Here is a 72,089-nt window from a genome sequence, read left to right as displayed (position 1 = left end):
ATTTGGATCCTATCAGCTGTGCTTACCTTTCAGCAGCACTGCGAGCTGCTTGCTCTTGCTGCTCATTTCGTCTCCGTTCCCAGGAGGGGCAGAGCTTCATTTGGTCACGTGAAGGATCACGTGACCCCTCAAGGAAGACTTTTATTGACGGCATATCCACCCTTGTGGCGCTAAGCCCTGGAGGCACTAAGGGCTGGAGCCGCTGTTTGGCTGTTCGGCTGTGAGTAATCTGGTCTACTGCTACTAACTTTTGGCCTACGTCCTTCTCAAGCTACCAGGGTACGGGGTGGAGAGTCGGACTCTGGCAGCTCCACTAGCCGCCGGGCGTTCCCAACCCTGCAACCGAGTGTTTTCTTTAAACCCATTTTTTAAATGTGGATATTTTAAATAATTATGCTTTTAAGCTGACGTAATTATAATTATATCAGAGGTTGCGAGTTGTTCTCCCCTCTGGGTTTAATTCAAACACATTCCTTTTGGCACAACTACAGTACAGAATGATTTGGTTTTTATATTAGTCTTGTTCCCAGATATTTTTTTTTTAAAAAAAGAAAAACAAAAATTTGTGTCTTTGCACCTTAGAGGTTGCGAGCTGATCTCCCCTCAGGGTGCTCTTTTTTCTAATCTAATATTTTCTAATATATTTCTTTTCTGGTTTCTTTCTTTTTTATAATATGCCCGCACTTAGAAGCGGGTTTGAAACTGCTGTGAGTCAAGCTACTAAGATAGTAGAGGACCAATCAGGCTCTCTGACTCATTGTCAGGCGCTCATTAGTATTGACCACATTGAAAATATGGCTGCCTTGATTTTATTGGTTGAGAATATCAATGAAAATTCTAATACTAGAGCTGAAGGGAGCCCGAAGGGATATCCTACCACAGATCCTGCAATTTTGAATGTTGTAGCTTTGACCGAGGTAAATGTGGACATACCAGACATAGAGGATAAGGGGGCTAATAGGGACATACCAGACTCCAGACAGGAACTTACAGATGAGGAATGTCTTCAACAAAGTCGAATTGATACTAAAAGGGTAGTCCGGTATCATGCGTCCACTCCTCTTCAGAAGAGGATTATTACTGGGAAATTACAGGCAGAAGATAATCAATGCTTGGAGTCTCTGATATGGAAGGGGAAACAACCGTGTGGAACTTTGCAATTCACGCACATTTCGCCGGCAACATTTATCTTTGGGAAGGATAATAAGGATAAGGTGCAATGTGCCCTCGATTCTCCTCAGTCGGGGAGCTCTAAGCAGGCTGGCGGGAGGGACCAATCTAAAGAGACCCCCATTTGTTCTAAGTATAATCTTAACCAGCCCATTGGGGAGAGTGATTTATATGATTCCTTCTTTATTACGGCAGATGCTACAGGTCATTTGCTGAAAGAAATTGTTGATCTAGAGATACCAGTAGGTAGATTTTTGTCCAAAGACAAGGGGGTGAGGAGCTTATCAGAGGGTGCGCCAATTGATACACTCTCACAAAATACAAACACTCCTATAATGTGGAAACAACAAGAGGGTAGACACCTATCCCCTATTAGACCGATTATAAAGACACTTATACCACCTATATATAGTAAGATCAGCTATACCCAAACTGATAAGGAAAGGGATTACTTACCCATAACCGTAGATAAAGCTACCGACCCTCAGCGAACCATATTGGAAAATCGTGGGGTAGCCGAAGATAAACAGGAGTCTCCTGGTTTGAGAAGGGAGGAGAGAGGAGATTACCTGATACCACTTCTATCCAATTTACACATTAGTTTGAATTTGGCTTTGAAAACCCTAGGTGAATCCCAAGAGACTATTGGTTGCTCTATGGTAGGGCAACAAGCGGCTTTTAACCAATTGGTGACTTATCTGGCTTTCTTAGAGGGTATAGTGGAGGTTAAGAACATTAATGAACAGATTACTAAAGAAAAGAGTCTATTTGAAAAATATAGAGAGGAACAAGATACTAGGTTAATGACCATGGATGCTAAGATTACTACTCTGTTGGAAGTTATGCTTACAGGAGATCGCCCCACCTCGTCAAATATAGTGGTAGAGGATCTAGTCTCCCTGGGAATAGGAGATAATAAAACCAATAATGAAAACTATGGAAAGGAACTGTGCTGTCCAGATAGTCCTTCGGTCCTTCTGGAGGCCATAATTATGGCAACAGAAGGGCCTACTCAGGAACAGGACACGGAAAAGTCCAGCGCTCAGATGCAGGTGAGAGAAATGATAAAAGAGGGGGAATGTTTAAACATTAGTAGTGAGGGTTCAATAATCTCCCAACATACTTCTTCTAAAAAAGGGCAAAAATGTAAACAAAAGACAAAATACAGAGAGGAAAAACTAGCAGTCCAGGTATTAGAAATAGGTTCTAACATGAATAATGATGTAACAGCTCCAGTAAATAGCTCGGACTACGATATAAATGAGATGCCCCAATCCCCTGTCGGTAGACGAAAAAAGACAAAAAAGCAGGTTAGGATGCCCAAAAAAAGCAAAAACATGCCTAACATAAAAATTAAAGGCAGAAATGCGAATCTCAAAGGAATTAGAAATATCCCGCTTCAGGAAGAGCCAGATGATAGGGGGAGCCATAAGGCTTCTAATAAGGAAGAGGGTCAGGTTCGGGGGGAGCCTAGTAATAAAGACTCCCTGCCCAGGGGGGAAATTAATACTGACCTAAATACGGAGGAGAATAATATACTAAAAGTTGGCCTCGAGCGCATACAAACTAAACAAACAAAGATGACAGCTTTTGGCAAAATAATTAGTACTAAACACGCTAGAACATCTGTAGGCACACAACAAATTGGGCACCCTATTATTTCCCAAGAAATTCCAGTAGTAGCATGTCCCAGTATCACCCCCTTACAAGGGCTGATGGTGTTAGCTGAGAAGGGGACTGAATTTACTAGTAATAATACGGGAGATACCCCCCAAGATATATATTTTTCCAAAACCCAGGAACCTCAAGAAAAGGCTGTGTTCAAATCTAGTGCGGATCACAAAGAAGCAATCTATTCCGGCCCAGCCCCCTATAAAGATCTGTACAGGGAAGATACTGGGTTGGATCAATAATAATAAAACAGACTCGCAGGTTTATTTAAATAGAACTTACCTTTTAAGCCTGTTTAAAAAGATTCCCTTATTACGAGCAATAACAACAGATGATATAGACGCCATCTCTCTACCTAATCATAATAACCATCGTATGGTAAGTTGTTTTCATTCAGCGATGGTAGCAGATATGGTACGTGCTCAAGAAAAGAATCTTAACTCTTTGGGTTATGATCTAACTACTTTAGTAGATGACAAAGAGGTTGATAAGTTTCTTCAATATAAGGAAACAGATAACAACCAAACCCAACAAACCCCACAATTAGGTAACAATAAACTAGAAAACTTTGGTCCAGGGTTGGCATTAATTTCTAGCCTTCTAAATAGTGGCCAGGATTGGTCATGGTTACAGCCAGCACTTAAAACCTTGGAGACACTCAGACAGGATAGTGGGCGTTCCTAACAGCTCTAATATAGATGTGATTTCCTGGAATTCATGCGGGGGAGCACACCTCAACACGTTTTTGAATAAAAGGGATAATTATGTGCACCCCCGTATTTATTTTTTTCAGGAAACCATGATGCTGTCTGATATTTATATAGAAGGTTTCTATACTTTTTCTTCTTTAGCATCGCGTGGACCTTTGGGCAGACCTAGTGGTGGTCTGATTATTGCCATTGATCGTAATTTGGGGTTTCACGGGGAGGTGATCTTTAGGAGTGATTGGCTTTTGGGTATTATTCTCACTTCGGAAAATAGGGTAGAGCCGATCCTCATGCTGAATCTCTATTGGAACCCGTTAAAAGTGTGATTCTGGGAGGATGGTTCGAGAAAGGGTTTGGTAATCGTATTATCTTGGGAGGGGACTTTAATTCGGCCTGTGCTGAGGGTTCCACATTAAATGAAAGGGGGGTGATTCCTAGATTGCTCCCTCCACATATTAAAAGAGGCATACAGTGGGATAATTATCTCGATCATTGGGACTTGGGTCTTTTAGATCATGCCTGGGATTGGAATTTACCGAAATTTACTTGGAAAAGAGGAAGTAATAATTCTAGAATCGACTTTTTCTATGTTTCAAATAGCTGGAAGCAAGCCTGTGGAAAATTGATACTTATGGAGGTAGAATTGGGTGATCATATTCCCTTATGGTTTTCTCTTTCCATTCCCAATGTGGGTAATTATATTAATCCCACGCTGTGTGGTCTAAAGGCTGGAAATAATGGGAGAAGGGTTGTATGGAATAAGAAAATAATTACGAAATTCAATAACCTGGTTTTGGGTAACCTATCCAGAAGGTTGCCTCATATTACTAGAGGGGAAGATATCGATTTGGGAGGAATTCTACTATAATACTATATTGTCATGTGTTTATAAAATTAGTAGCACCAGTGATAGGGAGGTCATAAAACCTAGGATGAGGGTGGGCGACTCCAGAATTCAAACCTCCAAGCGTAATAAATACAGTGAAATTAAAGCCTTGAAGAAAATGCCCATTCCCTTTTTCGAATTACAGCTTAGAAAGAAAAAAATTATATTGAAACACAAAAATCTGATCAAATCACTGAGAATGGATCAATATCATGAAGCACATCAATTGATGATGCATAATCTTTGTAAGGGCAGAGATGTTAAATTTTGGGCAACTATTAACTCTATGCTCATGCCTGCAAAAGACAAACTTGACTGCCCAATCCAAGCAGAAGTGTTGAGTGCCTTCTATAAGCAAAAGTTTGCTTTACCTGTTGACCTTACAAGGGAACAGAACTTGGATTTAGGTCCCCCCGTGGTGGAAGACTGCGGGTGGGATTTAGAGGACATTAAATGGGCCATTAACAAACTTAAACCTTCTAGAGCACCAGGCCCGGATGGCATTCCCCCCTTCGTCATAAAGACATCCCCTGGAATATGGGCTGATTTGCTCAAACCTATATTTGATGATATTTTCAAATACCATACTATTCCTAAAACCTGGGCCCAGAGTATTATTGTCCCTATATTTAAAAAAGGGGACATTCTTAATCCCCAGAATTATAGACCTATAGCCCTTTTAGATGCAGCTAGTAAGGTCTTTGGCATTCTACTTTTAAGGGACATCAATAAATTTACTAGAAGGAATGCCTGCTTCAGTAAATTTCAGGTTGGCTTTAGAGAAGGTTTGGGAACAGACCTGAACGGAAATATTTTGGCTCATTTAAGAGATACAGTCCATCAAACTAAAATGGGCGAAGTCTATATGGCTTCCTTGGATCTCTCTAACGCTTTTGACGGGGTCATTAGAGATAGACTGTGGACCAAAATGTTAGCAATGAATTTTCCAAGTAAGACTGTTCAACTCTTGGCTCTATTACATAGAAATACCTCTGTCAGGGTGCGCTTATCTTACGAAGGTTCCCTTTCTGATCCCATAGAGACTGAGGTGGGGGTTAAGCAGGGCTGTTCACTTGCACCCACGCTCTTCAACCTGTACGTCAGCGATGTGGAGGATATGTGGCGGGGTCCTTCCATCGCTCCCGTTAGGATGGGAAGTTTGGTTATTGAGTGGATGGCCTTTGCGGATGATTTCATTCTTTTCGATCGTACCCCACGGGGTCTTCGTAGAAGGATGGATATTTTCTATCAATATGCTATGATGAATAATCTTTCCCCCAATGCATCGAAATCTCGAACGATTGTAATCTCTAAGAAGAGAGTTGTTAAATCTTATGTCTGGAAGATGGGGGACAATCCGGTGGAACAGGTGCAGGCCATAACATACTTAGGCTATAATTTTTCTAAAAATTCTAGCCTAAAGAGGTGGAAATTGAGTCTTGCAGAGAAAGTGTCTAAATTAAAGACTCAAATGAAATTTTTGAGGGTTCGAGTATGTACATTTTTCGCTCCTACCCATTAGACGTTTCTACCTTGCTAAATGTGAGCCGGTTCTCTTATATGGTCTGGATATTTGCACCAAGGATATGAGTTCCTATTTAAATGTGGTTCAGGGAAAATTATGGAAGGAAGTAATGGGCCTTTCCATGGCAATCCCTAATGCCATTATCCGGCACGAACTATGTCTAGTCTCACTCAAAGCCAGATATTTGTGGAGACAGCTTTCCTTTTTTAGAAAAATGAATGATCCTCTTATAAATACCCTGTATGAGTTGTTGAATAGGGTGATTAAATCTGGGTCAGTTCAATCAATTAAGGGATTCAGCGACAGAATGAATTCTCTGCTATATATTTTAGGCTCTAGTTTAGACGACTTGGTGCAACGACCCGGCCTAGTTAAGAAACTGTTATTCAAGGCGGATTGGGTGGATACAGTCAATGAAATAGAGTCCTATGCAACTTATAAGGAATATGCTAAATTTGTACATGCAAGGGAATGTATCCCCGTTTATTTACTTAGATTCCCCTGTTATAGGGCGAGAACCACATTTATGCGTTTTAGACTTAACCAGATGCCGACCCTAGAAAGAATTCATTATTGGATACATAAAGAAAAGGTGCTTAATTATATTTTACCTAGCCTTACATGTCGTTTTTGTGGAGAAACTGACATGTTAGAAACTCTCAAGCACCTCGTCTTAACATGTGTCCATTTTGGGTCGAAACGAGCTCTATACTTCACCGATAGATTTGATGAGGATTTAGAAATGTCAAAAAATCTGTTCTGGAGTCGCTGCATGTGGGGTGCTAATATCTCCCTAACTCTCGCTTTGAATTTATTGCTTCAAAATATAACGGAGGAATTGGAAGCCAAAAATAAAGAATTAATTGTGTAGGTACCTATAGGATATAAACGGGTAATGATATTAGCAAGGCATATAACTTCTATGTAATTTGATTTTAGGGCTGGGAAGGAATCTTTTAAGAATTTTGTGAAATGCTGATGTCCTAGATGTTTTAGATGAAATTTCTTTCTCTGTTTCTTTTCTTGTATGGTATGATAACCATCTTATATATCAGTGCATTCTTATATGCTTATGTATTGGTTGTATGAAAGGTATAAATGTGTTTTTCATTTGTGTTATATGTTGTATAAGGTTTTATGCAAACTAATAATACAACAATAAAAAAAATAAAAAAATAACAATAATCAATATGTTTTTGGTGGAACTGAACAAATACATATTTTGTGTAGTCGCATCTGAAGGATCATTCTAAATAATTTACTTCAAAGGTGAGTGAGGTCGCTTTAGACTACGGAATAGTGGGCAATGTAGCATCCTGGTGCTTTAATCGATGCAAATAGTCAGAACATCGTTAGAAAATGTACAATGGTATTATGACTTAGACCACATCAAAAACAAAAAAATAAGTTTGTGTGCAAGTCCCTTTGCCTCACCATTAGGATGTTGAACGTGTCTGTGGTTTTTTCCATGGCAACTGTCTTTACTTCCATCTGTGCGGTCTACGTAAAGACAGACATGGTAATTTACCAAAAAAGATTACATCATTTTTGAAAGACGCAATGGGAGTGTGATAAGGCTCCATTGCTCAGAAATATTTAAGTACCTCAAAAATTAATCTAAAGTTAGAAATGTATAAACCAAGGAAGATTGTGTCAAGAAGGAAAATCATGCAATGAAATATCAATGAAATTATTCCCCAAAAACTGAAAACCGTTATTTAAGCTATCTGCCCACAGACTATTCCCATAGGAGTTTTCGATTCAAAGACTTATTATACATGTTAACCAAGAAAATGGTAGTTGATATTACTCCGACCGAAGACAATACAAGAAGGCATTGTTCGATTGCTCTTATGATCTGTTAAAGAAATATTAATATTATCTGTATTAAAAAAGTATCACAGTGAATAAACCAAACATCACATCTCTCTGATAATAAAAATAAATTGACTTTCTAGAAAATGGCACCGTAAGCACATTGAAAACATGCACTACTAAAAATTACATTTAAAAAGAATACTCTATAATGTTATGTGCCAATTACAGAGCTAAAAATGCGTAAGCTGGTTGATAATGGTGTTTTAAATAAAATAAAGGGAGAATAGGGTACACATTGGCGAATAAAGCAATAGAAAGTGTCCTAGTGGATATCGTTGACAATACAGAAAACTACGCTAAAAGTTGAGTAACCGTTACTTGGAACAACAGTAGAGCCGATTCAGCGAGCAAGGTAAGAAGTGGAGGGATGCGCATATCTGTTGTCGATTTCAAAGATGTTCTCTTGGTAACTTCTAAAGTCTTTATAAAGGCTTACTGAAGTGGGTGTGTACGTGAATGTCTGACGTGTGCGTTCGCAACCAACAGACCTCTATCACAATGTTTGACCTTCTCAATCCTGCCAGTGCAGCCCCCTGTGAGCGCACGCCCACAGGTACGAACTGCTATTGATACTGGAGTGGGGATGGATGAGGATGGGGGGCGCGCGCGATAGGCCCAGAGCAATGTTCAAGGGGCACATACATATGTTGATTGCAAGGACAGGGTCTTCAAAGGGGAGTCTGGAGACACCGGGTCTGCGGTGGCCATGGGGACAATGGTCGCAGTGCGGAAGAAGCCTTTTAGGCACCTAGAGCCTTCACATCCACCCAGCCCCCTCGGGAGCGCACAGTCATAGGTGCAAACTGCCAATGATACTGAAGAGGAATGGATAGGCGTGAGCTGAGCGCAAAAGGCCTGGAAAAATTTTCAAGGGATAGATCCATATGTTGATTGCAGGGGCAGGGTCTTCAAAGGTTCAAAGGGGAATCTGGAGACATCGGGTCTGGGGAAGCGCTGTTGGCAATGGTCGAAATGCGGATGATGTTTTTGAGGTGCACCTGGTGTTCGGCACCTTGAGCTTTCCCATCCAACCAGCCCCATCGGGAGCGCACGGTCATAGGTGTGAACTGCCATTGATACTGAAGGGGAATGGATGGGCGTGAGCTGAGTGCAAAAGGCCTGGAAAAATGTTCAAGGGATAGATCCATATGTGGCTTGCAGGGGCAGGGTCTTCAAAGGGGAGTCTGGAGACACTAGGTTTGGGGAGGCCAGGTGGACAATGGTCGCAGTGCGGAAGATGCCTTTGAGGTGTACAGGTTGTTCGGCGCCTTGAGCCTTCCCATCCACCCAGCCCCCTCAGGAGCCACCCAGTCATTGGTGCAAACTACCATTGATACTGGATGGGGGTGGATGAGGCAAGCGCGATAGTCCAATATACGTGTTATTGCACACCAATATCTTACGATACTCTTATATGTTTTGACATGTAGTGGACATACAAAAAATGTCACGCCTTTTGAGGTTAAATTATTTTTTTATTTTTGTATTTAGTTTGGTAAGGTGGATGTCAATGACACTAAAAATTATACTGCTGCGGTCGAGGTGTTTGCTGCATATATCCATGGTATTGTCCGCTGTCACTGGGGAATTCATCACGAATGGATTAAATCACACAGGCAGGCACTACTCTTCAGACGTGAAATCCCAGTCTTCCATAAATCCACCATGTAAACGCGCGATATGCCACAAGCCTGTACCACCTGTGTAAGAGATACATGCATAGTTTACTAGAATAACCCCATTAATTGCATTTTTATTTGCACTATCTTATAAAATGTTCTGCATTGTTTGGATTTAAAAAGTACCTTTTCATACAACATATTGACAGTACTTTCAAGTGGGGATCAGTTACAAATGTGAACACAAATTACAGAAAAAAAAGTTTGGGAGATACTACAAAGTGAAAAAAACCTAATTGTTCGGACAATAAATGTAAAGTGAAACACTTTGGCTTCAGTTTACAATGAGCAAATAATTCAATTTACAGAAACATTCTTGCATTAGTGATCCGTCAAACTTATATTGATTTGGGTGAACAACATATTACCCGTCTATTGTCAAACAAATAACATAGAGTGAACTTACTCGTTACTTGGATTACGAGGGCAAACTGTAGCTCGAAGTTCGTGCATAAGGACCATCATCATTCGCAACACGGATCTTGTAAGACAGGCGGCCCTAAAGTCGTGCAGCTCGATAACGCATAGCGGCGGTGTGTCTCCTTCGGCAATGTAGACCAAGAAGCCAGAGTTTTCTCTGCAACAGCAGGTCTCCACCAAAGTAGGCAAAAGCTCACAACGATGGCAGGTACACCAGGTGGAAACGTGTTCCATGTGAGTGGGTTCAGTCTACGGCGATTGATCCTCATGACTCATCCGATTCCCCATCGTCTCGACTTTTTTCTTTTTCAAGGATCTTCACTTCTGAGTTTTCAGGCTCGTACATTTAGGGCTGAATTGTTGCCATAGTTCCTGAATAGTGAAGAAGCACACTATCAAGAGAGGCAAATAAACACCTTTTTGTTTGTGTAAAGCAAAGAAAACAGGTTTCCCATTAACATTCGATGTTAAAGAAAGACAAGCAAAGAAACAGCCAATGTCACAAAAGCACATGGTAAAAAGGCAAGAATAATATAAGAATAATATTCTCAAACTTGAAAAATTACCATGGACACATTTAAATATGGTTTGGTAAAGACCTCTGTACATAAGAAATGAAAAGTGACTACTGGGTTAACTGATTTTAGGCCGTATAAGTAACAGTTCTCGGTGTGTCATACTTGGCAGAGAGCTGAACAGAGCAGACACGAAGGAAAGAGAAACTCCAATGTTGTATGCTCAGAAAGGGTTTGTTTACACTTTGGGAAACAAGGTGTCTTGGCGTTTCCATGAAGACATGTCAACAGTTTGCGCACAGAGGACGTTGACATGAACCAAGCATTGGTGTTGTGAAATGGGGCGTCAGCGTCTACTAATGTCAGCATTAGGGGCGGGCGAACCTAATCAGTGCAGCAAGGGCACTTTAATTTAGGGCGATAGATTGACTGATATGAATAGCACAAGATGGTGGTATCCGAGCCATCGTTATCGCAGTGTTAAAGTGAGAAAAGCTTGGGTACTTTGCATTGGAAATGTTCTTAAGAACGATCATTGTATGCTCTGAAATACATGCCCGATCCATTGGGTCAATAACATTTCTGACCAAACTACCCCTTTAATCTCCACATCTCTGAAACAAATGGAAATTGCTGTCGAATGATGGGACTGCTTGCTTGGATTCAACTCTGGATGCATCGAAAATAGTTATGCAAGAGCTCTTCAAAAACAGAAGGTCTGCTTCTTGGTGTCCAGAATCTGTTTTCTAACTGTGTATTGACATAATAATCTAAGTGCCACCTATATGCTTCAGCTGAAAATCTGCAAGATTGGGATCACCATTGACAAGTATCTGGTTTTCATTCCTCCAGTCAACCTGCTGACCAAAGTTTTTCACCTTCGGCCTTTCGGTAAGATCCTGCCTCCACTCTTACTGCCATACTGAATCCTGTGGAACTGGCTACAGGTTTCTCTAGGATTGACCACTCCCATGGAGTTTATGGTGGTCTCCCTTAAAAAACCTTGAGCAAGCCACAAAGTACACAAACATATGAACCATGACTAAGCCTTCACATAAAGGACACATCACAACTGCATCAAAATTACTCAATTCAAACTCTTTGCCTAGTTGTTAAAGCTATGCGCAACCCTATGCTCAATTCTTGTGAAACTGCTGCTTCCCAAAAAACCCACTAAACTTTTGAAGGACTGTTTTTTTTAAACACAGAGGATAGGACCGTGCCCCTTACAACAACTATAAGATACAAAAAGGTCCTATCACCTCTCACCTCCTACCCTTAGAATTAGGAGAACTACTTGATCAGGTACCTAGAGAACTACCAAACCTGGTCAGCATTGAAATTACAACAAAAACCTGTTTTTTGAAAAAATATATATATTTATTTTATTACAGCAAAGTCTCTAAAACTCTAAAATACATATCTATGACAGTAATATGTAATTTTTTCCCAAAGGGGGAGTAAGGAAAAAAGAAAACTTAATCCTGGGGTAGGTCACAAACAAAGTATGTAATGTACAATGACACACCTAAACGCATATTACAAAACCCACGATTTTTGTGAAGAAAAAAAGATATATATATATATATATATATATATATATATATATATATGTGTGCAATTACAATAAATACACAAAAACAAACTATAAATCCGTCAAACTAACAAAAATAAAAAACAACAAACAATGAATCATTCAAAATAACACTTTACAAATCGGACGACACCATTTACACAACTGGCATTACTTGGTAAATGTGGAGTTCTAATGTCTATTGTAGAATCTCTTATACTGTCAATAGGATTCCTTAGTAACACTTAATAGTATCTAGCATTTACTGCTCAATTTACACTGACAACCTTCCCACAGTATCTTTGTCCTGATCTAGGTACCTGATCCCTAAAAACCCAAGCACAAGTCTAAGGTATGCCTTGCAAAGCAAGTTATCTCTCAGAACAGTATGGTGCAAACACTTTTGGGGAGCTCCTTTCATTAACAAGGCTCTTCCAATTGGGATTCCCTTCCCTGGCCATGTGCCTTGAACCAGCGTTACGACCTGTTCAAAGTTAAGAGATCTTTTGCTGGACTTCCCTTTTCCCCCCCCTACAGTGCGTGTCAACATTTATGATATAATTCAAAAACAAAATGCACCCTTTGCGTCAATATGAGACCCTATGCCTTACTGAGTCGCCCCCGGGAATTTTCCTTTTCCCCCCCATCCCAGATAAACGTAAAGAAAAAAGTAATGGAAAATCCTCACTCTCTCAACAGGGTAAACTATATGGAATACAAACTTTCCTTACATATCAATAGTTTGGCTCTAATAGGGCGGTAATTCCGCCACAGCTGTATAACCGCTGCAACATGAACTAACTGGCACGCACACCACCCCGGCAGTAACGGTAATAGCATCTGGTGGTATTACCACTGATAATTGTCATCCGGCAGTAATACCAGCCAGATACGTGTTACCGTTACCGCCGGCACATCAGTCGATATTACCGCCGGCATAAATAACGCCATAGCGGAACGGGAAGCACAGAGGTGGCCATCTTGAAAAACTCAATCCCCTCTGAATGTACCATTTCCTGTTGCCATCCGGAAACCATACTTGGGTAATCATCATGTCTCAGGAATAGGGAAAGCCATGCCTCCGAGAACTTAGGCTGCCTAAGTCTAAGTTGACTGAATCAAAGCTTAATGCTGTGGCCGGTGAAGTCCTTAACCATGCAGAAGAGCTGTCCGGCAGTAGGCAGCGCAAGACTTCTGCACAGAGGAAGGCAGCAATATGGTCCAACATCAAGTACAAGGAGGCGGCTGTGGGCAGCGTTCCTCGTGATGCAGAGGACTGGTGCAAATGCTGGAACAACTTGAAGTTGAGGGTCCACCGCTGCCTCTCACACCACAGGGGAGAGAGTGCTGCCACAGGAGGTGGCACTGTGGAACCCCTCGCCCTCGTGCCATGGGAGGAGAAGGCGAGCGCCATCCTCCAAGTGGGGGGCATTGTGGGGGATCAGGAGCACAGAGGCCGGAGCAGGAAGCCGCAGTGATGGCAGTAGATCTATCAGACCCCATGTACATGTGAATGCAGGGAAAACAGTATGCGTACCCCAGCACAGATGCGCACAATGAGCAAGGGAATGGGCAAGCACAATGGGCAAGGGAATGGACAAACACATGGCAATCACAGCAAATGCACAGTGAGTACATGCATGTGCCGGGGAGGCGGGAAATGTAGTAATGCATATGCATTGTAGGTGAAATGTGCATGCCAACACAGGGAAACATGAGAGGCACCCATGTGTGCCATGACAGTCCATGCTGGCAAGTGAAGGTCCAGTGCACCCAAAACAAGCAGCAACCTCGGCAGGTCAACAGACAACGTGCACATGCATGCACCATGTACACCCTCAGCGGGCACTACCTCCACCTAATAGTAGCAGCAGTGATTAGCCTGATACCACCCATTCCAGTCGTACAAAACGTGCGTATGTAGAGCACACACAATGTTGCATCAGTGTCTTGCAAGTTCGCAGACATGTCTGCAAGATCATTGACAGCATGTCATTGTACTCCCAACAGGTGCACAGTCCATGGACAGTCAAGAGGCTGGACCCTCCACTGCTGCCACACCATCCACCTCCACCCCTACACAGGCTGGATCCGTAGGAAGTGGGAGTAAGAGGCGGAGCAAGGCCACCACATACCACTGCAGTGGAACCCACGGCAGGTCCAGAGGATAGCACCATCCCCACAGTGGTACTCAGTGGCCCTTCCACCAGCCATGCAGGTGGCACAGCTGCCACTGAAGCCGACATAGCCACACCACAGCTGGCACCTTTGTCAATCGACGTGGCTGCAGTCCCTGCTCCGGCTCCCATATGCCAAGGCACCCGCACAACCTCCTCATCATCTCAGATAGTGCAGCTCCAACACCATCGCGGCACGGGCAGCGTCTGCACCACTGACAAAGAGGAGGAGGAGAAGCACGACATTATTATTATGGTATTTATTGAGCACAGACCTAGCTTCGAGAAGCAACAGAACGCTTTACAGAGGTATACACCAATACAGATACCTAACAGAGCGCTTTACAGACATGTACAACATTACAGCTACATAACTCAGTGTTTCTCAGTGATAACAACAGAACAGATTACAGAGGGGTCTTGGATACATAGAGGGACAGAGGAGGGGTACAGCTGTACCAGGTGGCATCTAGCGAGTCAGGTGATGTGAGGGGTGAAGTGATGGCCTAGGTGTTCCGCTCCCCATGCTTCCGCCCAAACTCTCCCCACAGCCCACCACCACTGCCTGTGCACAATATGGTGCCATATGGGCACGGCTAGATGCCATTGACAGCGGTAGGCATCACTTGAGACACTAGCGGGCCAGCAGGTAGAACATATCCAGGCCACGAAGGACAGCCTCCAGGGGTGTTGCAGCCTGATGTCCCGTTCCCTCGGCCAGGCCAAGGCTGAAATGACCACAGTGGGGCAGGGGATGCACAAACATGCAGACGGTGTGTCAGCCTTTGCCTAGTCGCTGAATGCATGAATGCTGCTGGGCGTCTGTCACCCCCACAGAGGAGTCACAGCCCAGCACCCCAAGGTGCTGCTCACAGCGCCAACTGTCACCAAAGGTAGTGGAGCAGGCTTCCAAGAGGCAACGGAAGTGACTATTGATGTGACGTTGCAAGGGAGTTTTCGGGATGGTATTTTGGGAGGATTTTTGGGGAGGTGTTCAGGGAAGTTTTTGGAGAGGCTTTCTGGGGAGAGTTGTTTGACATTTGCACACTAAATAATTGTTCACTTAAAGCAATGCTAGGTCATTCCCTATTGTGTGCAAGTGATTCATTGATAATGTGCATATCAATTGGCCTCAAAAGAAATTGTCAATCAGTTTTTGCTGAACCAGATGCCCATCCATACTCTCTTCCGTTTCACTGCATAGCGCACAGCACCCGTAGATAGTGAGTCATCCTCTTCTAGGGGTGGCATCTCCTCATGAGGGCGCAGGGGAACCTTACGCATAAGGCAAATGTTTTTTTTTAACAATTTGTACAACCTTCTCTGGCCTGTACATTAGGGCATCTCCAGACCATTGTAGGCACCGGAAACAAGCCTACGATACAGACCCTGGTCCAGACGTGTGCCTCATTGTAGGCCACTTCCTGTGGCATTTGTTGATTCTGCATGGGTGTGATCAGCTATGGTAGCCGGGGGTATCCAGAGTCACCTGCAAAGGCAAAGGTCATAGGTGTCAGTCACAGAAAATTGTAGATTTGTTACCCTTTAGAACAGAATTTTGATACAGTCTGTGCATGCATTTCACAAGAATTGTCACACAACATGATTTACCATGCCAAGTACTTGCATATGGAGTCATTCACTCACGGGGTACCTTTGCTCTGTTGTGGAACATCATGCACACAGCTCGCAGCCAGCACTCTTTGCTTTCAGGGTCTGTGATTGACAGGGCAGCTTGCCATGGTGCCTGTGTTGGGCCCGTGCATTGTTCCCATGCACGTGCCCTGATGGGAGTTTAGTTGTACTCGTGCAGGTTATCTGTGTCTATTCCATGATGGCTTCACATCCATGGTCACCTGTGTAGATGGCATTACATCTGCCAGTGTTGCATTCCTGTGTTGGAGGGTGTCGTTCCATGTATAGGGAAGTGTAATGTTGTATTGTGGTCCATATAGTCCAATCTGTGTTGCTAGCCTGTTGGGCGAATATGCATTGATATATATGATATGATATGGGATACATTACTCACCGTAATCGTATTTCTGATGCTTGTATCTGCTTAGATTCACATGCTGTGCATAGGCCGACATCTAGTGGAAGCTGCGGAGTATTACAGTTTGTTTTTCGAAACTCGAAAATGTTTCAAGGCGCGACGAGGCAAGGGAGGGGAAACGGATGGAAGACAGACAACGATCCTACTAGGCTAGGTGACACTGAGATCGCGCAAGTGCAGGGGAGGGGGAAGGGGAAAGTGCAGGGGACAAGGGGGGAGGCAGTGCAGTACATAGTGTAACAGTAAAATAAATAAAACCAATAAATAAAAGTGCAGCCAGCTGGTGGCAAGCGCAGGATAAATGCAGATATCAGGTGTTGTCAAGTGCTAGTAGGGGCTGTAGGGATACAGAAACAGTCCCCAAGTGCAAGGGTTGCCAGGGGGACAGTGCAGGAGTGCAACTGGCGAGGAGGGGACCAGGGCCCGAGATCAGAGGGTAGCCAGGTAACCAGTGCAGTTTCAGATTCAGCAAGGAGATCCGCAGGGGAGAGAGAGGGAGAGAAAGCAGAAGCAAAGAGGAAGGTCTTAAGGTACTTCACCAACTCGCTGCTTGAAGAAGCGACTAACTCTGAGGAGTTGGAGACAGATGAGTGAAGAGCCCAGGAAGGAAGATATTTTGGAAGAGAGAGTTGTAGGTATTGGGGCCCAAAGCCCCAGAAGGCCTTGTGGACAATGCAGAGGGTTTTGAACTTAATCCTTGCTGCCACTGGGAGCCAGTGCAGAGATTTCAGTCCTGGGGAGATACAATCACTGGGCCTGAGGCCAAGGACATGTCTCGCAGTCCTGTTTTGGATGAGTTGCAGAGGGCGCAGAGTAGAGGAAGGTAGATTTAGAAAGAGGCTGTTGCAGTAGTCCAGCCTGGAGAGAACCAGAGCTCTGGAGACAGTGAGCTTCTCAGGGAAGGAGGGGAAAGGAAGAATACCTCTGAGGAGGTGCAGCTGGTAATTTTTATTTCTTAGAGACATCAGAGATGCGAGGAGAGAAGGAAAGTGTGAAGTTGAAGATGACCCAGAGGTTTTTAGCCTCACAGGTGGGAGCAGGAAGAGGGCCAAGAGAGGCCGGCCAGAGAGTGACAGGAAAGGAGGGGGGCAGGTGTGCCGATTGTTAGGCAGAATCCTGTGCAGTTCCCTTAGGGAGCACTACAGAAGATTAAGACTACAGGTATGAGAAATAAATACCCTTTGGTATCAGTCTGTACCACAAAGATTTATTTGGTAGCTGTGGCTAAGCAGTCAGACTTATCTCAAGAGGGAGATGAGCAGTATTCAGGGTTTACACAAAAGGGCTTCAGTGCTATGGTACAAGGAAACACTGACCAAAGCTTTGTATTAAAAAGAATATATACATTTATTTTACACACTTCTAATTCAACACATTAATCACAGATGATAAAGCAAGTTAAATTCAGTCAAGAAAAGTATACACAACTCCCTAGTTAAATTGTAGACAAGTTTGAGCAAGAGTGAAAACTGAGCAAAACGGCACAGTGAAAACCAAACACAAATGGCACTCCAGCAATTTCTCACAAGGGAGGGAAAGTACAAGTTATACAGGAATATCTTCTTACACACCCTAGCAACACTTCCCCTAAGTTTGTGAACAAGTTTAGGCAAGGCAGTACTTTAGCATAGAGAATACTTAAATGAAAACCGAGCAAAATGGCACTTCACAAGTTTAAAAAGTGGGAAGGAAAAGGTGGTTAAAAGAAGTAGGTGCACCAACACAGTTCTAGTTGAGAAGCAATCTAGAGAAGGCAGTTCTAACAAATTTAGCCAGAGTCAATAGGCCTGTGCCAGAGTCAGTGGTACAGGGCAAAGGGCCCAAGAGCAAAATGTTCTTGTAGCTGCAGTCAAGTCTTTGGTTAACGATTCGAAAAAGGTGGATGCAGAAGGTGAGAGACAATGGCCCTCATTACGACCCTGGCGGAAAGTGACTGACCGGACCGCCACAGCGTAAATAGCGTTTCCGCCATTGCACGAAGGAGCAAAGTGCGGCCCATTCCGACCCATCGGGCACGAGCACCACGCCATGGCGGAAGTGCAAAGTCCGCGATGGCGGAAATGACCCCAAAACGGCCCACACCGCCGCCGTACGGCGCCCTAGGTGCAATACCGCCACCCCTCTTAGCGGTCACCGCAGTGTGCGCCTACCGCAAAGTACGGTGACCGGAAATATACAGAAACGGAAGTCAAAACATGGCCCCGGAACGGGAAACATCCCGCCGTACACCTATAAAACCACTAAAACCACACAACCACTAAAATCACTACCCTGAAACACACCCCAACCCGTCATCCACCCTAGCGAAACCAAGAAAAATGGGAAAAGTAGCGAAGAAAGCGTGCGACCGCAAGCGGCAGGTCCACTTCTCCCGTGAGGAACTCACCGTGCTAACAGAGACCCTCCAGGAGAATGCTGCCGTCGTCTTCTCCACGCAAATGACCAGAACGGCACTTGCAAACAAGAAGGCCATATGGGCTCTGGTGGCACAGCGGGTAAGTGCGGTGGGGACCGCACCCCGCACCCCACAGCAATGCCGCAAGCGATGGGACGACCTGCGGATACGCGTCCGCAGCATACTCTCTGCCAACCGCAACATTGCCACAGCCACCGGGGGAGGCCCTGAATCACCCATCAAGTTGACCCCCTGGGAAGAAATCTGTGCGTCCACCATCGGAATGGAGAGCATAGAGGGAGTCGGAGGGATGGAGAAAGGAGTGCAGACATCCGAAGATTCAGGTAGGTGGGCCAAATAAAACAATGCCAAATCCACACAGTCCATCCATGTGAAGTACCATGCGTCCACATAGTGCAACAGAAACACATGTCCAGGAGAACGTCCACACACATCGGCCTGATAGCGCACGTTAAAACCCACAATAAATACATAAATAATTAAAACCCCTAAAACACGCACTACACGTGCAGCAGGCACACCCTAACTGCAGGCTGCCAAACAACTGCACCCTCACTCCACACACAAATGAAAGCACCTCCAAGGCCCCGACCCAAATCACCCTCAGGTACCACTCCAATGCATGTGATACAATGCCATTCCAATTCCCACAGACCCATCAATAACCCTCGCCCTCCTTTACTCCACCACAGGGTCCGATCCAAACGACGAGCTCCAGGACACCCCTACCAGCACACCTGCAAAGAGGGCCAAGACCAACGGCCAGAGACCCTCCACCTCAGCTGCACGCATCAAGACACGGCAGCAGCACAAATCAGGTGGCAGCACAGAGGAGGGAACATCAACAGGCACCCCAGCAGCCAGCATGCCCACAACACCACCACCACAGGTCCCCCCAATGGATGCCACAGAAGGCACTGCCTCTGGTGGCAGCAGCACCATAGGTGACACCCCATTGATGGCAGCATGCTCGGACACCGAAGACGGGGATGTCGAAGTCAGATCCATCCATGACCTGTCCCAATCCCCCTGTCTGTCCCATCCCGTACAACATGAGGATACCACGCAGGGGCACCCACAAGACGACGACTGGCCATCCCCCACAAGCCCTGTGGCAAGGCAACATGAGGACAACAGCCCCTCTGTGACACCCCCGCAAATGGCCATGGCCCAGCAGAGGCAACAGTCCCTCGACCAGTTAATCGTGCAACAGCAGCAAATGGCCACGCTCCTCAAGGACCATGCCGATGAATGTGGGGGCACTAAGGCAGACATAGAAACATCAACTGAGACACTTAGGGCAGAAATGGAGAGAGGTACAGAGACGCTAAGGGCACAAATGGAGAGTAGCACCGAGAGCCTGAGAGTCCAAATGGAGAGAAGCACCGAGAGCCTGAGGGGGGAACTGCATGCGACGTCCAAAGACGTATGTGCCGAACTTGCCGCAGTGCGCCGTGTGCTCACTGAGCTCTCGCAAACCCTTAGGGACATGCATGGACGTGAGCAGGCAGACACATCATCCGTTGCAAGTTCCGTCCAGGGCAGCCCCCAACGTAGATCTGGGAGGAACCTGCGCTCCACAGGCAGGGGTGCTCCTGATACCCGCAGAGGGGGCTTGCAATAGCGACTGCCCACTGACAATGAGCATCTTTGGACACTGGTGTTCGGGGGGGAGGTAGGAGGGTGGAGGGGGTGTGTTGGGCTCACTTGGGTGGCGGGTCAATAGGGTGTTCAACATGATATCACATATGCCATAAACAGTGCACGATCAACCAATGAGATGTGTGGACATTGATCTTTGTGTACTAGGCCATCATAGGCGTACAGTCCATATTGTGCATGTCCCAGACACACACAGTGCCACGAGTCCCGTGTCCATGTATCAGCCACCAGGCGTGAGTGCTAGAAACATGCATCAATGAGATGCTGACGAATGTCACGGGCCTCCGGTGCCTCGCAGACTCCATGAGGTGCTGCCACATCCCCACCCTCATCATGACCATCATCGGGTGCTTGCAGTTCTGCGTCAGGGGGCATGGGCACATTTCTACGTACGCACATGTTGTGGAGCATGACACATGCCATGACCATCTTTGCAACCTTCTCATGGCGGTACAGGAGTGCCCCGCCAGACCTGCTGAGGCAGCGGAAACGAGTCTTCAGTAGGCCGAATGCCTGTTCAATGACTACACGGGTACGTGAGTGGGCATGGTTGTAGTCCTCCTCATGCTGGTCCCGTGGGTTCCGGACTGGTGTGAGGAGCCATCTCTTCAGTGGATATCCAGCATCACCTGTATGTGGACGAGAAACGCATGATGTGGAATGCCATTGCTACGTACGCACACCCCCCCCCCCCCTTCCTGCCAGGTCATTGCCAAATCACATACCCCACATAATCATGCATGTAATGAGACTCACCGAGTAGCCAGGATCTGTTCCCTGCGTGTCGCTCCATGTAGCGTGGTATTGTAGAGTTCCTCAAGACCATAGAATCATGGGTTGATCCAGGGAATCGGGCACAACAATGTGTAATGATCCTGTTGGAGTCACACACCATTTGTACATTCAGGGAATGAAATTGTTTTCGGTTGCGGTACTGGGCCTCCATGGCATGTGGGACGACCAATTCAACATGGGTGCAGTCGATGGCACCAATGCAACCCGGTATGCCGGCAAGTGCATGGAATCCCACTTTTGTGTTGGTAATTTCCTGCTCCGAGCGTGGTAGAGAGATGTAGTTGTCTGCGTGCTGCAGGAGGGCATCGAGCACTTGCAATAGTGTCCGTGAGAACAGTGGCTGAGAAATGCCATGCAACTGTCCGACTGTGTGCTGGTAGGTGCCTGTGGCCAGGAAGTGGAGTACAGACACCACCTTCAGTAGGGGTGGGATGGCGGTTGGGCTATCTATCATGCTGACAAGGTCAGCCTGTGTCATGTCCACAATGGCGGCTATGGTGTCCCGGTCCAGACGGTAGAGGGTGTGGATCTGCTCATCAGTGAGGTTGAACGGATGTGCTCGGAGGCGTGGGATTGCGGGCTGCCTGCGTGGTGGTAGTGGCTGTGCTGGCGGCCCTTGCTGGCCCTGCCTTGGCCTCCTCCTCCTCCTGCGTCTCCTCCGTGCGGCCGGTTGTAGTTGGTGTTCGTCTTCTTCTTGGAGTTGGAGTACTTGCAGTGCTATCAGGTCCCCCAGGGCCAACATCGCGAGTCCTGCCGGTAGCATTTCGGTGTGGTTGTGGGAGGAGACTGGCTGTGCAATTTATGTGTTTTCAGGCTGTATGGCCTCCACCTGTGGTGATTAATTCCACCTGTGCAAACTGCTCTCCCCTTTGGCCGGGCACGTCCCGCGCACAACGCTGCAATTCGGGGAATGGCATCTTGCTATTGCAATCATGTATTTGTACCCGATGGCCGTGTAAGATTGGTTGATATGTTCATTCTGCTGTGGTCCCATTGTTTCCCATACTATCTGTGCAGTCGCGAACAGACTTCTGAAGGGTCAGTGGAACGTAGTACTCGAGTAACGGTGGGCCCTCATGCATCACTGTACCGAGTTGCAACGACGGGCGGGGCGTCCCATTTGTGGGTGAAGGCAGCTGCCATTTTCACACACAGCCGCACTCGATGGAATAATTAGTGATTTCAAACGGCCACAGATGCCTTTTCGACGTGATGTTGCAAATGAGGAATTCGAAGGGCGGCGCTTTCGGTTTCCAGCTAGCGGCGTGGAGATGCCCACAGGTCTGACTGCAAATATAACGTTCTATTGTTCAATGTCCTTGAGACAGGGGCCATGGCGAGGAAGCAATGATTGATATGAATAGTTTGGGATGCGCAATAGCTACGTGGCCGATGAGGCCGGCCATTCCCAAATACGTTACTTCACGACACTGGAATTACGGGCTGGGGCACTGTGGATTTTGCAGGCTGCATAACGCACAGACTCAATGGATGTTTCTAATGTCATGTGAGTAATTATTCAGGCATTTTGATCCCGGGATGAGGGAATGATGGATGGATGCATGGGCAGGTGATTTGATACAGAGTTTGCCATGTACAGGGCTTCTTGGGATCTATCCGCCTCCCCTACGCTATGTGATGCAGGGCTGCCATAGTGGGACCATCGTCTATCTGGCCTTGTTGAGCCCTCCCTGTCTCGACGCGCCCTCAGACACTTGTGTCCATGCACGTTAACATTCCCATCTGATGGATTCTGTTTTGACAGACGCATGCACAGGTACACTCGTTTGTGATGGTGTTTGCACCTCGATATAGATGGTTATGAGTCGCAAGTGGTTTTGGGGTGGTGATGATCCTTTGGAGTGGGCTAGCATGCATATGGCTGTGGATTTAGTGTGATCATTGAAGTGAGTTGTTGGAATGTAGTTCTGATGGCCATTCTGTTCTTTTTCTTTTCTTTTGGTTGACAGGTATCTCCTCCCCTTTTGCCACTGCCATCTGTATGCCACTCCTGCAGATGGGTTTTACTCCCGACACCTGCTGCTTCGTGTTAATCAGTGGAGCAGCATTACGATCTTATGGGACGATCGCCAATGGACCACATGCCCTTACGCAGTACTGGTGGCTCGGAGCAACATTTCGGCCTTTCAGCTGGACTAGTGCCTCCCCATTGGGACGGCCCTGCGGTTCTGTGCGCTTCCATGTTGCCTTTTCGTACGTGAATGTGGCTCTGTGTACCATGAGGGAACAGGGCGTCACACAAGTAGTGGCTGGTCATTTCTTGCGGATGCAGCCCACAATGGTGAAAAGTGTTTTGGAGTTCATGGCCTGATGGCTGTATGGGCTTGCTGATTTTGATGTGCATTAAATTTCTATTCTGATTTGGCCCGTGTAGCGTTTTTCTTTGCAAGTGATGTGGCATATGCCTATTTGGGGGGCGATGTATTGTGGGGAGATCTGCATTGGGTTCCAGCTTCGGAGTTTAGTTGCGTGGTACTGTACTGGGCGCGTTTGCCTACGAAGCCCGTGAGGTCAGGGATGGGGGCTGCCAATATGACAGTTTGAATGTTGTCATGCTCAGGGGCGGGGGATTGGATTTTGTGTGACAGATGCCGGTCAGCCAGGTGGACTGGTGGAATGATGTGATTCTCGGAATATTGCTGGTCACAGGTGCCTGTGTTTGCGTGCGTTTCTTGGTGGGGGACTGTGGTCATGTCCATTGGGATGGCTTCTGTATTCGTGCCATCTATGCCCTGCAGCTCCCATTGGCCCCTGTTGTGTTTCTTTTGTTCGTTGGCATGCATGGGTGACTTGTACATTTCAATGGTTGCATTGTGACTTCATTGCACCTACGGGGAGTTGTACTTTGTGGGCAGGGAGCGGTGTACAGGCACTCAGTGGGGCCGTTTACGGTTGATTCGCGATGCCGTACTTCTCACCATGGCGGAATGGTACATTCCGCCATGCTTGATGGCGTTAGGTACATGTCCGCTAGGGTCGGAATTGGCGTACCCTTGCGCCATGGTGGTGTTTGCGGTTTGGCATGGCGCGCGCGCGCGTGCTTGGTGCAGTTAGCGTTGGCGTTCACTACGGTGTCGCTAATGGCTTCGTACTTTGCGGTGACGGGTCATAGTCGCACCGAGCGCTATTCGATGGCGGTATTGCATTTCCGCCATCGTTTTCCGAATTCCACCAGGGTCGTAATGAGGGCCAATGTTTAGAAGATAGGGGCGGCCAACCCAACAGGTAGGTAAAGGATTTAAAACACCTTTAGCACTACCACACAAAAAGGGTGGCCTGCCAGAACAATGTACCTTAATATGAAGAAGTGGCTCCTGCGGTGGCGGTTGTTCTTGGTAGTTTCTGCAGTTCGGGGGATCCAGCAGAGGAAGAGAGGCTCTCGTCGTGGAGGAAGGTTCGAGTTACTGCACTATCCAGGGATGAAACCAGCCGCAGTGCTGCCCAACTAATAAAAGGTACGCTCCTTTAAATCGCGGTCCGGGTCGACGGGTGCCTGGCTATCCGGTCTCCGAATACAGGGTACTGGCGATTCGACCAGGGCAGGTCCAGGAAGACGATTGTCAAACTGGTTGGACCCACAGGCTCAAGGGTGATAAAGGCTCTTTCAGATGAAGATCTTCTCTCATCGTTTGGAGAAAAGTGGTGAGACGCTGCAGCAGGGCTTCACCGGTGGTTCCGTCGTTACATATGTCTGGCTTCTCTCCTCTTCGGCTTCTTAGTTCCAGTGGCGACGTCTTGCTCTTCCAGTCATCAGGACCCTGCTTTTATGCAAAAATATCCCCATTCATACAGCCTAGCTGTCACTCACACAGTGGAGTAGTCATCTTTGCGGGAGACCCTCCAGCCTGTCAGGACAGAGTGCGACCTCGGTTGCTGAGGCAACCCTGTCGAGGGGTCCTACTCCCCCTCCCACACAATATACCCACCCCAGACTCAGTGGCGCCGAAAGGAGGGCTTCTTGGCAGAAGCCCACCAAAAGGACCAACAAAGGATCCCCGACCTGGGTTAGGAGTTAGGAGAAAGACACGAGAAAGAAGTTCTGGCAAATAAAACCTACCAGAGTAAAGTTAATATAAAAATAAACCGGTGGTATGTTAGAGGCTGTCAGTAAATGTGGTAGCCTCGAACAATGGGAAAATCCCATAGGGAAATATTTGCGGTCGAATATTTTTGGTAGTAACCACTGCCACCAGCCAGAAACTTTTGCGAGAGGGACTGTACGGTACCCTCTCGAAAATGAACACCAGGGAAAAACTATTAACCCTTCCCAGTACCCCAATAGTAAGATGGGTTGTACTGGTTTAGTTCATAAAAATTGATTAGTAAAGCCAATTGGGACTTTACATGCCCTGGGAGACAGTAGTCAGTCCCAGGGTATGGAGTCTATGGTTGGGGGTCGCTACGACACCCCTGTGACAGTGCACGGAGGGTGCCGTGTAACACAAGTGGATAAAGATGGTTCCTATGGGGGTGAGAAAAACCCCATAGACATTAAACACAAAAATAGCCTAAAACACACATAGCAAAAATGCCTAAGAGTGGGAAAAAGAGTCTCACTCTTAGCAGGAGAAAAAAACAAACCCTTCAAATCCAGCAAAGCTGCTGGGGGACTCTATAGGTAAGGGAAATTAGCCATAAGATGAGAATTCTCCCTAACACCGATGAGGAGAATCTCAGTCTTACTGGCATTAAGGCAGAGATCATTGGCGGCACACTACTCCTGGATAGCAGACAGACAGTCAGCGACGAGAGAAGGGCAAGAGGTGGCAGAGGGGAGCCTGAAAATTAGTTGAGTGTCATCCGCATAGCACTGAAAGTTGGGGCAGAGAGCAGTAATGCGGTGGGCAAGAAGTGCCAGGTATTGGTTGAACAGCCAGGGAGAGAGGTTAGAACACTGTGGAACACCACAGGTAGAGATAGCGAAGATGAAGGACCTAATTTGGCGATATACTGCAGCATTGTCACTCCTGTCCCAGTCCTGTGGGTTGTAGTCAGTCATGCACGGGGTGTGAGGGCAGATCCTTCATGTACGTAGTCTTACCAGGGCATGCATTTGTCAGTTGTTTTAACCCCTCCCCCCTCACATGGCAAGTCAATTTTGTTTGTGAGAATAGTCTGTGTGATGGCACTTGTACTCACCCAAAATCCACGTCCGTTGCCCTCTGTTCCTCTCCATGTATCCCAGAAATGTGTTCCACAGGACCATGGCATTGTGGGTGGAAACAGGGAAGAAGGCCTAGCAGTGTGTTATGAGTTCAGGATCGCAGGTGACCTGGGCATTGAAGGAGTGGTACTGCTTCTGGTTGCGGCATACCTCTGCAGATGCAGGGAGGTTCACCAACACCACATGGGTGCACAGTCTAGTGCAGCTATCACGTTGAGCATGTCTGCTGCTTCATATAATCGTGTCTTCATGGCATTCTTCTGTGCCGGAGAGGTGGGCGGGGGATGTGCTGGGAGACATGGCGGAGGAGTGCTTTCATCACCTCCACAAGTACATTGAATATGTGGGCTGGGACATGCATTGCCAAGAAATACAAGACCAGCACAAGCTTCAGCAGGGGGGGGTAAGGCTGTACTGATGTTGATCCGGCTCTCCATGTCATCCTGGATCAAGATGAGCAGCTCAGCAATGGTGAGTCATTACAGGGTGATTAGGTGGTTGTCAAGGTCCAGGGTGAGGGCCTGACCCGGGGTATGGGTGCTCGCATTGCATGACGTCTCCTCTCCTCTGTGTCCTGCTCTTCCAGCCTTTGCAGCTCAATGCAGAGATGGAGCAGCTGCACGTCCATGTGCACAGAAGTACCATTCTTGAGTGGATTGAGTGCAACTGAGGCTTCATTTCCATTACCTGTATGCATTTACCTCCACCTTTTAGGTGAAGATAAATGCACTGTGATTTTGAGGGTATTACCGCCCAATTTCAATTGTATTATTGCCATATCCCAACTTGTGATGCAACAGTAATACGGCTTTGTGGTTTTGGGGTTAACGCTGACGGCATTAGTTCTGCTAACAGTATTGCTGTTGGCGGTATAACCGTTGCCTCCTAACTTGGTGCAACTGTAAAAGTGGCAGCAGTACCGTTAACGCCACTTAACATATACTGCCAGACTTTTAATGAACCCCAATGTCTTGGCCACGTTCAGGGAGACGTTTTATAACTTGCAGTGCTTGCCCTTGTGTATGCTTGTACAGAATTAGCACTATAGGTTAAGGGTTTGCGTTTTCCTCTCCAAAAAGTGAGAAGCCTGGGAGCCGAGTTAGAACCCTCCTGTTCAATTTCTTTCTTTTAAATAGACAGAAATGGCCAACAATTAAGACAATTTTGTTGATTAATATGTGTGGATTAATACAAATAATGTACTGTACTGTGGGGTTTATTTATATGTGAAAGCAATAAGCTCCCCAGATGGGTAGCTGAGGGGATCAGTCACTGTAATTTTGGATATAGTCCATCATCGGATCAAATACATCGCTGTTACGACCCCTGTGGTAGTTGATGCCTTTTTTCCCCTCTACAAACAGGATGTACTTTTTAAAATTACCATGATTAAAAACCACACTGATTAACTAAGATGTGCACTACTTTTACTGTTTTCATTTGAATTATTTAGGGCAACACATCTCATAAAGTATTTACTAGAGAAATAAAAACATCTGCCCGCCCACGAGATGCACTCACTCTGATAATCAAAACTTTTATCGTACAAGTGTGACCATACAGTGCACAGAGTGAACAGAGCATATGTGGTCCTTTTCACTACTGTATGGTGGATTTGAGGCAGAGGGGGATAATGGTGGGAGGTCTTTGCCACCACTGCACTGTACCTTTCCATGTGTAGTCATTTGATAACTGAACAGCAGTCTTACTCTATTTTTAGCCTGCAACTCCCTTTTTCCCTCACCACTGATGATGCCCGGGCATGATGAGAGTTCTGGAAGCTAAATCACAATAACATAACGCTTTGCTCGACAAATGTTGGGACTACAGCTCCCATCAGCCCTAGCCAGAATAGTTAGTGGGGAAAGGTCATGAGACCAGTAGTCCAACCCATCTGGAGAGCCAAAGGTTGCATACGCCTGCACTTTTTTTTCTTGGTAGCGAGAAGGTTTTCTGTCCATTGCCCCTGGTAATCTTTTGTTGACAGGTTGCTCAGTGTAACCGTGATGACAAGTGGCGTGACTCTCGATTTCCTGCAGGTCAGACCCCTGGTCTCAAGACTCAAAGCCGGGCAGGGGGTATGTGCTTTATTTTATTATTTGCAGATATTGATTCAACAAGAATTTTGTGATGAATACTGTGACAGAGTCAGGAGGAGACACAGATCACCCCCCCGCCCCCAAAGAAATGGGATAGGTGGCTTAGCAGGACCAGACCAGATGCGTAGGCCAAAGCTAACCTTACACCAGAGCCTGTGTGAAGGAGGTGGAAAGACCCCAGTCACTGCACCCAATGAATGTGCCTGGTGGGTCTGTAACCATGGTACCAGGGTCTATAGCACTATGCCTTCCAGACTGGCATCTAGCCGGAATTCTGCTTTGTTTCTTGCAGAACTGTCAGCTCCAGAATCTAATTCCTCCCCAGCGACAAAACTCTGAGTGGAAGCACTGACGCTTAAGAAGAGGCTTGTTCCCATGATCACCTCCATATTACTGACAAAGACACAAACTCCCTGGACAGCAGCATGGCAACGCGAGCGAACAGCAAATGTGGGACTCGGCTGAGGCAAAGGAAAAAGGGGCAGTCCTGGAAGAGGCTTTTAAAAATATGGGCTACTGTAACCCAGCTAAGAAAAAGGAAGTAACAGGTTGGCCAGAGACACCAAGTGCAGGTAGAGACCAATGGGGACGGGGAGGAAATGTTCAAGAGGGTAAGCCCAGTTATAAAAGACCTGCACACCCAGGGATAGATGGAGGATGTTCTAAGAGGTTAGTAGGAGAGGAGGAGGATGGAAGGTTGAGCTGAGGACGTGTTGGAGATTAGGGGGCGGAGGTTGGAGAATAGGAGGGAGTAGTAAGAGGGAGAGAGCACCATTGTCACAACAACCAAAGTTCTATTATGCAAATTGGTTACTTTTTACTGAAAATGCAACACTTGTGATTAGAGTGCACTTGGGCTGGACATCAGCACAATGAACCTTTGAAGGCCTCAAAACCGTAGCTCTCTGCAGTCAGTTTGGGGTGAATTTGTGGAGTAGCGGAGTGAAGGTGAGCACTATCTACAACTCTTTCTCCCTAAATACTCTCTTCTAGAGCCCTCCGCTCGTCCTCCTCCAACTCTCTGCGGGTGACCCGTTTTTCTAAACAGAGATTCAGGGGTAGATCTTTACCCTATCCTCAGCAGGTGGGAACATACCTGCCTCTCTCCGTCTTGAGCCTGATTCTCCTTAAGGTCCGGAAACTCCTTAAGACCTTCTTCTTCTCTTCCTCTTTCTCTCTCCTTCTCCCTTGCTAAATGCCTATCCATTCCCTCCTCCTTCTCCCCCCCAACTCGGCTCTGTTTCTGCTGACTGGTCACCTGGTGCAACTACAGAGCCTCACAGGTCCCGGGCTCCCCCTGCCAGTCTTTGCACTCTGCTCCCGGGCCTCTGCACTCTGCTCACCACTAGTGGAATTCGCTCCAAGAGAAGGGTAACCTCTCTGCACTTAACCCAGGGCACTGTGTTGTAATGTGTATCGGAGGTGAGGTGGTGACATCACTGTTAAATGGAATGTCGTGATGTCAGAGTGAGTGGACTGTTGGGATGTTATGCTCTGAAGCTGGGTTCTATGTTTTACAACTATAATACAATAAACCTACTTGTAACTTACCTGCTGGTCCGGGTGTTGCTTTAGGTACCTAGTTAATCACACTGCTTGACTGTGCACACTTATTCCCCTCCCCCTCCCTTTCGCTTCCTTTCTGTGCATTCACATTACCTAGAATGCACTAACCCTAGTTCGCCTGGCCTTGTATAGTAGTTTTGTTTCTGCATGTTTCTCTCCTTCACCTCCCCTCCCCTATCGGCCCACATTTGTCATACACTTGCACTATTTGAAACGTTGCTGGCCTAGTATGGTAGTCTATAGATTGTATGTCTTCTACCTCACCTCCACCATTTGTCTTCCTTCCTGTCATGCATTTGTTAAGTGACTTCAAATCAGCACTCCAACTAAGTCAATGCCTAGTCTGGGATGCCCAAGGGAAGCCCTTATTTATATATTTTTATCACAAGTTCATAGATCTGGATGATAAACCCTTGTATAACGCCCCTCTCTTTGAATCCCCCTGACCTCAATGAGCCAAGAAGTAGGTTTGTTTTGCAAATTAAAAGATTTATTTGAAAAATATATAATATATATATATATATATATATCACACTTTTATGAATAAATTAATATTTGATAGCACACTTATGAATATAATGTTGATCAACAATGGGTAATGTTGGGGGCGTGGCCTGCACGCGATCGATGCGGATGTGAGCCCGTGGAGCTCCGGCAGGCGCCAAATACATCCTGCTTAAATTTCCTCATTCTGGCGGATTACGAACCGAATAACGGCTTGGATCGGACCGGCGAGGCGGCGGGTGCTGCCCGACCAAATTTGCTGTTACCATCTGGCCGGGCAACCGAGTACTCCGAGAAGCACAGAGGGCCGGAGCCCCGGGGACCAGACACCTAAAATGGCCGCCGCCACCTGAGAGCGATACCCCTCCAGCTTCTGGAAGTGCAGCAGCGACTTCACGCGGCCGTGAAGCAGAGGAGGCACCAAGACCTGTGAAATAACCTCCCCCTGAAGCTCGATCCGAGGGACAGGAGGTGGGGAGCCACAAACACCCTCTCGCCAGAGGCCCGTGGAAAGGTGTATGTCCCCGAAAATAGACTCCCCCCGGGGTCGTGCCGGCGGCATGGAGTGCGGGATCCAGGAGACGGAGGGTAAGCGACGCACCTCCCACGGACCTCCCTCGTAGCACGATCCCGGGGACAGGAGGTGGGGAGCAACAACATCCAGTACCGGAGACCCGCAGGGAAGCGTACGTCCCCGAAACAGACTCCCGGAGCAGCGCTGAATACGGATCCAAGAGGCAGAGGGTAGGCGGCCTAAAACCACCCGCCGGAGAACAGTGGCGGAGCGTGCACCATATACTCGCCTCCGCAGCCCATACGTGAGTTTAGCACCCGCAGCGGCCACAACTACGGGTCGCCTTTCTGCCGGCGGCCCAGAGCAGAGGGACTAATTAAGGAAAAGACTACCGGACACCCGTGTAACGGAGAAAGCGGGACTATATCCGTAACACACGGCAGGTAACTTGGGCCCCTCCCTCCCCCCTCCCAGCTGAACGATCCTCCTGGCTGGACCTGTGACACAGAAGAGGAAATTTCGGGGCTGGGGGAGGCCATCCCCTTTCTGCAAAGACACACAGGTGCAATGGGACTCCACACATACTAATCAGGACAGGACGGCCAGCGAATAGCGCGAGGAGCCGGCTGCAAGGCCCTGTCCGGAAACACCACAGCCGCCATAGTAGAGACAGAGCACATCCCGGCGAACCGGAGAAGGGTTAAAGCAGAAGGAGGGAGAGCTGTTGATCCTGGCCACCCTCGACCTGGCAAGACTGGTACAGCAGGCGACCTCGCACCGATTTAGCTACCAAGCTCAAGCTTCATAACCTTCGCAAAATGGTCAAAGACAGACAAAAGAAAACTTCCACACAAAGCAGTATGGACCAGTTTGCGGTCGCCTCCGCCCCAGCTCCGACCGACCGACCAACGCGATCAAACTCCCCTGTAGGAGAAGAGGCTCTTTCACTCCGTGATGTGATGGCGGCGATCGCTAGTTCCCGCTCCTCGATGGAGATTAAAATGGATAGCATAGCAGCGGATGTTTCCTTCTTGCGCCATGACCTGCAGAAATTAACCGCCAGAACCGAGGAAGCAGAACACCGTATCTCTGAAGCTGAGGACAACATCACTGGGATCAACAGGAAGCTATCACAAGACATAACCCGCCTCATAACCCTAGAGGCAAGGGTGGATGAGGGAGAGGGAAGGTCTCGCCGTAACAATGTGCGTATCCTCGGACTACCGGAGGGAGAGGAGGGGCAATGCATGGAACTATTCCTCTATGAACCCTATCCCTTCTCAAAATTCTTTTCGGTGGAAAGAGCCCACAGAATACCCTCGGGCAAAAGGATCCCAGGGGCTCCACCTCGAACTATAATTGCCCGATTACTAAACTACCGCGACAGGGACGCCCTCCTCCAGATGTCGCGCTCACGCGGGACGATCACATATAATGGCTCGAGAATCGCAATATTTCCTGATTATACCCGTGAAGTACAGCGAGCGAGACAATTGTTCGAACCACTCAAGAAACAGCTGGCTAACATGAATGTAAAATACGGCGTGCTCTTCCCGGCGCAACTTAAGATTTACCACATGGGAACGACGGTACATTTTTCTGATCCACAGGAGGCCTGGAAATGGGCGGAAACCCACATCGAAGGGGACTGGACTGCGGGACCAAGGAGACAGAACGGAAGACCCCGAAACGGGCCAAGAAGGGCCTCCCCGAGGAGAGACCCGGAAAGGGCCGGTCAGGACGCCCCAGAACAGGCAGCGGAACCAAATGAGTAAGGTCCAGGCCACAAGCCCACATAAAAAGGAGAGCGTGACCCACTGCAGTTCAAGATACGCCGACCCAAGACCTCCGGCCCTATAACACGCAGTAATCCACCAAGAATGACTCTAACAGCTGGCGCAGGAGAAGGGACTCCCAGATGGGCTCCTCCCACCCCCTGGTAGGAACTCTCACTTTTTTGAGCTCTACACACCAGCGCCAGCAGCGGCACTCCCCCCCCTTGTTGTATTTCTCAAAGGGGAGCCGCCTATATCCCTAATAAGTATAGCAGTACTACTTGGGGAATAGTTCTTAGTTGATGAGTTGACTGTCCTTTGACAGTGTGTTGCATTTGTATGTTCGGGCGACAGGTACTTCAAGTTGGGGTGGAGTATAGGGAGGGGGATGAAAGGGAAAGTTATTATGTTGTTTTGTTAGTTCGGATCTATAGCATGTCCACACACCGACCCAAACACAGCCCTCTGCACTTTATACCCTGCTGCACTACGTATTGGGACCATATTCCCGGCAGACACCAGGGGGAGGCAGCTCTCCCGACCAAAGTATCCTGCACGCCCTCCAACAAGAAGTTTAGATGACACACCCACAATTACACCCACCACCGCCTGACCACCCCAGGTCCCTTAAGCTGCTCACTTGGAACGTGAACGGAATGGGCTCTGGGATTAAGAGACGTCTGATTAAGCAGCTGTTGAATAGACACTCTCCCGATCTGGCCCTCCTATCAGAGACGCACCTAGCCGGGACACACTGCACCCTTTTCCTCAGAACAAATTACAGGGCCGCATTCCATGCGGGGTACACAATGGGATCCAGGGGCACCCTTATCCTTATACACAAGAGGCTCCCGTTCTCCCCACAAGTTGTGGAATTGGACCCACGGGGTTGCTATGTACTCATCCTGGGTTTGCTCTGGGGAGAAACACTGGCCATTGTGTCAATATATTCCCCGCCCGGGCTGGGCCAGGGATTACTGGAGGATGTCACCACTCTCCTAGGTAAACACCACCCAGACCGGTGGATCCTGGGAGGAGACTTTAACGATGTTATGTGCAATACCATGGATCGTACCCACCTTAGAGGGCGTAACCCGGATGCTCCCACGAAACTCTCCAACTTTGTGTCCGCTCTAGGCCTTCGAGATGTGTGGCGGGAGCTACACCCCCAAGGCAGAGGCTACTCGTTCCACTCCGGAGCCCATGGCTCCCTCTCTAGACTCGATTACCTCCTCGTCCCGAACACAGACCTACATAGGGCGATATCCGCAGAATTCCTCCCTCGTGGAATCTCGGACCACTCCCCCCTAATGATAGAAATGCGAACGCACGCCGTGACCCCCCCTAGAACATGGAGACTAAACAACTACCACCTTGGATTCCCAGAATTGGTGGACCACCTCACGGAGTTGTCCGATGAATACTTCGACATAAACGAACCAGCAGTGGATGACCCGGTAGTGGTGTGGGAGGCTTATAAAACGGTGCTGCGTGGGGAAATCATCTCCTGGGTAGCGAACAAAAAGAGGGAGAGACTCCACAAAATAGTAGAGGCGGAGGCTGCAATGACCCAGGCCGAAAACACACATGTTCTTGACCCCACCCCACAGACTCAAAGGTCCCTCAAACTAACCACAAAGACCCTCAGAAATATTATGCTGGATAATGCCAAGCAGGCCCATTGGGACACCAGAGCGAGGATATATGAACTGGGGGACAAAGCAGGCAAAATGTTGGCCTGGCTAGAGAGGAGGGAGGAGGGGAGACGTCATGTCCGGGAAATTGTTGCCCCGAATGGTGTCGGGTACCAGACGGATGCTGAAATAGCAGAGGCTTTTGCCCAGTTCTATGCGGAACTCTACCGAGTCCCGACAACACCATTCGACCCGACCCTACTAGATGAAGTAACACTTCCAGCACTGACACCACAACAACGCGAAGAGCTGGACTCGGATCTCTCTGAATCCGAAATAGCCGAAGCCTTAGCGCAACTTCAAACAGGGAAAACACCAGGCCCTAATGGATTCCCGGCCGAGGCCTGGCAAAAACTTGGAGGGAATAAAATAGCAACTCCCCTCTACAGGATGTTTCTCGGCGCCCGCGATCAAGGCACCCTCCCACCTGACCTATGTAAATCCACCATTGTGGTCATTCCAAAACCCGATAAGCCCCCGGAACTGTGCGCCTCTTATCGGCCCATCTCATTAATTAACAGTGAAGCCAAGGTTCTTGCCAAGCTCCTTGCCAACCGATTGCAGTCAGTGACCCATACCTTGATCCACCCGGATCAATGTGGCTTTATGCCACACAAATCGACCCGTATGAACCTGCGTCGGCTTCACTTGGCGCTAGAGCGCGCCCCGATCATTGATACCCCTCTCGCTCTACTGGCAATTGATTTTGAAAAGGCCTTCGACTCGGTCAGGTGGGACTGCCTTTGGGAGGTCATGAGACGTATGGGGTTCGGAGACAGCTTCTTGAGATGGGTGAAATTACTCTATACTAACATTCAAGCCGAGGTCAGGGTGAACGGTTGGCCGTCCCGATCCTTCCCACTGGGAAAAGGCACGAGACAGGGCTGTCCCCTTTCTCCCCTTCTCTTTGCCCTGGCAATTGAACCCCTTGCCCTTTGGCGTCGCCAGAATGCCGCATGGACAGGGTTCAGATGGCCTGAAGGACATGAAGACCGCGTCTCCTTGTACGCAGATGACCTCCTGATCTACCTGGGGGACCCAGCTCGATCCTGCCCCAGGGTGACACAGATGCTTACCCGCTTTGGAGAACTTAGTGGGCTAAAAATTAATTGGGGGAAATCAGTACTCTTCCCAGTAAAAGGCAATGTGCCGGTCGACCCCCAGGAATGTCCATACCGAATGGAACCGCAAGGGTTTCGATACTTAGGGATCTGGGTGACTACAAACCTGAATGAATACATACTACACAATTTCCAACCGGTCCTTGATAGGTTTGTCAATGACGTCCACCACTGGAGGCTTCTCCCTCTTACGCCCATGGGGAGAGCTGCACTCTTTAAGATGCTGACTCTTCCAAGGTTTCTCTATGTCTTACAGAACGCCCCATTAAAGATCCCAGACTCCGACTTCAAACGGGTTGAATCCCTCTTCCGGGAACTAATATGGGGGGGAGGCCAGCCGAGGATAGCGCTAACCACGCTCCAAAGATCGATCTGGGAAGGTGGGATAGGAGCTCCCCGCCTCCAAACCTATTACTGGGCCGCACAGTTGGCAGTGGTAAATGACCTGCTTCATGGAGATAGGGAACTCCCCCACATCAAGGCCGAAGTTGCGGCCATGCACGATACCGACCCATGGCAACTGCTATACCAAACCCTTTCGAGACCCCTTCCACCAACGACCACGACCCATATTATTGCGGTTTGGAAACAGGCGCATAGGTTCGTTGGGTGGGAACATAACGTAACTGTGGCACAACCCCTGTGGAGAAATTGCAACCTGCCCGAGATAAAGAAACTCCAACCATGGCCCCGATGGGTAACAGCCGGGATTCTGAGGGTCGGAGATATTCTTGAGGAGGGGGATATAGCCTCGTTTGAAATCATCCAGCAAAAATTCCAACTCCCGGGCACTGAACGATACCACTATGTACAGCTGGCTCACGCCGTAAGAAACCACATACCTGTAGGCACCAATGTCCCGGACTATACACCAATAGAGCGCAACATGTTGCCAGTCTTCATCCCCACCAAATGCACCTCCATCCTATATAATGCTATCACATCCTTTGCTACGCCAGAACTCACGACCCTGAAAGCCAAATGGGAGGTGGATGTAGGGGTAATAGATCCAGAGGACTGGATCCAAGTATTAATGCACCCAAGGGAGGTGGCCATTTCTTCCAGGCTTCGGCTGGTCCAATTAAAGATCCTGCACAGGGTCTATTACCCCAGGACGATACTATATAGGTGGGAGAGAGCCTCGAACCCGAACTGTCTCCGATGCGGAGAAGAGGAGGGGACCTCCTTTCACATCCTCTGGACATGTCCCCGAATCCGTACCTTCTGGAATGAATGCTGTACTGTACTTAGCAATGTTTTGGCGTGCCGTATACCACTGGACCCAAAGATTCTCATTTTGGGTGTTACGGATGAGATTGCACTTGACAAATGGGGCAAACTGCTCTTGAACACGGCAGCGGGATTGATGAAGCGCAATATAGCACAAAAATGGGGAGCCCCGGAGTCCCAAACGACGGAGCAATGGGCAACAGACATGAACATTTGTGCAACTATAGAGCACAGAGTATATACTGCCAGAGGTTGCCCTACCAAGGCGGATAAGATATGGGGGAGGTGGGAAGAAGATGGACCCTAGATCCTGTTGGATCCTGTTGTATGCAGTGAGGGGGATATGGTTTAATCGCACTGAAGACCCGGGGAAATGTCATGGGTGATTGATAACTGATCTGTTAATGATGGAATTTTGAAAGGACATGCTAGTCCACATATGTTGTTGTTGTTTCAATGAGAATATAAAACAATAAAAAATGTTTTATCAACAAAAAAAAACAATGGGTAATGTTACAATTGCACACTCTTTTCAATCAGTGAGGAGTTAGTATAGAAAGGATAAGGTAGCAGAGAATACTTTTATGGTTTCAAGGAAATGCAATGATGGAAAAGAATGCAGCACAGAAATAAACTGATATGGTTTCAACAAGAGATAATATGATCACTTTTTGTTTTGACAATTCACTCCCCCCCTATGCAATATAAGGAGATGGAAGAAGAGCACACAGTTTTCAGGAATACAATCAAATGCAATACAAATTCCAGTTCCCCCCTAGCAAGCTTAGAGCAACCGGTATGCTTTAAAACAGGCAGAAATACTTTTAAATGTGATTTGCAATGAAGTGAAACATGCTAAAAATGATTTTAATTCCCTATAAGAGATTCAGGGTAGATGACAGCTACTTTGAATTAGTTCAGGTCAACACTAGCAATTAATCAGGAATGATTATCAGATTGAAAACGAATTTCAGCAGTTGCAAGCAAAAGACAGCTATTTTTGACAGGTGGAGAAATGGAGTCAAATTGAAATTTGCGGCACTTTTTCTGAGTGCATCGATCGCGATTACGGAATAACTATAAGGAGTAGAAGGTCTTGGGCTTGTTGGACAGTTTAGGTTCTTGGCTTTAAAATGAAAGTTAAATCTCGCTTCTAGGACGTGTGGTTCAAAAGATACGGACGATTTAGTGGAGGTAGATTCTCAGAAATAAAGTAAGATTCAAATGACAGATGACACTTTCACAGGTTTGAATCACAGAATGGACACACGATTTCTATGCAGTTCTAAATAGGTTGAAATAGATGGGATGAGATTATTTTAGACTAAGAGATTGGTTCTGCACAGTTCTGGCTGGATACTCAAACTATAAATTTGAAATAGGCCATCAAGATCTGGTCAACAGGTTTAGACTGGACTTCTAGCGGGTGATTCTGAAGTTACAGCTATCTGGGTCAGCTCTGCTCTGCTGGTCTGGATCTCTGGTTCTGGCAAAAGTTCTTGGCACTGCACAGCGGACTGGTCTGCGGTTCTGGATACAGCACTGCTCTCTGGCTCTGGTTCTGGCAAATGTTCTTGGCTAGAATCAAACAGCACAGCCCGGCTGTTTCATTCTAATGTGCCCCTTGTCATGATGCCTACCCCCGGGGAACCAGACCAGGTCCAGCAACCCCGGAAGCAGGCATCAAGTTGTTTTGAGCAAGCCCAAAAGCCCCTGTTAGGGGCTGTTTGGGTGCGGTCCTGGCGCCTATGGCGTCAGGCTCATATGGAGAGTCAGTCCTGGCAGGCTCATAGAGTAGTACTTACCTGATGCAGACCATGCTGCAGAGCTCCAAGTCAAATGAGGCTTGGAAGGGACTATTTTACCTAGGGACTATTTTTTACTCGGGTGGGGCTGGGGAAGAATACTTACCTGGGACTACTTTGGAAGCTATTTAAACCACGTCCGAAGAGCAGCACACGCTTCGCGTTATTCTGCATCCAGCAGCGTAACGCTCACTGTGTCTGCAAGCCTGCATCCAGTCTTCTGCCACGCCCGCCTCGAGACTGCAGCTCCTAGAAAAAGGGAGGAACAGAAGGAGAAAAGGTTAGAATAAGAGCAAACCTTCGATCCTTACCTGAATTCTGGATCCACCGCACCTTCAAGCTGGAAGGAGGAAGCATTTACGCGCGCCGCTTCGCCTGCTGCAGCACCGCGCTGAACACACCGGCTTTCGCAGCATCCTCACGATCCACCGCATCCTTCTGCACGTTCCCGCCCCATTCTGGCACCTAAGGGGAACACAAGAACAGCAAAGGTGAGCCAAGGAAATAAACAGAGGCAATAGTAACTACCCCCATAGACTTACCGGATTACCGCCGGGAGTACTATTCCTCTTCACAGGTCGGCGCAGCCTCCAGTGCATCCTCGCAGCACCCCGGCCCCTGAGGGGAACAAAAGGACGACAAGGTGAGACAACGGGACAAACAAGGGGAACTCTTCTCACCACAATAGACTTACCTAATTTTACCGCCAGAGGCATAATTCCCCGAACTTCATATTTTCTCGCCACACCTGAATAAGGGAACAAGCAGCTTACATTCTGGCCTTATTTTATTGAACTGTGTAGGATAAGCCAAATCCTTACCTGAACTTCGTTAGCTACCACGAGGAACTCTTCGCTGGGGTCAAGCTGCAAGGAATCGGACAAGAGTGGAAGTCAGACATGTGAACTCTTACGAACTACATATTTTTCGGAGTCAATATTGTTCTGGAACTCACCAATTCCTTCGAGCCAGTGAAGCAACTGGTTATCAACGCGCCCCTGCGCTCAATGCAGGAGGGAGAGCTCATCTTTTCAAACCATCAGGTGAGACTATAAGAGGGGACATCAAAGGTGGTCTGAGGGGAGAACAGCGGGGGTGGGGGGAATTTACGCTCAACTCCACGGGTGGTTAATTCCCTTTCTCCATTTGCAGAAGAATATTCCTACGGGCCAAGCAAACGGAGCTAGGAGGGCGAGTCCAGTCCGTCATCTTGGCCCTACGCGTCACATGGGTGGAGACCGCAGCTGTCCAGTTCAGATCAACGCCTCTGTGGGAGCCAGGTGAGCGTAACAGAACACAAAGCCTACCCACAAATTCCCATCCGGGCGTTATGGATACCTCAGAGACTGAACAATTGGCCCAATTACTAGGGGAACTGAGGGCTGAAGTGCATTCAGCCCGTCAAGAAACTAATGCTCTTAGGAGAGAACTGAGTATGTCAAAGGAGCTAACTGATGACCTTGCTAGGCAACTATTGCAAAGCCAGGCTGGACAAGCACCCCTACCTGGTTCCGGGGGTAATCCAGCTCCTGTGTTATCGAGTAACCCTGTGCCAATAAACCTACCAGGAAATATTCCATTAGCTCCACCCGAACGCTTTGCCGGAGATCCCAAAAGGTTCGCCGTGTTTATGAACCAATGCCGCCTGCACTTTTTATGCAGACCTGGAGCCTTCCCAAACGGCCAAGCCAAGGTAGCCTTTGTATTGTCATATCTCAGCGGCAGTGCAGCTGATTGGTCAAGTCCACTAGTCACTCAGGATGACCTAATTCTTCGGGATTTTCAGGGCTTTAAAACTAGCATGGAAAGACTATTTGCCCGGCACTCCCAAGGACAGGCCCTGGATAACGAACCTTTGTCCCTACGACAGGGTAAATAACAAGGGGGGTCCTGGGAGACTCTCTGCCAGACATGAGTCCTGGTTACAAGAGCCTTACCCAGAGTCTTTAGCTCACTATCTTTCACAGAGAAGAAATATCCCAAACATATCAGTCTTTGTCCTGCCCTGGGGCAGTCCAGCACCGAAAATGCTAAGCAATTCTCCTCTGAACAAGAGTACCAACAGCAACCCCAGACACATGTTTCGGTCTGGTTGAATCTCATCAGTAGGGTGTAGCTGTGCCTCTCTAAGATAACGAACTTTTGTCCCTACGACAGGGTAACCAGGACCTTCTATCCTACATCGCGACCTTTAATAGGTTGATAGTGGAAACTGGATGGCCTGAGGTAAAACGAATCACGTTATTTCATCATGGGCTTCGAGGAGAACTTAAGGATGTCTTGGCTCAAGTCGTGAACCCACCTCAAGACTGCACTGAATATATAGACTTAGTGGTCCAGATAGATCACAGACTTCAGAACAAAAAGGCTGATCGAGCCAAGTTTGAGAATCGGGTGTTGGTCAAAACCCACGCTAACCCCAAAGGAGCAGATGCTTCAGAACCCATGCAAATCGGAGGGGTTACCCATAACCCAGAAGGAAAGAGAAAGGAAGCGAAAAATTCAATTTGTCTATTTTGTGGAACTTCTGGGCATTTTCTACAGGATTGCCCTGTAAAACCACCCAAGAAGGTGGTAGGAGCTGCTGATAAAAGCCATATGGAGTCAGACTCGGGAAACGACCACGCCCGACAAGCGTAGAGGTCCACTTGCCGAGCTTGAAGAAGGATACTCAGACCTCGCATTTCATCATACCAATGGTCCTCGTAGATCCAGGGCAGCCATCGCGTATGCACACAGTAAGGGCATACATTGATAGCGGGGCCGTAGGAAACTATGTCGACTAAGAATTGGCTTCCAGGATGAATCTACCTCTCTGCCGAAAAACCACCTCAGATGTCATTACCACAGTCGATGGAACTGAAATTGCCTCTGGGCCTGTAACTCATTCCACCGCAGAGATGACACTATTGGGTCAGGATGGGCATCAAGAGAATATTGTGTTTGATCTAATCAAAGCCCCACAGTTCCAAATAATACTGGGGATACCTTGGTTGGAAACACATAATCCTTGTATTGATTGGCGAGAGAAGAGAATAACATTCCCACATTGTGCACAAACCTGTTACCCACAGAAAAATCAGAACGTAGGCCTGGCCACAGTAACCACAGCAGTCATGCAACTACCTCCAGAATACCAAGAATTCCAGGATGTCTTCCAAAAGGAACAGGCAAACACCTTACCTCCTCACAGATCGTACGATTGTCAAATCGATCTCATACCCGGTGCACAACCCCCTTGTAGCAGGATCTATGCCCTTACGGAACCTGAGAACCTTCACCTACGACAATATTTAGACCAGTACCTTGCCAACGGCTTTATTCGCCCATCCAAGTCCCATGCCTCTTCAGCTTTGTTCTTTGTGTCCAAAAAGGAAGGTGACCTCAGAACGTGCATAGACTACCGCGCATTGAACCAGATAACTGTTAAGAACCGATACCCATTGCCTCTGATCCCTGAACTATTAGACCAAGTGAAGGACGCTTGTATATACACTAAATTACATCTCCGGGGGGCATACCATCTGGTACGTGTAAAAGAGGGCGACAAATGGAAGACTGCTTTCCGCACTAAGTATGGGTTATTTGAGTACCAGGTGATACCTTTCGGGTTGTGCAATGCACCAGCAGCCTTCCAATACTTCATGAACGATGTCCTTCATGAACTCATTGACGTTTGTGTTGTCGTGTATATTGATGAAATTCTAGTATACTCCTCTTCAGAATCTGACCATGTGAAGCACGTCTGAGCAGTCCTTGAGAAATTGCGCCAGCACAAACTATATGCAAAACTAAAAAAAATTGTTTTTCATGCCACAGAAGTTGAATTCCTTGGGTTTATCCTGACCCCAAAGGGAGTACGAATGGACTCACGAAAGGTAGACACAATCCTTAAGTGGCCATCACCAAGTTCAGTTAAAGGAGTACAAAGCATGCTCGGCTTTGCCAATTTCTACCACAGATTCATCCCAGATTTTTCACATGTCGTACATCCCATCAAAGGACTCTTGCGAAAAAATAAATGCTTTATATGGACTGAAGAAGCTGAAAAAGCCTTCGAAGAGCTGAAAGCGAAATTCACGTCTGCATCTGTGTTAAAGCACCCGCGCCCTGAACTTCCATACATAGTGGAAACTGATGCATCCAGTCTAGCCATGGGAGCTGTCCTGTCTCAAAAGGACCCTGAAACTGGCCAGCTTCACCTAGTAGCATTTTGGTCCAGAAAGTTCTCGGCACCCGAGTTAAACTATGCGGTTACCGACAAGGAGTTATTAGCCATTAAATCTGCCTTCAAGGCTTGGCGGCACTATCTTCTCGGTGCCAGGCATACCATTACCGTGATAACCGATCACCGGAACTTACAGTATTTAAAAACAGCCAAGGCCCAATCGTCACCTCAACTCCGATGGGCATTGTTCTTTGCCGAGTTTGATTTTGTGATAACCTATCGACCAGGTTGTAAGAATGGTAAAGCAGACGCCTTATCCCGAATAGGGATGGGAGAGGCAGAAGTGAATCCAGAACCAGTACCTATAATTTCCGAACAAAGGATCTTTGGCATGACTACTCTACAGACACTAGAAGATATTGAGGTAAAGATTCAGCAACTCTTTGATCCTACAGCCCTGCAGGACTGGGTAAAGAAAGGCCCGGACTACTCTGTCACCAATGGCTCTGCCTTATTACTAAGGGCGACTGTTTCTGCCACACAAGGAACTACAAGAGCAAGTCATTTCCCGTTATCATGATACCCTAATAGAGGGGCACCCAGGTATTGCAAAAACTGAAGCTAAGATTAAAAGACAATTCTGGTGGCCCACCTGGCGAAAGGATATTAAATCATTTGTGATGTCTTGTGGCATTTGCGGCCAAAACAAAAGTCAAAAGAAAAAACCAGCTGGACTCTTACAACCTTTAGACATTCCGCCAACACCATGGCACACCTTATTGTAGACTTTATTACTGATCTACCTCCTTGTAATGGGTTTAACACCATTTTAGTTATTGTGGATCTTTTTTCCAAGATGGCCCACTTTATTCCTTTAAAAGGACTACCTTCAGCCTTAATCCTGGCCAAAGAATTCCTCAAAAACATTGTTCGCTTACATGGATTTCCGTCCGTGTTGGTCTCTGACCGGGGCAGTCAATTCATTTCACATTTTTGGAAGAAATGTTGTCAATTGGCACAAATCGACGTGAGATTATCGACCAGTCACCACCCCCAGACCGATGGTCAAACGGAGAGGACCAACCAGACTCTTGAACAATACCTGCGTTGTATGTTACATCAAATGAGAGTAATTGGAAGGACATCCTTTGGATCGCTGAATATGCATACAATAATTCAGTACATTCTGGGACTGGACAAAGTCCCTTTTATACCCTATGTGGGCACCACCCTCGAACCTCAGACCTTGACTCACCCCAACACTTAGAAATGCCCGCAGTGGACCATCTACACGCTACGATTACACAAGCCTTTAAGGAGGCCACTGCACATTTGAAACAGGCAAAGGAGAAATATAAGAAAGTTGCTGATCGGCATAGAAGTGATACTCCACAATACCAGATAGGGGACCAAGTATGGTTGGCCACAAAACACATACCTCTCAAGGGAACACGGACCTTTAACCCTAGATATTTGGGACCTTACTCTATTAAGGCCATTATCAACCCGGTGGCCGTCAAGTTGGACTTACCAGCTAATATGCGAATTCATCCCGTCTTTCACGTGTCACTTTTGAAGCAAGTGCAACCAGGGACAAGACTAACCAAGCCACCAGACCCCGTCCTTATAGACGGGGAACCCAAATTTGTAGTTAAGAACATCCTGGACTCCAAGATGGTGAAGTCAAAACTTTTTTATTTAATCAACTGGAAAGGGTACGGACAAGAGGAAAGGTCTTGGGAACCTAGTGACCACGTGCATGCACCTCGATTGGTGAAAAGATTCTACCGAAATTTCCCAGACAAACCAAAACCACCAGGAAGAACGACTTTAGGAGGGGCCTGGAGGGGGTGGGGGCGGGAGTGCTGTCATGATGCCTAGCCCCGGGAAACCAGACCAGGTCCAGCAACCCCGGAAGCAGCATCAAGTTGTTTTGAGCAAGCCCAAAATCCCGTGCTAGGGGCTGTTTGGGTGCGGTCCTGGCGCCTATGGCGTCAGGCTCATATGGAGAGTCAGTCCTGGTGCCATAGGCGCCAGGCTCATACAGTAGTACTTACCTGATGCAGACCATGCTGCAAGCTTACTTGGTGCAGACTATGCTGCAGAGCTCCAAGCCAAATGAGGCTTGGAAGGGACTATTTTACCTAGGGACTATTATTTACTCGGGTGGGGCTGGGGAAGAATACTTACCTGGGACTACTTTGGAGGCTATTTATTTATTCTGCATCCAGAAGCGTAACGCTCACCGTGTCTGCAAGCCTGCATCCAGTCATCTGCCACGCCCGCCTCGAGACTGCAGCTCCTAGAAAAAGGGAGGAACAGAAGGAGAAAAGGTTAGAATAAGAGCAAACCTTCGATCCTTACCTGAATTCCGGATCCACCGCACCTTCAAGCTGGAAGAAGGAAGCATTTACGCGCGCCGCTTCGCCTGCTGCAGCGCCGCGCTGAACACACCGGCCTTCGCAGCATCCTCACGATCCACCGCATCCTTCTGCACGTTCCCGCCCCATTCTGGCACCTAAGGGGAACACAAGAACAGCAAAGGTGAGCCAAGGAAATAAACAGAGGCAATAGTAACTACCCCCATAGACTTACCTGATTACCGCCGGGAGTACTATTCCTCTTCACGGGTCGGCGCAGCCTCCAGTGCATCCTCGCTGCACCCCGGCCCCTGAGGGGAACAAAAGGACGACAAGGTGAGACAACGGGACAAACAAGGGGAACTCTTCTCACCGCAATAGACTTACCTAATTTTACCGCCGGAGGCATAATTCCCCGAACTTCATATTTTCTCGCCACACCTGAATAAGGGAACAAGCAGCTTACATTCTGGCCTTATTTTATTGAACTGTGTAGGATAAGCCAAATCCTTACCTGAACTTCGTTAGCTACCACGAGGAACTCTTCGCTGGTGTCAAGCTGCAAGGAATCGGACAAGAGTGAAAGTCAGACATGTGAACTCTTGCAAACTACATATTTTTCGGAGTCAATATTGTTCTGGAACTCACCAATTCCTTCGAGCCAGTTATCAACGCGCCCCTGCGCTCAATGCAGGATGGAGAGCTCATCTTTTCAAACCATCAGGTGAGACTATAAGAGGGGACATCAAAGGTGGTCTGAGGGGAGAACAGCGGTGGTGGGGGGAATTTACGCTCAACTCCACGGGTGGTTAATTCCCTTTCTCCATTTGCAGAAGAATATTCCTACGGGCCAAGCAAACGAAGCTAGGAGGGCCAGTCCAGCCCGTCATCTCGGCCCTACGCGTCACATTGGTGTAGACCGCAGCTGTCCAGTTCAGATCGACGCCTCTGTGGGAGCCAGGTGATCGTAACACCCCTTAGTAGTCTGGGGTAAATCAGTTTGCAAAATTGTAAGGCCAGCTGAGAATACTTTTAGCTTGCAGTAGGCCTTCTGCTTCAAAGTTCTGGAATCTGGAGTCTGGTTTTCTAAGTTCTAGTCTCTGAATATTGCATGAATTTGAAGTCGACCGTCAAAGTGCTTTGCAAGAAAGTGGAAAGAGCCGTCCCCACCTGGGTCTCAGTGGCCCTTTTTATGTCTTTTGAAAGTGGGTGGGAAGGCTAACTTTCTATGCCCAACCCTTTAAGGATCCTGATAGGCTAGAGTATTTTCTGTCCTTTAACTGGATAACTGAGTTGTGAGTCAGAGTGATGCTACCCTTTTACAATCTATTGAAGAAACGCCCCTTTGCTTTTACTTAGAAAATGAATTTTTCTTAACAAACAGGTTTCCCAGATACACACGTGGTTCATAATACATATACACATCACAGATGAATTAAGACAGGTCTCTGTTCAAGCCCCATGTTCCTGTGAGCTTGGGTTCAGAAACTACAACATTTTGCGCTTTTAGTGGGTTTTGCCCTGGTCGGTTCGGCATCAGATCTTCCCCGGAGGTACACCCCCTCTCTGGGCACATTACTATAAGTTTTCAATTTTCTGAGATAACCACAGTGTCTGTAATATTAATAATCGCGGGGTGCGGTCTCAGAACATCACACAGAGTTGAGCTTAGTCTCAAATTGTGGGTACATTTCTCATATTAAGAATCCCCAAATTGTATGTTTCTGTCAGCTTAATACAATATCTTATAAGCAATTTAATAAAACATACATTTGCTCTCAATTCAGTACACCCATTTGTTTGCCCCCGCCCCCGGGAACTTGGCTTGACTCAGAAATCATGTGTCTTGCCTTCCCCAGAGCAACTGTTGACAATTACATCTCAAATCAGCATATCCCATTCAGCTGAAGGCATCCTTTGTCTGGATTTTCCTGCTAGCAGGGCATCAGTCCAGGGTGCCACTCTGCATTTGGTTAACAAAAACCTGTGATTTCCTGCCTTCCTGTGTGGGGTTCTGAGGTGTGAAGGCTTCCCATGGACAAAAGGCCTCTTGAACTTTTAATTAAATCAGACTGCCGTCTAGTATAGGGCCCGGGAACAGTAGGTGTTAAGAATTCTCATTAACCAGCAAGGCTTTGAAGTCCCAGCTGGCTTAGGTTCCTTTTCAGCTCCTGAAATACCGGTCTCCTGTCAGAGTTTAGATCGCTAGCGCCGTTTAGTGTCAAGCGCCGGTACTACACCCATTTTTTTGGCAGCTGTCTTGAATTAATGCATTTCCAAAAAGGGGATTTTACTTGATGGCATATGATCCTTGCTAACATTGTGTTGATGTGGATTTTGCAGTAGAATAATTTTGTGCCCATGATTTTTAGCAATTTCTGACATTAATTAAAATGGATTTTGAACAGCACCATATTCCTTTGCACTGATTTTGCTCTGTGTGCAGCCAAAGGATAGGGACTGGCAATGGTCTCCTGTATTAACTATCTTGCAATGTTTGAAATGAACAAGTTACTTCTTACCTGGTAACGTTCTTTCAATTGGATGTTCCTCCAATGTATTCCTCATCTTAGATGTATTCAATCCAGCTTTGTTGCTCTTCGGAAATATTTTCGGCAGAGGGTGCCTGTCAGAACACAGAATCCTAGTGGGCTTTCTCGCTTATCCGACAGACTTTCGGGGGTCAATATAGCTAGGAACAACATTAATCGCTTCCGTTCCTTTAAAGGCTTGTTTCAAAGGCATTGGGGGTTGCCATGGCGACGCAGGCCGCTAGTACGCCTGCAGTCACGTGTTGCTCCGGTTTCCCGTTCACGTGACTCCCGCGTTGTGGTCACGCAAATTTAGGGCCGCCCAGTTTGCTGCTTCGGTGCTTCTGATCGTTTTCCTCGGAACACAACAGTGGCGCTTTTGTTATCCTGGATCTTGCTCCTTCTCGACCCTTTGCCCGTTTATTGGATTTGCTCTTGTCTTGCCCACGGTACTTCTGCTTCGAACTGCTGCTACGACACGGACTTCCTTTTTGACTTCGATTCACGTCTCCTGCTTCACTTTGCCTGCTTACTTGGATTTTGACCCAGACCGCTCTCAGATTCGCTGTTTGGATTGTCTACTCACGTCTCTCAGAAGAAGGATCTTTCACCCCAGGCGTACGCGTGCCGGCGGGAATAGAAAACTGGTGCTGGACTAGAGACTACCTACAGCACATTTGGGACTTCGCATAACTTCCTAGGCGTATGCGTGCCGGTGTGAATAGGAAACTAGTGCTGGACTAGAGACTGCCTACAGCACTCTTGAGAACTCGCTGAACACTCTAGGCGTACGCGTGCCGGCGGGAATAGGGGTTTGTATTGGACCCAAGAAACCTTTCAGCACATGTGAGACGGTTTTCTTCTTGGACTTTTCCTTTGGATCCGTTTAGATCAACTACATCACGCTTTCTTCGTTGCATCTCTTCTTACGGATATACAAGTAAGAAATATCACCTCTTGTTCTTTTTCCAGTTATTCACTCTTTTGTTTATCCTTGTCTTATGTAAGCTCTTGTATCATTCCAGAGGCTGATTAGTTCCAATCTGCTGTCGTTTTTCTTGTTCGACATGTTATGCACATTACCCTACTGACACTAAGTGGGTTTCCAGCGTGTCCTGTGCAGTTGCCAAGCACCTTGAAGGAAGTTGCCGTCATCAGGGGTTCCAGAGTGTCCTGTTCCTTCTTCAAACATCTTTCAACCAATTGAATGCTCAGACTGTTTTTTTATGCACAACTGAGTGTTACATTGGTGGGAAGAAATAACTACTGCACTACGGATTCAACAGCTCCTCTTCGGTCACCAGGCGCTTTATCCTATCAAGGTTCACTGTTCTGACAGTGCCGTGCGTCGATGTCGTCGAGTCGATAGTCCCTCGAGGGCCTCCGTCGAGGGTGACGTCATTGGGTGTATAAGTAGCACGCGCAGCGCCCGTTGGCCTCAGTTCTGTTTTTCCCCTCTTTTGTATCTGTGATCTTGTACTGTGTAGATTGTACCAGCAGACAGGTATCAGCCTTGCGAGATTTGAGATGGCAATAACCCGGAAAAAATCTACAGAGGGGTAGGTTGGGAGGGCGATGAGGAATACGTTGGAGGAACATCCAATCGAACGAACGTTACCAGGTAAGAAGTAACTTGTTCTTCAAGTGGATTGTGTCCTCCAATGTATTCCTTATCTTAGATAGGCTCCCAAAGCAGTATTTTGCATAGTTCCTCTGGAGGAGGGGTCAGATATATATATACATATATTTTTAAATGCCCTTAGATGGCAGAGTAAAGCCTGCTGTTCCAAAAGTTAGCTCCCTAGACTGGGAAGCATCCAGGTTATAGAATTTTGAGAAGGTGTGAAGCGAAGACCAAGTTGCTGCTTCGCAAATGGACCTTATAGGGACACCTCTTTGAAGGGCTGTGGTGGAATGAGCTCTTAACCCTTCAGGTGGGTCTTTTTGTGCTGGTCTGTAGCATTCTGAAATGCAAAGCACGATCCAGCGCGAAATTGTTTGTTTTGTTACTGATTGACCCAGCTTTCTTCCAGTGTAGCCTATAAACAACTGGTTGTCCACTCTAAGTCTAGAAAGCCTAGAGATGTAAAAGCTTAAAGCTCTTTTTGGGTTCAGTCTGTGTAGTCTTTCCTCCTTCTTAGAAGGAGGTGGAGGATAGAATGAGGGTAAAACAATGTTCTGATTTAAATGAAAATCAGATATTTACCTTCGGTAAAAATGATGGTTTAACCCTCAACACAACCCTGTCCTTATGGAACACAGTATAGGGTGGCCCAGAAGATAGTGCCTGCAATTGCTGATGTTAGAGCAACTAAAAATGCTGTTTTCCATGTTAATAATCTTAATGGACATGTGTGCATAGGCTCAAAAGGGGCACACATTAAGAATTTTAATACCAAATTTAGATCCCAAATCGGAACTTGAAATGGGTGAGGAGGAAACATATTAGTGAGACCTTTTATGAATTGTGTTATCAAAGGAAGGAGCATATTTCCGATGAGCGCTTGAAGATGGAAAGCGCTGCAAAGTAACCTTTTATTGTTCCGATATTCAGACCTCCATGTGCTAGGGTCAGAAGGAAAGATAGTACTTCCGGATTAAAGAACATAGAAAAGGATCGACATTCTTTTCCCTGCACCAGTTGCAAAACTTTTTCCAACGGCAACGGTACAGAGACTATGTTGCTGGCCTTCTTGCCGAAAGCAACACCTCCATCACATCATCTGGAAGGTTCCAATCCCTGTATTTTAGCCTTTCAGATACTAAGCATGAAGGTTGAGTGTTCTCACCTCTGGGTGGAGAACCTGACCTTCCATTTGAGAGAGAATGTTCTCTCTCTGAGGAAGACGTACCGGAGGAGAGATGGACATATCTAGAAGGTCCGGATACCACGTTCTCCTGGCCCAATCCGGGGCAATTAGGATAATGCGGTTCCCGAAGCGTCTCAGCCTCTTGATGACCTGAGGAATGACGGGAATCGGAGGGAACGCGTACAATAGTGGGAAATTCCACTCCACCACGAACACGTCCTCCAGGGCTCCTCTCGGGGGAAATTCCCCTCAGCAATACCTTTCGCATTTTCGGTTGGTACTGGTTGCGAATAGGTCTACCTGAGGGGTTCCCCAAAGGGCGAAGATCTCTTCAATGACTTCCTGAGCCAATTCCCATTCGTGGGACACCGTGCTCTGCCTGCTCAGAGCATCTGTCGTCCTATTCTCTTCCCCGGTTAGATGAATTGCCGTTAAAGAGATTCCCTCTTGAATCGCCCAATACCAGAGCTGCATTGCCTCTCTGCACAGGGGTAGTGACCCCACACCTCCTCTTTTGTTTAGGTAGTGCATGGCCACTGTGTTGTCCGTCATTATCAGGACATTCTTTCCCCTGACAGATGGCAGGAAGGCCTTCAGCGCTAGTCTGATTGCCCTCAGCTCCAAAAAGGTTGATATGTAGTTTGGACTCCGAAGGAGACCAGCAACCGTTTATTGTCAAATCATTGGCATGTGCTGCCCACCCCAGGAGTGAGGCGTCCGTCCCTACTGTGACCTCCGGCCATGGTTGCCAAAAGGGTTCTCGCTTTAAAATGTTCTCTGCACAGGTCCACCATAGAAGATCTTGTCTGACCTTGTTCGGAATCTGAGGAAGATCCGTCATTTGACCCGAGAACTGGGACCACTGAGTCTTTAGGGCCCATTGAAGGGATCTCATCCTCAAGCGTGCCTCTGGCACCAGAAAAATGCAGGATGCCATGAGCCGAGCAACCATAGAAAGTCGTAAGCCTGGAGATTTTGGGCATTTTGGAATTTTGAAACCATCGGAAGAATGTCTTGAGCCCTCGTCTTGGGAGGCGAGCTCTTTCCCAAGGATGTGTCTAATACAGCTGCTATGTATTGAAGCTGTTGGGAAGGTGTCATTTGAGACTTCTTTAAGTTGAGGGAGAAGCCCAGTTTGTGGAGGAAGTGGCAGGTGACTTTCAGATGATCCAAAGCTTGCTCGGCAGAGCGCGCTCTGATCAGCCAGTAGTCCAGGTAGGGGTAGACATGAACCCTCCCTCTCCTGAGGTGCGCTGCCACCACTACCATTAACTTGGTGAAGACCCTCGGGCGGAGGTCAACCCGAATGGTAGGACTCGAAACTGATAGTGTGAGTCGCCAACAACGAACCTCAGGTATTTTCTGTGCTTGAGATGAATCGGCACATGAAAATAAGCATCCTGGAGGTCCAATGACACCAACCAGTCCTGGAGTTGAAGGGCCTGAAGGATCTGAGAAAGATTAACCATCTTGAACTTGTCCTTCCTGAGGAACATGTTCAAGCTTCTTAAGTCCAAGATGTGTCTTAGTCCTCCGTCCTTTTGGGGATAAAAAAATACGGGGAATACCAACCCTTGTTCCTCTCCGCTGCAGGTACTGGTTCTATGGCACCTTTCTCCAGCAGGGTTAGAACTTCCTGCTGTAGGAGCGGATTTGAAAACTTCAACGGGTGTCCCCCTGGTGGATTGCTTTGAGGTTGCTTTAGAAAAGGAAGGCAATAGCCTTGGGCTATTATTTCTAGAGCCCAAACATCTGAAGTAATGGCTCGCCATTCTTGCAGATGCTGCGACAGCCTGCCTCCCACAGGTGTTTTGTGGTGCAAGTCCTCAAAGTGGTTTTGTGGCGGATGTTGCAGCCGCTGATGGCAAAGAGGCTGCAGCTGGAGCTGGCTTAGCACGTTTTCCTCGTCCACCACGAGTGGCTTTTCTTTGGCCCCTTTGACTGGCCATTCCTCTCGTCTTCCCGTATGAGGTATAATAACAATAGGATCGTCCCCTCCATGATTGTCCTTGCGCACGAAAAGGCTGAGGTTGCCTAATAGCAGCTCCTAAAGATTTGGCTGCTGCTTTTGAGGTCTGCAACCTCTCAAGGCTCTCGTCAGCCTTGTTGCCAAAAAGGTGAAACCCGTCAAAAGGCATGTTCAGGAGGCGGTTCTGTACGTCCGGTGCAAAACCCGACTTCCGTAACCATGCAAACCTGCGCATTACCGTGCTAGTGCCCATGGACCTGCTTACACTATCCGCAGTGTCCAATCCAGATTGAAGGGATTCCTGCATGGCCTCCTTTCCATCTCTAACGATGGCTAGGAAACCTTCCCTTTCTTCCCCTTCTGGTATGTGCTCCGCTGCCATTGCGATGCACTCCCACAGAGTGTACGAAAATTTTGCCAAGGCACATGTGGAGTTGGCAGATTTTAATGCCATGCTCCCGGCTGAAAATACCTTCCGTGCCCAACCATCCACACGCTTATCGTCCCTGTCTGGAGGTATAGACGGGTACGCAAGTCTGTTGGAAGCTGTCGCTGCCTGTATGACCAAACTCTCGGGAGTTGGATGTTTTGACAGATAGCCGAGGTCGCTACTGGCTGGGCGGTATTTTGATGCGAGGGATTTATTCACCGGAGGAATAGAATCCGGAGTTTCCCAATTCTTGGCCACCGTGTTTTGTAAGGCTACATGAAAAGGTAAAACTGGGTCTTCAGTGGGACCATGGTCCAATATGTCTGTCAAATCGTTCTGGACGAATTGGGCTGTTGGTTTAGCCCATCCCAAGTAGTCTACCACCTTTGTCATTAATTGATGATAAGATGGACTGGCATGCTCTCCTGGATCTGATCTACCAAAATCATTCTCAGGAGAGGTATCAATGCCACTTGCATTATGTAAGGACTCCAAAAATTAAGGTCAAGGATTTGAAAAAACTCCTTCCTAGGGAGAGGCTTGAAAACCTTCTCTGGGGGAGGAGGAGGAGGAGTAATACTAGATTTTGAAGAAGATACATGTCTTGGAGTTTTCTCCTTCTCCTTTTCTAGTTTCCCTGGCTTGGTTGGAGCCTTTGGCACCGAAGGTTTCGGCATCGACGTCGATAAAGGCGTCGACGGCGTCAATGACATCGTGGTCGTCGACAGGGTCTGCTTCGAGGGCGTCGAGGCGGCCTTCGACAGTTTCCCCTTCAAGGTGTGGAAGGGTCTCGGACGGCGTCGGTGACCTCGAGCGGTCGACTCGACTCAAGCGTTTTTTGCTCGGCGTCCTGGAAGGTTCTCTATCCTTCCTTTTACGATCACCCGGGCTCGAGGGCGCGCGAGTGTCGGAGCGATGACGCTCCCGGCCGGCTTCCGAAGAAGGCGCAGACCGAGGCTTCGCTTTCTCAAACACCTCCATCATTTTGACCCTAAATGCTTCCCATTCTTCGGAAGATGAATGTTTTGTGGGGCATTTCATTTTCGGAGACTCGTCTGACGACGAGGTGGAGGGAGATCTATGGCGTTGTTTCTTTGACTTTTTCGACGAAGACGACGAGCGATGAGAATTGCTTCGAGATCTGGATCTATGCCTTTCTCGTCGAGAAGATTTTTCCCCATGGGGTATCGACTCTTCTGATCCTTCCGACCTACCTGTAGCTTTCTTCTCCTTTCTCGCAAGGCCTTTCCCGTCATCGCCTGACACTTCGAACAGGCCTCCTTGCCGTGGCCTTCCCCGAGACACCACAAACACTCGCGGTGCGGGTCCGTGATCGACATTTTTGAGCCGCACGACTTGCATTTCTTAAAACCCGATCTCGGGGTCGTGGTCGGCATCGATGACGAGGACATTATTTCTTCTCGTAATATTATATTTCCTGACAGAACTCGAGGCGCGCCGAATGTCCGAAGCATCGTACTGAGGAAAAACGGAACTGCGCCAATGGGCTCCGCGCGTGCTACTTATACACCCGATAACGTCACCCTCGACGGAGGCCCTCGAGGGACTATCGACTCGACCACATCGACACACGACGCCCTCTGCCGAAAAAATTTCCGAAGAGCAGCAAAGCTGGATGGAATAAATCTAAGATGAGGAATACGTTGGAAGACACAATCCACTCGAAATGCATTTTGAGCTTGCATTCAGAGAAAAAAAGGTGATTTCAAAGCGCTTTTTGAGCTAACAGGCACTGCTGTTTTTCCTTTGGCACCATGTTTCACTCATGGCGCTTCTGGCCCATCATGCTTGCACTGGTGCGTGGCAGGTCAGGCGACCATTTTGGTGTGCGCAAAACTGCGCGGTTTTCCTGGATTCTGGGGCAAATGTGGGCTTTTCGGCCATCTTGGATTTTCTAAGCCCACAGCACCAAATGTTGCAGCATAATACTCGAACATGGGTCAATACACCTGACACATTCCACTAGTAGTATTGCCGTCAGGCCTAGTACATTTTTTGTTAGATCATTCGGAATCTTCAAGGCCTAAGAATGACTCTGCATTCCTCTCATCCCTTTCCGCCTTGAAGCACTTCACTTGTGCGTAAGCACTTTACTAATAAACGATCACAATTAAAACCAGTAAAACTGCTGCTTTTGCTAGTTCAACTGTGGGGGTGATGATGTACTGAGAAGTGCTGCCACCTAGAGTTAAGGCTACCATTTGTTACTGAAACAACAGTAGGACTGTTCAGGCATTGACTAAAATAAATAAAAACACTGATTGTGCGGACAGGCAAAACTCTATGGGAATATCTCCATGATAATAAAAACTAGGACTATTATGATATTTCATGCCACTGTAAACCCAATAAGCATTACACTGCATCTCTTAGCACACTCTTTCAAACAAGTGTCACAGAGAGCTGAAAGAACACTCCAAGACCCAAAGATGATTCAAGGACTTTTATTTGTAATTCTGGATCAGCACTAGGGCGTACCTCTTGCTCGTCTAATTGAACCAATATCCACCAAACCCAGACGTTCCTACTCCTCAGCTAAGTAGATACAGATTGTTCCACCCTACTGTCTAAGATCTTTGTTATCCTGGAGGGGACATACTTAAAGACTAGTGCCTTATCTAGCTTCCCTTCAGGACGTCCTAGCTGTCCCTGCTCCAACAGTGGTTAGTGGTCTATGATAGCACTGGGTAGTACCTTCCAGACGATTCTCTATCATGCACACAAACTCCCCTCTCCATTCTCTACCTCCGATATTCTCCTCTCCATCTCTACCTACTCTCCTGTTACCAAATCCACCCTACTTCACTCACTACTCTCTATGTCTCCCTCTTCTGTCCCTCAGATGTCACTTGGTCCAGGGGGAGGACTGGCAATTTTTGGCTTGGGGGCAAGTACACCTTTCTAGCCCTCAGTGCAGCGGCTCCAACTTTCAGAACTAAACTCAATGGATCTATGTGTCTTAAACGTAGTCCGATTACATCACAAACAAAGTTTCGGAGGCCCGACTCCTCGAAAATAAATGTCACTGCACACACGTATTTGAAATCAACATAAAAATAACTGTGTGGCAACACCACGCAATGTTTAACAAAAGTGAAGTACCGACAATTGAAATAAAACAAGAAGGATATTACCATTTAGGGTAGTAAACCATTGCATCAGAAAGAAAGTCTTATTTATTTTCCATAATGAGAGTTACGAAAATCTTGCAAGTTTTGGGGAAATTTAGAAACAGAAAATACAGCTAGCACGTGTACAACAGGTAAACATCACATGTAACACAATGAGTTTTTCACGCCTCACTAAAACTACAATCCGACTATGGAAAATGTATTTATATACAGGAGGAACAATTCACTTTTGATCACAGTAGAACATACAATAGATAAGAACTCAGATTTGATAGGAAGCAGTGCGCTTCTTACAATGAGGTAAGCTTGAGGGGCATTCTGACCAGGTTGCGTAAGGGAGTTAATGGATCAGTCACCGGGGGCAATACATAAATTGTACATAGATTAAGGACAACCAATATTGGACATTTTTAAGTACAGGTAGGCGGTACGGCCAGCTGTGCTCAGCATGTGACCATGATGGATGAAGTGCTGTAATGGAGGAAGAGGAAGTGAGGCACAGAGGCAGCTTAGAGGCGAGGGAAAAATGTTAGCTAGCAGGCAGGTGAGAGGTAGGTTAACGCAGTAACTCAGAGATGCAGGAAGGGCAAGGAGCCACAAGGGTAGTCGAGAAAGCAGAGCGCAGATTACGAGAAGGCCTGCAGGGTTGGATAGAGGGTAGATATAGTGGTGCCTTACCGTTAATAGATTTGTGAACCAGGAGAAGAAATGTAAATCGGGCCCTGTTTTGCAAAGACAGCCATTAAACCTGGTGAAGGTATGAGGAAGTAGGTGCGAAGTGAGGTAGATCAAACAGTCCTACTAGCAAAAAGAATGATCTTTTCGAGAGGACTGAAAGCATAGTTGGGGACACCAACGACAATGCTGGCATAGTAGTCCAGTTTTGAGAAGACAACAGTGGTTAAGAGATGCTTGGCTATGTTGAAAGGAAGGAGGTGCCTGATTTTGCTAATATTTAGGGGGTTGAAGCCAGCTGCTGTTCTAGTTTTGGAGATGAAAGTAGAGAAGGTGTGAGAAGGGTCATAGATGATGCCGAGGTTTCTAGCTGAAGAACAGTATCAGAGAGTGTCAGGTGGGAACTCGACAGGCAGAGGAAGAGATGATAGAGAGATTTTGGCAGGGAAGATGATCACCTCTGTTTTGGTAGAGTAATATCAGAGAGTGCAAAGCCATCCAATATTTAATGGCAGAGAGACAGTTGGACATTTTGATAGAGAGATCAGATGAGAGTTCAGGAAAACAGATTTGGATGACGTCCGAAGAGTTGGTACGAGTACCCAAAGGAGATTAGTGGCCCAAGAGCATAGGTGTAGAGTGTAAAGAGGATCGGACCCAAGACAGTCTTATGGAACACCAATAGTTAGAGGAGTGAGTTGAGAAGTGTTGTTGCTCCAGGAGAAAGAGAATTGGTGAGGTGCAAGGTAGGACTCAATTCAGGCAAGGGCTCAATCACTAATCCCAAGAAGAAAGAGTATTAAGGAAATCAGCGTGATCAACAGTGTCAAAGGCAGCAAACCGGTGAAGGCAAATTAGGATAGAGCATAGGTTGGAGTCCTTAGCAGAGGCCATGAAGATTGACACATTCATGAGTGCAGTTTCCGTGGAGTGACAGGAGTGGAAACCTGCTTGTAGAAGGTCTCAAAGGTTGTGGATATCTAAGAAATTGATAAGACTGTTGAACACAACACTTTTGAGCAGTGCAGAAAGATAACCCGGTTATCCCTTTTCTGGTTCAGACTCACAATCACCTAGTCCCTATGTATTTCTATTAGACAATTCACAGGGAAAAAAAACATGGGCAAATCCCATTCTCCACTGCACCACCTTCCCCTCATAACAAACCCGCCCCGTGACATGTTACAAGCTGATCCATTCCCAAATCAGCGCACCTTTACAAATACACTCACCATGTAACCCCCTTTATTATCTGTATGAATTAATGTTAAGTTACTATTAATCTGTTAGATCATTAGCAAGAGAATGTTAATATCTACAATTGCTTTAATATCTCAAAAACAAAAAGGTCTTGTTTTATTCTAAATTGTAGCAATAAATACACTATATTATGTGCTACTCTGTGTTATTGTTGATTATCCATCTCAATTCACAGGGGAAAACAAATCATGGGCCCGACTGTCAGCCCATGCGAACGGGAAAACTCGGTGTGCGTGTTAAGAGGAAAATGCAGTGCTTATTCACAGTAGGACAACTAGGCACGAACAGAGAGAAGGAAAGGTAAGCTGGGGGAGTAAGGGGAAAATATTGTGCTTATTAACAGTAGGAAAACCAGGCACATACAAACAGCAGGACCAAAAAGGTAAGCCTTCATAGTTATGGTAATGTGCGCCGAAATCGCTTTAACAGAACACGCAGTAATGGCGCATGCAGCAGAATGGATGTGATGTAATAGGCATAAACAAACTCAATACTAACCTCTCCCCATACCTACACATTCTCATATATATATATGGGATACATTACTCACCGTAATCGTATTTCTGATGCTTGTATCTGCTTAGATTCACATGCTGTGCATAGGCCGACATCTAGTGGAAGCTGCGGAGTATTACAGTTTGTTTTTCGAAACTCGAAAATGGGCGTCGACACAGGCGTGCCAGTAATACTATCCCTAGTGTGACGTCCACTGTACCCAAGATCCCTCACGCGTCTGGGATCCTCAGATTGTATTTTTTCTGACATGAGGAAGCATGAGGAGTAGCGTGAGTACAGATAATCCAAGCAGATAGACAGAAAGGTAAGACTACAAGCAATCATGCGCCTTCTCTCGGAGGGGAGGAAGGGTGGGTCGCATGTGAATCTAAGCAGATACAAGCATCAGAAATACGATTACGGTGAGTAATGTATCCCTTCTGAGGCTTGTGGAATCTGCTTAGATCACATGCTGTGCATAGATTAGCGAGCAGTACCCGAAGAAGGAGGTGGGATGTGAGAAGGGTCATGAGCAAACAGGTGTCTTAGAACCGCTTGTCCCACTTGTGTATCTGTCTTGGAATGAGTGTCAATGCAGTAATGCTGAGTAAAAGTGTGAATAGAGCTCCAAGTAGCTGCTTTGCAAATGGTGTCCAGGGGAACATTTGCAATGAAAGCCAGAGTGGCCCCAATGCCTCTAGTAGAATGGGCCCTTGGCGTAAAAGGCAGAGTTTTTTCAGAAAGAGAGTAACACAGCTGTATACAGTTGATAATCCACTTCGAGATCGCGCCTTTAGAGACGCGATCCCCCTCTCTGCCTGTAGCTACGGAGACAAACAGTTGATCTGTTTTCCTTAGCGGTCTGGTTTTATTTACATAGTAGAGGACCGCCCTACGCACATCAAGGGTGTGTAGTTTCACCTCAGCTGAGCTTTGCGGGTTCTGGAAGAAAGCCGGAAGCTCGATGGACTGGTTTACATGGAATTTGGATATAAATTTAGGTGAAAACCTAGGGTGTGTGCGTAAAACCAGTTTGTCTTTGTGGATAGTAAAGAAAGGATCTTGCACTGACAGAGCCTGAATTTCACTGACCCTTCTTATAGAGGTAATGGCTACTAATAAGGCCGTTTTATAAGTCAGGTGTTTGAGACTACTTTTATGCATGGGTTCGAAAGGGGGGCCCATGAGTTTAGCTAGCACCACATTGAGGTCCCATCCTGGCGGTGGGTTCGAAATAGGAGGGTGAAGTCTCTTTACTCCTTCCATGAAGGCTTTAACTACTGGTACTTTCCACCACGATACTTTGTTATGGGATGTGGTGTAAGCCGAGAGGGCTGCCAGGTGTACTTTCAGAGAGTTAAAAACCAAACCTGCGTCCAGCAGGTGGAGCATGTATGTTACAACGTTGGAAGGAGTGCAATCAACTGGGTTGATTTGTTTATTCTGGCACCAAATAACGAATCTCTTCCACTTGTCAAAGTAACAGTGCCTTGTGTTTGGTTTCCTGGATTCTTTTAGGATGTCCATACACCTCTGTGGTAAATTGAGATGCCCAAACTCTATGACCTCAGGAGCCATGCTGCCAGGTTCATTGAGTTGGGTTCCTGGTGCACTGTTTGACCTTGTTGCTGGGACAGTAGGTTGTACCAGGCTGGGAGTTTGATGGGCTCGCACACCGCCATCCTGCGTAGGTGTGGAAACCATGGTTGTCTCGCCCACATGGGAGCAACTAGGATGAGCGTCATCGATTCCTTGTTCATCTTGTACACCAGCTTCCTGATGAGAGGAGTTGGTGGAAAAGCGTACGCAAACATCCCTGACCAGTTCATCCACAGGGCGTTCCCTTGGGAGTCTGGCTGGGGGAACCTGGATGCAAATCCTGGGCATCGTTTGTTTTCGCTTGTGGCGAATAGGTCTATAGTGGGGAAACCCCACTGAGAGAAGAGATCTTTTACGATATCTCTGTGAAGGACCCATTCGTGTTTCTCTGGGAGGGAGTCTCTGCTTAGGGCATCCGCTAGGGAATTGAGCTCCCCTGGAACATGTTGTGATGACAGGAAGATGTTCCGTCTGAGTGCCCATATCCAGATTTTCTGGGCAAGCTTGGACAGATTTGGCGAACAAGTCCCTCCTTGTTTGTTCAGATAGAACATGGCTGTCGTGCTGTCCGTCCGGATCTGCACCGACAAGTTTAGCAGATGGGGCTCGAACGCCCGAAGCGCTCGGAATACTGCCAGAAGCTCTAGCAGGTTGATGTGGTTCTTGGCTACTGAGTGAGACCAGAGACCCTGAGCTGTGTGGTGGAGATGGTGAGCTCCCCACCCAGTCAGGCATGCATCTGTAGTCACCACTGCCTGTACTTCGGGATCGTAAAAGGGTTTTCCCCTTGCGAGATTCTCTCTTGTCCACCAGTGTAAGCTTTGTACGAGTGTTGGCGAAACGACCACTAGATCGTCCCACTGACCACTTGCCTGAGACCACTGTTTCGCCAACCATTCCTGCATGGGACGCATGCGCAGACGCGCGTGGGGGACCAGGTAAATGCATGACGCCATCATGCCCAGTAACCGCATTGCTTTGCGTATCGTTATTTGTTGACCTGACTGATAATGTGGAATTTGCAGTAGTATATTCCGAATTCTCTCTTCCGAAGGGAAGGTCAACCCTCTTTGAGTATCTAGGATTGCTCCTAGGAACTGTTTTGAGGTGCTTGGCACCAGACTTGACTTCTTCTCGTTGATAGAGAAGCCTAATCCGTGGAGGAGGTCGATAGTCCTCTGAATGTTTGACCTGCAAATTCCTGGGGTTTCCCCCGTTATGAGCCAGTCGTCCAGATAAGGGTACACTGGGATTGCCTCCCTGCGTAGGTGTGCAGCTGCCACCGCCAGTACCTTGGTGAATACCCTTGGTGCTCAAGCTATCCCGAAGGGCAGTACCTTGAATTGGTAGTGGCGACTGTCCACCTTGAAGCGCAAGTATTTTCTGTGCGCTGGGAGCATGGAAATATGAAAATAAGCATCTTTCATATCCAAGGTTGCCATGTAATCCCCCTTTTTTAGGAGGGGGATTACCTCTTGTAGCGTGGTCATACGGAATTTTTGGGGCTTGACATACTTGTTGGCAGGCCGTAAGTCCAATACTGGGCGCATTGTCAAATCTTTCTTTGGCACAAGGAAGTAAGTTGAATAGATACCCTTGTTTACCTGGTGTTCTGGGACGAGTTCTATCGCGTCCTTTTGTAGCAGAATGGCGATCTCCTCGAGAAGGATCTTTTGATGTTCTAAGGAGTGTATTCTTTGTCGTGGAGGGTGGTTCCGGGTACGCTGCAGTAATTCTATACAATATCCTGTGGACACTGTTGACAGCACCCATCTGTCTGAGGTGATCCCTTCCCAAGCCTGGGTGAAGTTGGAAATGCGTCCCCCTACTGGGGTTGCGTGAGAAGGGACCCTGAACTGAGCGTCACTGCTTTGGTGGAGGCGTGCCACCTCCCTTGTTGGGGCTGCCTCTGCCTCTTCCACGACCTCTCTTGTTACCCCTGCCGTAACTCTGGGTAGACTGCTGGTTGTTGTTCCATTGTGTACCCTGTCCTTGGGCATAGTTGCCTCTTTGTGAATTTTGGCCGCGTGGGCGACGAAAATTACTGTTCCCCCTCTGGTTAGGGGGTTTGTTGGTAAGCTGGCCAAGGGATTTGAGAGTCTCGTACTCGTCCTTGGCATTCTTAAGTGCGTCTTCGACCGCTTTCCCAAACAATAGATCGGGTTCCACCGGCTTGTCTATTAATGAAGCCTGGGTTTCTGTTTTGAACCCCGACTGCCGTAACCACGCATGTCTCTTGATAACAGTACCTTCTGCTATCAATCTTCCTGCGTTGTCCGCGGCGTCGAAAGTTGCTTTTAATATGCAACCAGACACGGCTCTCCCTTCTGCCGAGATCCGAGCCAACTGGCCTTTTAACGGTTCAGGAGCAGAGGCTATGAGCGCCGCGACCTCTTCCCATTGATGGCAGTTGTAACTTGCCAACAGGGTGGTGGAGTTTGCAATCCTTGCTTGGTAGGCGGACGTTGAGGCTACCTTCCTGCCAAACCCGTACAGTCTCTTGCTCTCCTTGTCGGGAGGAGCTTCTGACGACGATAAGGGTGTCCCAGCCCTCTTCCAAGTGTTGGTAACCACTAGGGAGTCTGGTTTAAGATGTCCTCTTATATAAAGAGGGTCAGACTGGGCTGCCCGAAAAAGTTTTTCGACTCTGGGGTTGACGGCTCTGGTGAGGTTAGGATTCACCAGGGATGGATCTATTCTACGTTGGATGGATTTAAGGATAGGGATGGTCTGAGCGACCGGCCTCCTCTCTCCCACCAACTCTTCTGCGAAGTCCCTTTCCTCCTGTACACCATGGGTGTCGATGTGAAAATGTTCTGCCGCGCGAGCGAGAACTTCATTAAGGAGGGGCTGGTTATCAACTGGCGAGTCGGTAACTGGGGCTTCGCTTTCTACCGGGGAATCTACTCTGTAAATTTCCTGCTCGTCTTCTACCTCCTCCAGGTCCTCATCATCCGCATAGTATTCAGTCCCGGTTTGTTCCTCCATAATTGTAAACTCCTGGTCCCCTTCAGGGAAAGGCTGACCTTGGTATCTGGGGTGTGGAGTAGAGTATGGAGTAGAGTAAGGCTGCACCTCGAAGGGTTCAGGTCTTTCGAACCGGGCCTTTTTACTTAGGGGGATAGGATCAGAGGAGCCTGAGGGTGTGGCCCCTTGAGGGTCATACGAAAGGAAATGTTCTGGGTTCTTGTCATAAAAATCAGCTAAGGAAGACATCCTTGACATGACCCTGTCTATGTCTTCACTGGACCATTCTTTGGAACAGGGTATGGCTTTAGTAGGCAACTTAGAGGACTTATCAAGGGTAGCCTTGCTGGATGTTGATGTCCCAGTAGATTTATGTTTGTCTGTCTACCTAGGGTGGAAGGATGGTCTTACAGGAGTGGAAGGCTGTGCTTTCCGCTGTTTCCCCCCCTCCCCGTGCGTGGAAAAATGTTTTCCCTGCCCCTTGGAGGCCTCAGAGACTTTCGACGCCTGGCGTCGAGGGTCGGGAGAGGTACCTTGTTTTGAGCGTGGGGCCTCGCTGGTGTTAACTGCGGCCTCGGTCTCCTGGAGCGCGGCCTGGGGGTGGAAGTCGTCTTCGTCTTCCGACGATCGAACTTCAGTTAATCTAGGGAGCGAGGCACTCTTGGCAAGAGTGGATGATTGCCTTGCGTCATGCGGCGATCTCGATCGAGAGCGCCCAGAGGACACCGAGTCGGACCGTTCTATCTGTGCCTCTTTCCGAGAAGTCGACGTCGTCGAGGTTCGGTTGGACTTAGTGTGCTTAGTGTGTGTAGGCTGTGTAGCGCTTGCGTCGCCGGGGGTCTTCCCCATAGCCGCCCTGCCGGACAACCTTCCGAGGTCGGGGACCTGCGCTTGGCAGTCTTTCGACGCCGTAATGCCCTCGCCGTCCGAAAGTACGGCGTCGCTGCCATCGCTGAAGGCGCCCTCCGCTGCCATGGCTGCCTGCCTGGCGTGGTGGGCCCAACGCTTTGTCGAACGGTCCTTAAGTGTCTTAGGCTTAAACCTACTACACGCTCTGCAGTTCGCTTCGGGGTGGTCCCTCGGCAAGCAGAGATTGCACGTGGCGTGCCTGTCGACCCAAGGGTATTTGCGGTTGCACTTGGGGCAGAATTGGAAAGGGGTACCCTCCATACGCACCTTGAGGCAGCGGGCTGGTAAGTGTAGGAAATATATAAGGTGTACCTATATACCAAGAGTGAAGAGTATGTACCACCCCCCACTCTCCCTACTTGCAGGGCCGAGGCCAGCGGCCTACTAGGCCCGGGCTGAGGCCAGCGGCCTTCCGAGGCCCAGATCCGTCGTGCAGCAGCCGACGGTCGATGTCTTCTCCAGCCGTCGTCGAGTGTCGAGGGTCGACGTTGGGGTGGGGAAGGATGTCAATAAATAATTTTAACTTCAATAATTAGCAAAAGTATGGCTAAGGCCAGGGAACTCCGCGAGATGCTTCCGACCAGTATGGCGGAAAAAAACAATCTGAGGATCCCAGACGCGTGAGGGATCTTGGGTACAGTGGACGTCACACTAGGGATAGTATTACTGGCACGCCTGTGTCGATGCCCATTTTCGAGTTTCGAAAAAAAACTGTAATACTCCGCAGCTTCCACTAGATGTCGGCCTATGCACAGCATGTGATCTAAGCAGATTCCACAAGCCTCAGAAATATATATATATATATATATATATATATATGATAGATTACTCACCGTAATCGTATTTCTGATGCTTGTATCTGCTTAGATTCACATGCTGTGCATAGGCCGACATCTAGTGGAAGCTGCAGAGTATTAGTTTGTTTTTCGAAACTCGAAAATGGGCGTCGACACAGGGCGTGCCAGTAATACTATCCCTAGTGTGACGTCCACTGTACCCATGATTCCTCACGCGTCTAGGACCCTCAGATTGTATTTTTCTGACATGAGGTAGCATGAGGAGTAGCGGGAGTACAGATGATCCAAGCAGATAGAAGATAGATAAGATAAGACTACAAGCATCCATGCGCCTTCTCTCAGAGGGGAGGAAGGGTGGGTCGCATGTGAATCTAAGCAGATACAAGCATCAGAAATACGATTACGGTGAGTAATGTATCCCTTCTGAGGCTTGTGGAATCTGCTTAGATCACATGCTGTGCATAGATTAGCGAGCAGTGTTGGAAGGAGGTGGGATTTGAGAAGGGTCATCAGCAAATAAATGTCTTAGAACCGCTTGTCCCACTTGAGTATCTGTCTTGGAATGGGTGTCAATGCAGTAGTGCTGAGTAAAAGTGTGAATAGAGCTCCAAGTAGCTGCTTTGCAAATGGTGTCAAGGGGAACATTTGCAATGAAAGCCAGAGTAGCCCCAATGCCTCTTGTCGAGTGGGCTCTGGGTGTAAAAGGCAAAGATTTGTCAGAAAGAGAGTAACACAACTGGATACAGTTGACAATCCACTTGGAGATGGCACCCTTAGAGACGTGATCTCCCTCTTTGCCTGTGGCTACGGAGACAAAGAGTTGATCTGTTTTCCTAAGCGGCCTGGTCTTGTTTACATAGTAAAGGACCGCCCTACGCACATCTAGAGTGTGTAGTTTTACCTCAGCCGAGCTTTGTGGGTTTCGGAAGAAAGCCGGAAGCTCGATGGACTGGTTTACATGAAATTTAGAAATAAACTTAGGTGAGAACTTAGGGTGTGTCCGTGAAACCAGTTTATCCTTATGAATAGTAAAGAAAGGATCCTGCACTGACAGAGCCTGAATTTCACTGACCCTTCTTATGGATGTAATGGCTACTAAAAAGGCAGTCTTATAGGTCAGGTGTTTGAGACTTGTCTTATGCATGGGCTTGAATGGGGGGCCCAAGAGTTTAGATAGCACCACGTTCAGGTCCCATTCTGGTGGTGGGTTAGATATAGAAGGATGAAGTCTCTTTACTCCCTCCATTAAGGCTTTAACCACGGGTAAGTTCCACCACGACACCTTGTTATGTGAGGTGGTGTACGCTGACAGTGCTGCCAGGTGTACCTTTAGTGAGTTGAAAACCAACCCTACGTCCAGCAGGTGGAGCATGTATGTCACGATTGAGGAAGGAGTGCAATCAGCTGGGTTGATTTGTTTATTCTGGCACCAGATAACAAATCTCTTCCATTTGTCGAAGTAGCAATGCCTCGTGTTCGGTTTCCTAGACTCTTTTAGGATGTCCATACACCTCTGTGGTAATTTGAGATGTCCAAACTCTATGACCTCAGGAGCCATGCTGCTAGGTTCATGGAGTTAGGTAGAGGATGCACCTTCTGACCTTGGTGCTGGGACAAAAGATTGTACCAGCCCGGGAGTTTGATGGGATCCCACACCGAGTCTGCGTAGGTGTGGAAACCACGGTTGTCTCGCCCACATGGGAGCAACTAGGACAAGCGTCATCGACTCTCTGTTTATCTTGTTCACCACCTTCCTGATGAGAGGAGTTGGTGGAAAAGCGTACGCAAACATCCCTGACCAGTTCATCCACAGGGCGTTCCCCAGGGAGTCTGGTTGGGGAAACCTGGATGCGAATCCTGGGCATTGTCTGTTTTCGCTTGTGGCGAATAGGTCTATAGTGGGGAAACCCCACTGAGAGAAGAGATCTTCTACGATTTCTCTGTGTAGACACCATTCGTGTTCCTCCAGAAGGGGATCCCTGCTCAAAGCGTCCACTGGAGAATTGAGATCCCCTGGAACATGTTGAGATGACAGAAAGATGTCCTTCTGAGTGCCCATATGCAAATTTTCTGGGCAAGTCTGGACAGATTTGGCGAACAAGTCCCTCCTTGCTTGTTCAGGTAGAACATGGCTGTCGTGCTGTCCGTCCGGATCTGCACCAACAGGTTCAGCAGGTGGGGCTCGAACGCTTGAAGTGCTCTGAAAACTGCCAGAAGCTCTAGCAGGTTGATGTGATTCTTGGCCACTGTGTGAGACCAGAGACCCTGAGCTGTGTGATGGAGATGGTGAGCTCCCCATCCTGTCAGGCATGCGTCCGTCGTGACTACCGCCTGTATCTCGGCATCGTAAAAGGGTTTCCCCTTGGATAGATTGTCTCTTGTCCACCAGTGGAGGCTTTGTACAAGTGTTGGCGAAACGACCACTAGATCGTCCCACTAACCACTTGCCCGAGACCACAGTTTCGCCAACCATTCTTGCATGGGACGCATGCGCAGGCGCGCGTGGGGGACCAGGTAAATATATGACGCCATCATGCCCAGCAAACGCATTGCTTTGCGTACTGTTAACTGGCGACCCGGTTTGATATTGCGTAATTTGCAGTAGTATATTCCGAATTCTTTCCTCTGAAGGAAAAGCCAACCCCTGATTTTTTCTCGTTTATGGAGAAGCCCAATTCGAAGAGGAGGTCGATAGTTCTTTGAATGTTTGTCCTGCAAATTACTGGGGTCTCCCCCGTGATGAGCCAGTCGTCCAGATAAGGGTACACTGGGATTGCCTCCCTGCGTAGGTGTGCCGCCGCCACCGCCAGTACCTTGGTGAATACCCTTGGAGCCGAGGCTATTCCGAAGGGCAGTAGCAAAACAAAAGAGTTGATGGCTGGAAGGTTTAGAATAAATCTTGACCTCTGGCATTGCTCTGGGCAACCATCCAGACCATCGTTCTTCGCCTGCCAAGCCATTACAAAAGGGGAAAAACCATATGCAAATCAGGCTTTGTCCCACCCCCAAAGGGGTAGTCCAGCCCGAACTGCTAGGTCACATCCCTTTTGCACGAGACCACAAGCATCCCCAAACATGTTTCAGCCTTGTTGGGCGTCATCAGTGAGGAGTAGCTTGGGTCTCTAGGCCCAGCAGGCAAGGGACCCACGTCTGGGCATACCCTTCCCACTCGGGGTGACAATAGCAAAACAAAAGAGTTGATGGCTGGAAGGTTTAGAATAAATCTTGACCTCTGGCATTGCTCTGATTAATTCTAAACCTTCCAGCCATCACCTCTTTGTTTTTGCTATGTCACCCCGAGTGGGACGGGTATGCCCAGACGTGGGTCCCGTGCCTGCTGGGCCTAGAGACCCAAGCTACTCCTCACTGATGAGCCCCAACAAGGGTGAAACATGTTTGGGGATGCTTGTGGTCTCGTGCAGAAGGGATGTGGCCTAGCAGTTCGGGCTGGACTGCCCCATTTGGGGTGGGGCCAAGCCTGATTTGCATATGGTCTTTCCCTTCTGTAATGGCTTGGCAGGCGAAGAACGGTGGTCTGGAGGGTTGCCCAGAGCATTGCCAGTGGTTAAGATTAATTCTAAACCTTCCAGCCATCACCTCTTTGTTTTTGCTATTCCGAAGGGCAGTACCTTGAACTGGTAGTGCTGACTGTCCACCTTGAAGCGCAGATATTTTCTGTGCGCTGGGAACATGGAAATATGAAAATAGGCATCTTTCATATCCAATGTTGCCATGTAATCCCCCTTTTTTAGGAGGGGAATTACCTCTTGGAGAGTAGTCATGCGAAATTTTTGGGGCTTGACATACTTGTTTGCAGGCCGTAAGTCCAATACTGGGCGCATTGTCAAATCTTTTTTTGGCACAAGGAAGTAAGTTGAATAAATACCCTTTTTTACCTGGGGTCCCGGGACGAGTTCTATTGGGTCCTTTGCGAGAAGATTTCCGATCTCTTCGAGTAGGATCTTCTGGTGGTCTAAGGAGTGTATTCTTTGTCGTGGAGGGTGGTTTCGGGGAAGCTCTTGGAGTTCTATGCAGTATCCTGCGGACACTGTGGACAGCACCCATCTGTCTGATGTGATCCCTTCCCAAGCTTGGGTGAAGATGGAAATGCGTCCCCCTACTGGGGATGGGTGAGAAGGGACCCTGAACGTAGCGTCACTGTTTTGGTGGAGACGTGCCCCCTCCTTTATTGGGATTCCCTCTACCCCTACCACAACCTCTTTTGTTACCCCTGCCATAAATCTGCCAATGATGACATCCTTGACATTACTCTGTCTATGTCATCACTGGACCATTTCCTTGAACTGGGAATAACTCTATTTTGGAGTGCTTTCCCTGTTTTATCCTGACTAGACCTACTGGCCTGAACAGGGGCATTAGGGACAAGAGACTGAGACTTGTCCGTCTGTTTAGGTGGAGTAGAATGAAGTTTAGAAGTGGAAGTAGGCTGGAACTGCTTACTTCGTTGTTTTCCCCCCTCCCCGCGGGTGGAAGAGTATTTCCCCGATTTTTGGGCCCTATCAGAGCTTTTCGATGCCTGGCACCGAGATTCGGGGGTAGAGTCCCTGTCTCTGAAGAGTGTAAGGGATTCGGTAGCAGCCTTCGCGCTGCCTGCAGACGCCGACTCCTGGAGTGCGGCCTGAGGGTAGAGGTCGGCGTCGTCCTCCGACGAACGCGAACGCCCAGAGGACACTGACTCGGTGGACCGTTCTCTACGTGCCACTTTCCGAGAACTCGACGTGCGCGTCGAGTCTCGGTTGGACCTTTGTTTGCTGGAAGTGGTGTGGGTAGCGCTCGTGTCGCCGGGTGTCTTCCCCATAGCTGCCCTGCCGGACAACCTTCCGAGGTCGGGGACTTACGCTTGGCTGTCCATCGACGCCACATTGCCCTCGCCATCCGAAAGTATGGCGTCGCTGCCATCGCTGAAGGCACCCTCCGCGGCCATGGCCTCTTGTCGCCTGGCGTGGTGGGCCCAACGCTTTGTCGAACGGTCCTTAAGGGTCTTCGGTTTGAACCGACTGCACGCTCTGCAATTCGCCTCGGGGTGGTCCCTCGGCAAGCAGAGGTTACAAGTGGCGTGTCTGTCAACCCAAGGATACGTGCGGTTGAACTTGGGGCAAAATTGAAAAGGGGTACTCTCCATACGCACCCTGTGGCAGCAGGCTGGGAGTGTAGGAATATAAGTAATGTACCTATATTAATCAGAGTGTAGGATATGTGCCACCCCCCACTCTCCCTACTTGCAGGGCCGAGTCCAGAGGACTGCCGAGGCCAGAGGCCTTCCGAGGCCCAAATCCGTCGCTGTAGTTCGACGGTTGACTTTTCTCCGATCCGGCGTCGAGTGTCGATGTTCGGAGACTCGACGTATAGGTGGAATAAACGGGGAAATATATAACAATATTTGCAAAATTTGACTAAGTCAGGGAACTCCGCTCAGTGCTTCCGACCAGCATGGCGGAAAAAAACAATCTGAGGGTCCTAGACGCGTGAGGGATCATGGGTACAGTGGACGTCACACTAGGGATAGTATTACTGGCACGCCCTGTGTCGACGCCCATTTTCGAGTTTCGAAAAACAAACTGTAATACTCCGCAGCTTCCACTAGATGTCGGCCTATGCACAGCATGTGATCTAAGCAGATTCCACAAGCCTCAGAAATATATATATATATATATATTCAGTGAAAAAAACTTAGTTAAAGGGACATTATGGTTAAGTTGCGCTACTAAAAACCCATGAAATTCAGTGAAAAAAAACTTTGTTACAGGGACGTTATGGTTCCAAGTAAAACCGAAAAACCCCTGAAATTCACCAGTTATGGTAAGATAAGCAATCATAACTCGCACCACCACCATGCACTGCTAAGAACACCACCCAGGACACCAAAGATGACATTACAAATGTCATGGATGACATCAATGATGACATCACATGCACATTTACTTTTCATGAAAAGTCTGTACAAGGGATTCTTATTTTAATGTTAATAAAAAAGTGTCAGGGATCATTGGAATAAATATCATAAGGTACGTAGTGCATTAGGCAATTAATTAATCCAAATCACATTCTGTTATGAAGTTTTTTCCAGTATACTAAGATGTAGAAACATAGGTAGAGTGTGCAGCAGACATGATGGAGGTGCAATATTAATAATCTTGCCATGTTAAATACTAAAATTATTAAAAAATGTATTATAGTTCTACATACTGTAAACATATAATAAGTACTACATAAAACCCTCTTACTACATAATTGCATCATTGCACACAAAACACAGACAACACATACACATATGAGCATATACAGTGGAAATGAAGTAAACAAAAAAACAGCAGTATTAGCAGACAATCTTCATAACCTAACTGCTTATCTTCATGCACAGAAATGATTGCTCTGTTTCAAAGCTACTACTTCCCTATGTATAACTATCACATAATGTGACTGGACCCTAAGGAAAGTAGTGGGAGTACAATGTAAACAAATATGAGCATATTCAGGGAAAGTATAGTAATAAAAAACAGCAGAACTATAAGAAAGTGTTGATGACCTTACTGATCATCTTCATACATAGAAAGCATTGCTGTCTTCCAAGTCTGTGTTTTCCCCTATGGATATGTTTCATATGCCGTGAGTGAACCCCAAGTGAATTACTGTAAAATATATTTGAAGTATAACTCTACAAATATGGTACTTTTTGATTTTTTAGTTCCTGACCGTTACTGGCCTAGATATGTCAGTAAAGCAAAAAAGAGGGAGCCAGACATGTGATGTCATCTTTGATGTCCTGGGTGTTAGTTTTAGCAGTGCACGGTGGTGGTGCGAGTTATGGTTGCTTATCTTACCATAACTGGCAAATTTCAGGGGGTTTTCGGTTTTACTTGGAACCATAACGTCCCTGTAACAATGTTTTTTTCACTGAATTTCATAAGTTTTTAGTAGCGCAACTTAACCATAACGTTCCTGTAAAAAAGTTTTTTCACTGAAAATAGATAAATATATAATGTACATTTGACAAATGTTTACTAGGATGCCCTTCGTTTATATACATATAACATACAACATACTGAACCCCCTACCTGCGCTAGTGAGTCTGATGTCCGGGGACCATGCGCCTGTTCGTGGACGGACACAGACAACATCAACACTACCCAAATACTCAGGGGGTATCTTACATTGTTATATCATCCAAAAAAAACCACTAAACATGTTCAAAAAGCAGCACATAAATACATTACATCCAATAATAAAAAAGAACTGAAACTGTGTATATAAGACCGTAACAGTCCAATTACATAGAATATGCAACATAGTGGAATGTACCAAAACACAATAAATATGCCTCCAACA

This window comes from Ambystoma mexicanum, chromosome 13 (assembly GCF_040938575.1).
Source record: "Ambystoma mexicanum isolate Mex_15411 chromosome 13, UKY_AmexF1_1, whole genome shotgun sequence".
Taxonomy (NCBI): Eukaryota; Metazoa; Chordata; class Amphibia; order Caudata; family Ambystomatidae; genus Ambystoma; species Ambystoma mexicanum.
Note: the sequence above shows the minus strand (reverse complement) of the source record.